We start from the raw sequence: 72,089 nt of genomic DNA on the forward strand, positions 1-72,089 counted from the left end.
TCAGAAATGTTCCCTAAGATCATACAAGATCAATGGTTGGGAAAGCTAGCCCGAAAATGCATCATTGCATTTGGGATATTTTCAAAATTTCTTCATGGCTAAGAAACCAAACTCACTTCACTAAGCAAGCTTGCTATGTTCAATTGCTCTGAACCATTTGCCTATAAATAGAGGGGTCTTTCTCATTCAAAAAACACACCAAAGCAACAGAATTCTTGCTTTCTCTCTTCTTTCTTCATACTTAAGGTTTTCAAAGGTTCTTTGGCAAGAAGACTCGGATTCTTCAAACCAGAGCTCTTCCTTTGGAATTAAGTATTCAAACACCTTAGGGGAGTCATTTAGAGGTGATCCAAACCTCTGAAACACTTCTGTACGTGGGGAATCATCATCTTCACCTCTCACTTGGAGCTGTTGCAGTTGGGGTCGAGCAAGAGGTTCTGGGCACTTTCAGTCCAAGTTAAGCACCTCAACACCTTCCAGGAGGATCACTGAAGCTATCTGGATTGTTGCAACAACTCTGCAACACACTTTGATCAGAGCCAAATCTTCATTTTTCAGGTAAGTTTCAAAAGCTTCAAACTCTATGATTCACGCATGATAAATTTAAAATGAAGTTACCAGTTGGTTTCTGCACCTTCATAGATCATTAGCCCTCAATCAATTGCATCAAATCATGCATACATAGTATTTCATGTTTAATTTTAGTTTTAGGGTTCTTAGTGTTCATGCTTGCGAATTTTATGTTACACTTAGAATAAATGAAATTAAAGGACACCATCATGATCCTCGTCCAAAAACGAGCAAAATCCATCTTTACATCTTTGAATTTAGTTGAGAATTGAGGGAGATAGGATTTCCAGAAATTGAAATCGTGAGGTTGAAGATGAAGTTGCTTTGCGCGGGTTTTTTTGAATTCTCAGAAGCAAGTTTAAAATATAATCAATTGGAAGCGTGTTTTGAACGACTAAAACGTTCAGCTCACTTGGTTACAAGCGCCTCTCACTTTCTCATGCCTTAGGTCTGGGGTTCGATCCCCCCCTCAGACCTTTTGTTTTTATTTTTCATTTTAACGCGCGTGTTTTATATATAACCAATTGGAATCCCTCTTTAGTCACACTGAGCGTGTAGCTCAGTTGGCTTTGTTTTGTGTGGTGACCATGGGAGCGTGGGTTCAAGCCTTGGTAGTGACAAAACAATATTTTTTATCACTTTTTCCATTTGATTTCTTTACAACTTTAAACAATTATTTAACTTATCAAATTAATTCATTTTAATTTCATTTTTTACACACTTGTCATTTAATATATCTATTTTGTGAATAATCAAAAAAATCATAAAAATATTATTTATTTCATATATTCTTATTAGGTTTAAAATATTATGTTTTAAGTGTTTTCTTAAATACTTTGAAAAATATATATTGTCATTTTGTTTTAACCTAATTACTTTGTGAATAATTTTATGATAAAACCCTAATTATTTAGGTCTTAATTAGGTATAGATTTCATCTTTGCCTTAATTAAGTTGACTTTTGTCAATGTTCAAAACTGTTTTCAGTCTCCAATTAAACGGATGATTAAGGTTTTCAAACAACAAAACCTTATATCATTTCAATCATTTTCAACTGTTTCTCATAAACAGTAAATCATTTTTAAGTGGGCCTCTAATAGAGTGTAAGTCCCAACACCTTTTTCTTTTCATAGTTTGTTTTCAAAAACTGTATTTACAAAATCTTCTTTCTGTTTTCAAAATATTCTTCTGGTATTTGAAGGGTATTATTCCCGGTGAAACTCTTCAGATACCTATGTGACCTTTGTCCATCTTCACTTCTTCTGTTTTCAAAACCTTTAACTGTTTATAATAAATATTCAACTGTTATCAAAACAACAAAAATTACTGGTAAGGCTTTGTACATACTTCTTCAAAGGCCTCCACTCCATCCAGGTTAGGCTTTACAAGCTTTCAATTTACAGCCTTTATTTAAATTATTGTCAAATATAGAACTGTTTATATATATATTAGAACTACGTTTGAGTGTAAACCCTAGGACAGTTAAACTATATATATATTATAGGAATATGGCCTAGGATTGAGAATGTCTTCCCGGTGAAGGCTCTTTCCTAATTAGAGATCTGTAGTTCAAACCCCCAAGATGAATTATTCCCGGTGAAACATCTTGGCAAAAACCTTAGAATCCAAAAAATAGGACACATCCACCCAAAGAGGAATTATTCCCGGTGAAACCTCTTACCCATTTGCTTAAAGCCAAAATAAGTTCAAAACTACATAGCTTTCTCTTGTGCTATAACAAGGACCCTCGATTAGCCTCCTCTTGGGCTTTGTACAAGGACCCACAGGCTTCTTAAAAGCATTTCCAGCTTCCTCTTGAGCTTGTATACAAGGACCCATCAGGTTTCTTATAAACATAGGAACAGGTCTTTAGTCACCTTTTAACCCACCCTGGTGAGTTTCTTCCAATTTAAACCAGACTTTAAACAAGCTAAGTTTGTCTCAATTTTACATTGAGTACACCTTTTGGAATGAGAGGCATGGACAGTCTCTGTCACCCTTATCTTCATCAATTTTCCTTATCAGAGTCTAGGATCCATGTTTGCTTATCCTCAGCAAGAGTCAGCCTTCATCTTGGGCTTTAAACAAGAAGTCTCCACTAGATAATCTTTCTGCCAATCATTTTAACAAAACCCCTGGAAAGGGTTAGCCTCCAAAATCACTTCTTCAAAAAACCAAAGATTCATTTCTCTTAGGAGATAATTTCCCCAAAAGAGTCAAAACCCCTGGAAAGGGTTAGCCTCCAAAATCACTTCTTCAAAAACCAAAGATTCATTTCTCTTAGGAGATAATTTCCCCAAAAGAGTCAAAACCCCTGGAAAGGGTTAGCCTCCAAAGTCAATTAATAAAAACCTGTTTAAAAGAATAAAATCCCTGGAAAGGGTTAGCTTCCAAAAATCATTCTTTTCAAAAGATAAATTCTCCAGCAGTCAAAACCCCTGGAAAGGGTTAGCTTCCTAAAAACCTCATTCTTAAAAAAGGATAAACTCACCAGCTGAGACAAAATCCCTGGAAAGGGTTAGCTTCCAAAAAAAAATCAGTATTATAATAAATAAATCCTTCAATAGAGTCAAAATCCAACAAAAATAGTTAGCCTCAACCTTGGGCTTCATACAAGGCACCAAAACAATAAAACTCCCCTGTTAATAGTCAGCCTCAACCTTGGGCATTGTACAAGGCAGATAATAGAGTCTCCCCAGTGAGTCCTTCATCATTCAGATAGCCACAACCTTGGGCTTTGTACAAGGCAGATAAACCATACTTCATGTGTCAAAGATTCCTAACATCTAGGATCTTTTCCCTATTAGAGTCATTCATACTCAGTCAGCCACAACCTTGGGCTTTGTACAAGGCAGAAAATAATATTTTTTCTAGCTAGAGTCAGCCTCAATTCTGGGCTTTTGTACAAAATACAAAGATTCCTTGTAATTAACCCCCAGTGGATAGACATAGCTTATCTATATATAGAGATCTTTCCTCTATCTCACCACATTCAAACAAACAAACATTACATTTCATTTTAATCAAGTCTCCCATTTAGGATTTTGAAAGGCATGAGCTGGCAGTAAAACCCAGACATGTGGTAACTTTCCCTATTTTGGATGAGCATCTTTCTTTCATTTAAGAGGCATTTGACTGGTATACTTGCACATACACAAGTAAGGTCCCCCTCTTGAATGAAACGAATTCAGTTATTCTGTCACTCTTTTAATGTTTGTGGTGGAATAGTAGAAATACCTCTCTGTAAAGATAACTTCATGTCTCTTTACTGTAAACAGAGATTTAATTCAAGCTTCAACCTTGAGCTTCAAGCAAGGCACCCAAAAATAATTAATAATTAATTAGTTACCCGAACTACATTAAGCTCTGACTTCCATTAGGGATATGTAGGCATGAGGTTCACAAGGAATCTCAGCGAGCTAATAAAATACCAAAAATAGTCAGTCAGTCTGTCTGTCTTTCTTTTATTCAATTCAATTCCTTCTCCTAATACAAAGGAGAAACTTTCCCAATAATCATTAGCAGCACAAACACATTTAGACACAGAGAAGGTTCCTGTAGAGTACTACAGATATGTAGGGTGCTTAAACTCTTCCCTATGTATAACTGACCCCCCGGACTCCAGAATTTCTAGTCTAGGTGAATCCCCACACTTAGCAAACTCCTAGGGTTTAGTTGAGATCTTTTTTCCCCTTTCCTACTCGTAGGACAAATAAGAAAGTTCGTGTGATATCGTAGGAAGAACTGAAACAAAATTCATCCCACCACGGGCGCATTCTCCTTCTAAATTTCGCGTGAAGGGTCTAGCGTGCCGTCCTCCCAAGTGAAACGGGGAGGTAAAAAAAACGACACCACAGTCATGTTCAAACACCTTATCGATTCCTCAATTGTCTCGAGCTTCTCTTGAAGGATGAATGCCCGCATCAAGTTAACTGAACCTAGGTTGGAGAACATCACGAAGGGGGTGGGCACCAATAAAAGTTTGAGTCTAAAAATCTTTTTTTCTAAAAACCGTGAACCTGGCCACGTTACAACCCTCAAATGTCCTAATTGAAGCAGGGTTAATTCGAAAGCATACTGTAAACGAGAATATGGTAAACTGACTCCTAGGAGTTTTGCTAAAACACTTGAGTTTATATCACACCACCTTTCACAAAAGAACTCGATGTTTTGACATCCTTTCAAAAAGTCTCTTTTAAACTTCAAGATAAACATGAACTTTGCATTAGAATTATATTTCTCATAATAAACATTCTTTACATATGAACAAGTACTTGACACCAGGAAAGCTTCCATCCTGAACTGCAGATGAAAATTTTAATCCTCTCAAGGGACAAGTTTTCTTCAGAACTCCGTTGAGTTCGAGCGAGAATATCTCAAATACCGATCACCCTCAAGGGTACAAAAATGTTGAATACCCTTTTAAGTAAGAATTCATATATCTGGGGTAATCAAGTCAAGACTTAAAGACTCTCTCAGAAGTGTTGATCAATCAGGGGCATCGTTCCTAAACTCATGATACTGGGGCAGGTTGCTTGTGATAGCATAAAACTCTGAAAGTCCTCCCGATAGACAAAGTCGATTCAAAAGCGCATCAAAAGCATAAATGTTTCCTATGCCTGACTCAGTCAGCTAAAAAGCTTGTATATACAAGGGGCATATTATCACTCCTTCTACCAGAGCCAATCTGGTCACAAATCATAGAACCTCTCAAAGACGTTGAACCACCAGAAAGGCTAGGCCATTACTGGGGGCATGTTGCATTAGTCATAAATTTCAGGAAGAGATGTTTAGCTACCAGTATCATATGGTGTCAGTATCAGTCTCTCATGCGAAGTTCTAGTTCCCGTAATCTCAAGTATCAAGCATACCGGGTTACTGAAACCAGGGGCAGGTAGGCTCCCACAAGCGAAGGACCATATATGGTGAAAAAGTGTTTTCCAACAGCAAGTACTCAAAGATATGGGGCAATGGAAAATTTGAAATTCCCTGGAATCTTCCCCACAGAGTTGTTTTCACAAAACATCCCCACCGAGTAACCCTCGAGGAGTTATCTTCCCAACAAAAGCTTGGTTCCCCAAAGAAGTTTACATCTCCGACGCTTCCGGTTCTCTGACACAATTCTCTTCTCCAACAGAGTTTATTCAGACTCGCTATGTCCATTAAAGTGGACACTCACAGCTAAGCTAGATCAGATAGTACATCCGAAGATTTTTCTTCTCTCTTATCCCCGGGACACATCAGGATCAAATCACTAAAGTTACTCTCATCCCCAAGCAAAGATCAAAAAATTCCCAACTGGATATCCTCGAATGAAAGGCAGGAATTCTCATTCCTCTTGTCATCATCTCTAGATACACACTGGGATTTATTTTCTCAACCAGCAGTTGCTATACAAAGCTACTGATATGCTTCGACTTTATAGTCCATCCCTGCATCATTCATAATACATGCATAGCTTACAGTACTCTCGTTTATTTCGAGAATCTCAATACATGCATCATGACATTGCATAAAACTAATTTTGCCTTTTCAGGTCATTTAACCATCAAAAGAACATTATCATCCAGATACAATGCAAAATCGTATCAACGATTCAATCTTAACGCTCATTCAAGACACAAATACAATTTTGATGCTTCACTCCGGGTCTTTCTTCAAAGATAATTCAGAAACAATCAAAGAACTTCTCATCCTTTTTAGGAACCTTTCTACGTAGTCTTCTCTAAGACATTTCTTATCCTTTCTAGGAGCCTTTCTAGGTAGTCTTTTCTAAGACATTTCTTATCCTTTCTAGGAACCTTTCTAGGTAGTCTTTTCTAAGACATTTCTTATCCTTTCTAGGAGCCTTTCTAGGTAGTCTTTTCTAAGACATTTCTCATCCTTTCTAGGAGCCTTTCTAGGTAGTCTTTTCTAAGACATTTCATATCCTTTATAAGAGCCTTTCTAGGTAGTCTTTTCTAAGACATTTCTTATCCTGTCTAAGAGCCTTTCTAGACCTTTCTTATCCTTTTTAGGTAGTCTTCTTTAAGACATCTCTTATCCTTTCCAGGAGCCTTTCTAGGTAGTCTTGTTTAAGACATATCATATCCTTTCTAGGAGCCTTTCTAGGTAGTCTTGTTTAAGACGTATCATATCCTTTCTAGGAGCCTTTCTAGGTAGTCTTGTTTAAGACGTTTCATATCCTTTCTAGGAGCCTTTCTAGTTAGTCTTGTTTAAGACACTTCATATCCTTTCTAGGAGCCTTTCCAGGTCAGTCTTGTTTAAGACATATCATACCTTTCGAGGTTAGTCTTTTTTAAGACGTATTATAGTCTTTCTAGGTAGTCTTCTCTAAGATATATCTCCATATTTTTAGGTAATCTTCTTTAACATATTTATCCAATCTTTTCTAAGACATCTCTTGCCCTTTCAAGGAGTTTCTCAGTTAATCTTCTACAAGACACTTCTTCCCGAGCTTTGTTTAAAGCCTAATATCCTTTACATCAGTCAATGGTCTACCCTATTCAGGAACCTCTCCAGGTATTCTTTTGTAAGACATTACTTCATTTTGATGAATCTCTCCTACAAATACAGTCTAGTGTACGACTCATGTTTGAATACTCAATAAGGTATTATCCATCAGATACAATCAAGACATATGAATCATCCTGAAGAGCATCTGTTTCGCACAGTCATTCTGAAAAAAGTGTCTACTTTAGATGGCATCTTTAAGCCCATCTCAAACAACTTCCTGTCAACATCCTGATGGCATCTGTAAGCCCATCTCCGTTAAAAGTCCCTGCATCAGCAAGGGCAAATTTCTTGGTATTCTAGTGTTCAATCCTCTTCCACCTTCAGATTCCGACTGGCACACGAGCCAATCTACATCCGCAGGTTTAAGAAGATTGAACAGGGGCAGCTGTCATACCCCAAAATTTGCCCACACTTAAAAAAAAAAATATTCGAAGCTATTTCAAAATTGGGTTTTATAAAAATTTAGGGTTCCTTTACAGTGATATCCTGAATTTTATAAATATTCGATTTAAAGTCTATCTTAAAATATAATGGTTTACTCTTAAATTATTTATATTTTAAATAGCAAAATGCTGGCCGATGCTTCATATACTTTCAATTGGCTTATTATTTCAAATAAATAATATAGCACAGTTGGTAAGAATGAAAAGATTGCAAATAGAAGGTCACGGGTTCGATTCCCGCTTGGTGCATTTCCATGTTTTTTAACTATTTTTTTTATCTTTTTTGCACCTGGACGTATCTAGACACAAGTACGTCCGGATTCTTAATCTTGGGGACGAAGAAGGTCCATGGGCCTTTTGGGTTGGATATTTTCCTTTTTAGGATTGTTTTGACCTAAATTCCATTCTATAAATAGAGCACCTTTCAGACTCATTCTTCACTAACAATTTTCTAATCAACGATTTTCTAACATATTGTCATAATTTCTAACCCTCTCTCTCATTCATAATTCTACAAGTTTTTTCTCACTCTTTCAAAAAACTTTTTCTTGTAAAAAATTATTTGGCCGATGATTTTTATATGAGGCCCCCTATTTTTCTATTGTTATTTTAATCGTTAAACCAAACGATGATTCACTAATGGTTTTTTTTAATTAACAATTTCATACGTATCTTTTATTTTATATACTAACAATCCCATATGTATACGTATATATACTACAGTTAAGTATTCTAATGTATTTTTTCAAAAGACATTCATACTGTTTTTTATTCATGTATATAAGGTCCTTATAAATAAAATTCTAATAATCAGAACTTGCTTTTATTCTAACACATAAATTTGTTTGTTGTTATAGTTATCTGCAGGTACAACCACTCTAACACTAACATCCATGGATCATCATTCACAAATATTCATAATTTACGATACTGACTTTCAAAGTCGCAAATCATCATTTAATTTTACACCAATTTGACATCAAACAATAACAAAATCTTCAACACATATTTACTGTGTTCAAAATATAACCACTTTAACACTCTTCCTCTCTTTAACAGCATAAGTCAATACAATGGTACCCATGAATTTTCAGATTCTAACATGTGAATTCCTATATGTTTGGTTACCAATTTTATACAGGTCACGGTGAAGGAAGAAATTCGAAATAGGAGAAGAAGGCTAAAAAACTATTTCGACGAATCTCCGTTGAAACACACATTTGTTCCGCTGCCGATCTACTCCATGCGACCACCACAAGCTAGCAACAACAACCAACATCATTCGTCAGCCATGAACTACAACAGCATCACATCTGATTCCTCAATGATCTTTAGCGAATCAACACCGTCAACCACCGTGACCACGTTCATCCATCGGTCGGATTCCCAAACGCGACGTTGTAGCCGCAACACCGGACCTCCGTCAACATCATCATCGCGAGTATCCACTTCCGACTCAACAAACCACCGCGTGCGCAACCTCTCTCCGCCGCAACGCCGCTCTGAGTCGCCCCCAATCCCTTCACTGGGTACCATGGAACTACCAATTTGAGCTTTTGGGTTATCATGAACGCCTACTAGCTTTACTTGATTTATATATTCGTCATTTTATTCTCGCAATTTTACAAATTATGTAATTGCCCATGGATTGTAATAGTTTAAACTAGGATTTTACTTTTCCGCATCCCCCATTTTTGGATATGTAATCCCCCATCCCGAAGCCATGTAATAGCGTAGGACTTTACATTCCGCACTTTATTTTCTGTACTTATTTAGCTGTTAGTAAATAGGTTTGTATGGAAAGATAACAACTGAACGTTAGCTCACTAACTGCAATATTAAATATCTGAAATTGACACACTTCTCTTCACACACTTACTCCTAGGGTACGCCCCTCTTGGTTGCCTTCGATTATATGGTCAAGTCCTTCGAATGTAGGGATGTCTTAGCAAGGTTGCCTCCGATTAATGTCATCATAGTCCCTTCGAGTTGCCTGCGATAAAACGATGACCATCCCTTCGAATGCTAAGACGTCTTTACATGTTGCCTTCTATGACCATCCGATGACCCTTCGATTGTCCCGAACACGTCCAATAGATAGGACTACCTACCCACAAATGGAATGGTTAGTCTTATCCCTTAAATGAAAGTCGAAAGTATAGGAAAGACCAAACATAGGGTAAGTAGCCTTCAGTTTGCTTGCTCAACATAAAAATGCTTTTCACACCTCGTTTTTCAACATTGTCTCTTCAGACATATTCAAATCAAACTATTTCTCAAAACACACACACAATATGCTTTTTCAAGCTTTTCAAACAAAACAAGTGAGCTAATCAAACTAAGAGCCCGTAGATAACTACGGATGAAAAGGGTGCTAACACCTTCCCTTTTCATAACTTACCCCCCGAACTCTTTTTCTCCAAAGGTCTTTCCTGTACTTTTATACCTTTCCTAATAATTGGACAAAATAAAAGTCGGTGGCGACTCTTGCTCACCGCAACATTGTTTGCGAAATAAAATAAAAAGTCAGTTCTCCCACCGTGTTACACCGGTCCCCGATAACGTAATCGCTCTTAGACGATTAAGTGATTCAGGGAAGTCACGTTTCAAAAGCTAAAATTTTCTTAAGTTGAAAAAGGTGGTCTATTCACCCCCTTCTAGACCACTCCTATCGTCTAACAATATGAACTTTTTTTAGGATACCGATAACAATACAAGTATTAGTACTTAGATACCCAAAGATACGGATACTAGTATAAAATTGGTGCTCACAAAGGTATATACTTAGGTACAGAGATATTTTTAAACCAACGCATATGGAGATATGGAGACGTGTACTATAATAATTTGTTTATTTTTATCATAATTTTAAAGGAAAGAGATAAATTAAGTTATGACAAGTGTTCTGGACTGGCCCAAATCACCTTAATTGGGCCAACCCAGTTATATTTATGTAACAGCCCAATAAGTAGTGGCCTACTCCTGAGGACACTTCAAGGGAATTTTAAATCCTACTTGCCGCTAGGCCGAGCATGGCTGAGAAGCCGGGATTCCCTTTCTATTGCGCATCAGAGCACGCTACCATACCAAACTCGCCAAAGGCTAGTTCTTCTGTCCGGAAGAATTACGACCTAATCTAACAAACCCCTATATTTCGGGCCCTGGAATCACGCCCAGGCCCACCAATATAGCATGATCCAGTATACATCAAGGAAAACACTATAAATAGCCCTCTACCTCTAGAGGGCAAGGTAACAAAAACTCTACCCAAACTTTCATACTTTATGTTGTACCTTTGTTCTCCTTCTTACTTTGGCATCGAGAGCCTTGCAGGTACTACCCCCTTTTTTCTCTCAACCATCACCGAAGATCAAGCTACCTATTGTCGGCCACTTGTTCAACACCAACTGAACAGTGGCGCCGTCTGTGGGAAACATCTGCTTCCCCGTTTCTCTTTCTTGCACTTTCTTGTTCCCTTTCTTGCGTTACCAAGAACTCAAAAACTAAAGCTATCAACTTCCATTCTTCATGGCTGGAAACAATGAGAACTTTTCTGCTCTAGAAGCTTCACAAATGGGCAAAAACGATGTTGAACTCATCGTACCTCCCCCAACGATGATATTTCTCAGCCTCGTGATGGCCTCACGACTTCTCCTTCTTTGGAGGATGCCCGTAACAATACCCCATTCCATTACGGAGATACCAGTGGCAAGAGCCATCAAGAACCTCTTTTTTAGAATAATTTTCTGGTCACAGAGTCACCCCAGATCGATCCCACCATGGCTGCCTTCTTCGCAACCTTGAATAAGACCAACGCCTTAATCCGTTAGCAGAACGATGTGATTGGGGAATTGGAGAAGAAACACCGCGCCAAGACTCCTCCTCGCAGGCAACCACGTCCTGAGCAAGACACTTTGGCATCCAAGAAACGTCAGCATTCTCCTCCTCGGAGAGACCATCCTTCCTCTCTTGCCAAGAAGAGCAAAGAGGACCACTGCTCTCGTCGACGCACACCGTCTTCCCGGCCAAAGGGACGGTCACAATCACCTTCCCAGAGGCCTGCAGATCACCGTCGACACCGTAGGAGAAGTTACAGCCCTTCACCATCCCCCATCCGGAGCGACAAAGAGCAAGAATGCTGGGCCCCTTGTCCCGGGCGATATTGGAGACTCCCCTGCCCGCCGGGTTAGAGAAGCCTCCCCCGCTAGACATTTATTACGGAACATCATATCCAGACGAGCACATCGAGAACATCGATTCCCTCCTCGATTACAGATGATCGTGTATATATAGGTTCCTATTACATGATGATGATTATCTAGCAACATATCATTGCTACCAGAGTGATAAAACTGCCATGTGATATGACAAAATATTTATGCGATAACAATTATGTGTATAATTATCCTTTTTTCTAATGTATAAATTGAACACAAGGCATAGACCGTGTAACTCATGATGAGTTTAACATTTGTCCCTTAAAAGTTTAAGTTGTTATGTAGGATGGAAAATTTTCATGCAGGTTACTCATGTCTTTCCCTGTAAGCACTACAGGATAATTACTCCACAAATCATGTTTAAAGACCTGAGTAACCTGCATGAAAATTTTCCATCCTACATAACAACTTAAACTTTTAAGGGACAATAGTTAAACTCAACATGAGTGACACGGTCTATGTCTTGTGTTCAATTTATACATTAGCAAAAAGGATAATTATACACATAATTGTTATCGCATAAATGTTTTGTCATATCACATGGCAGTTTTATCACTCTGGTAGCAATGATAGGTTGCTAGATAATCATCATCATGTAATAGGAACCTATAAATACACAAATACTTCACTCACCCAAGACAGTCATTTGTTCACCAAGTCTCCAAACCCGGGTTTCCAAGTCAAAAGATTCAGGCAATGGATCAACCAAAGATGGGGATGATTTTTGAAACAATCATATGGTTCAAGATACTTCATTCATCTCCACCTGACCTTTGATCTCAAGGTATCAAGTTTCAGATCCATCAAAGTCACCAGATTAGGATTTTGGGCCTATCAGGGACTGAAATCAGGGCTTTCATTTGGGAAGACTCACAAAGCTTCAAAGTATGATCCAAAGAGCTCTAACATCCTCATATGATTTCTACATAAATATCCCGTGGAAGATGTACTTCAATTCAGTCTCAACAACTTTCAAATTCATCTGATTCACAAGTAAGGTTTTTGACCTAATTCATCTGGAAGATTGACTTTTGACCAGGACAAGATCCCATGACACAAATCATATCTCAAGATCCTCTAATACTTTAATATGATTCATTCATATAATTCATTCAAGGAGGAGAGCTTGATTCATTTGAAATCTCCAAGAACTCAGTCCATCAGGAAAAGTCAACTATACAGGGTCACCTTTGACTTTTTGGATTTTTGGTCAACCAAGGACTTTTAAAGATAAAAATCATCAATATTTGATTATTGAAGTCATTTAACCAAGAAAAATCAAGAAAATCAATCAAGGATCAAAAAGTCAAAGTTTGACTTTTTCATACTTAGAAATTTTTCTAAGTGTTTTCAAGAATTTTCTTCAAACTTCAAAGGGAAATATCTCACATTTTCAAGTACAAACTGAAGAAAACTTCCAACATGAAAGTTGTAGATTTTGGTCCAATAAACAACTTTGTCACATCTAAAGATTTTGCAAAAGATCAACCATTTGAGAGATATAGGGCTTCAAAGTTCCTGAAAATTCCTTAAGTGTTGAAAAACCCTAATTTTCTCCAAACTTTATGGGCATTTTTCACTAAGTTCCTCAATGATTCCGAGGAAACACAAAACAAGTGGATTAAAGTACATCTTCCAATCTTTCCAAAAAGTACTGAATCACTTCCTAATTCAATTTTTTCAAAGAGTTATGCATGATCAAAGTAAGGCATTTTAAGGAGAATTCAAGGCATGACCAACTTTGGATTTGGTCAATTTTGTGCAAGTGCATTCACTAATTGGTGCCTCAAAACTTTAGAATTACCAGAAGGGATGAGATAGAATCAAATGCATCCTTGTACCAAGATTGGAGAAAATTCAAAAATTCAATGCCATGTGATTAAGTAATCATTACAAAATGGAATTTTGGTTAATCATCAAGGAATCTTCCTCTAAGCCAATTAGAGGCTTCTCTGCATCAGAAGTGATCCCTAAACATCAGATTAAATCAAGGGCTAGGGCTTTGGATCAAGTGGAATCAAATTTCCATCATTGCATTTTGGATATTCTTGAAATTTCTTCATGCCTAAGCTACTCCAAGAGTGACCTCACTAAGCTTACTTCACTCCCTCACTACTCAGATCATTTTCCTATAAATAGAGAGCTCATTTCAGTTCAAAATCACACCAAAGCAATTGAATACTTGCTTTCCACAAATTCTCTATCATTCACTCATTTTTCAAAGGTTCATGGTGTAAGGAAGGAATTTCTTTGCATCAGGGCTTAGTCATTGAAATTGAGTGTTCTAACATCTTAAGGAGGGCAAGTAGAAGTGATCCAGGTCCCTTTTAGAGTTGTGTAGCAGCTAAAACACCATAGCTACTTTCAACTTGGAGCTTGTCCACTTAGATTCGAGCAGAGAAATTAAGAGGGAGCCAAAGTGATTTAAGCATATCAACATGTTCCTTGGGAGGTAAGGAAGCTATCCAGATGCCTGCAACTCATCTGTAAGTGCAGAATCATCATCCCCCATTTTCACTTGGAGCTCAAACAAGAAGGATCGAGGAGGTACCAGGAAGATTTTGCAATCATCAAATCATTGATGGGAGTCCTTTATCATAGCCTTCGATCTTCAGTTTCAGAGTTAAGTTTTTCAAACTCTATCTCTATGATTCTTGCATCTATTTTGTTATAACTCGATACCAGTCTGTTCAGTGTCATTAGAGGATCAAAAGCCCTCTATCATTATTCATTTATTCATCAGCATCATCATTTAATTTCATTTTCAAATTTTAGGGTTCTTCACGTATTTTCATAAATTCAGTAGCTATAGTTAGTTTTAATCCATGTTAGTTACATATATGAAATCGTGAGAGAATTTAGAATAATTTGCATGTTTACATCTTTGCAAATGGTTGAGAAACGAGGGAGATGGAATTTCAAACTGTGAGTGATGAGAGTTTGAAGATGAAGATGGCCATGGTGCCGTTTTTGAACTTAGGGGCATGTTTATTATATTTTGAATGGAAGGCGTATATTATCTGAATACATCGTCTGCCCTAGTGGCCAAAGCGCGCGTCCAAAGTCACTTTTGCCCAAGGTCTAGTGTTCGATCCCCCCTCAGACCTTTTGTTTGTGTTATTTTTTTTCAAAACCATTTTCAAATCCTTGGTTTCAAATATTACCAATTGCTTCCTTTCCTTTAGCATATTGAGCGTGCAGCTCAGTTGGTTTTGATTTGTGTTGGCCCCCATGTGGCATGGGTTCAACTCTTGCTAAGACAAAAAACAAACCTTTATGCCATTTTTCTTTTCAATTTTTTCACAACTTCACCTCATTTATTCACCTATCAAAATTAATCATTTTCACTTGATTTTTCACACACTTTTTTATGTATTACTAGTAACAAACCCGTGCTGCCGCACGGGTAATATTTTTATGATATGTAAATTTCCAAAAAACAAACAAACAAATGGAACAATCATTTGATCAAATCAAAATCCAAATTCTGATAGGATAACATTAGTTTTTATAAAGTCATAACACATGAAGGAGTGTTAATGTCACACAAGTATTTTGCATGTCTTGTTGAAAGAAAAATAGGGCTGCAACATGAATATCTAAAATGAAGTGAATGTTTGGACCTGAAATAGAAAGAAAATGAAAAAAAAAGTTAACATGTGCATGTAAAGAACAACAAAGATTTATTAAATGTTGTTAATGGCATGATAAGATAATATTAATAAAATTTGGACCTTTTCAAATGTTATGGAACACTTCTTTGAATACAACATTGGCTGCAGCATGAATCTCAAAAATGAAGTGAATGTTTGGACCTGAAATAGATAGAAAACGAAAAAAAAAGTTAACATGTGCATGTAAAGAACAATATAGAATTATTAAATGTTTTTAATTGCATGATAAGATAATATTTATAAAATTTGGACCTTTTCAAATGTTATGGAACACTTTTTTGAATACAACATTGGTGGTAGAGATCATAGGTTGTTTATCTTTGTCATGAATAAGAATCCTTAATCCCTTATTCGATTTGACTCTTGAGATAACCACATATAATTGCCCATGACTATAAACTTCTTTAGGCAAATACAAACAAACATTGTCAAGTGATTGTCCTTGAGATTTGTTAATAGTCATGGCAAAGGAAACAATAAGTGGAAATTGGCGTCTTAGCAATTTAAACGGCCATGGGGATTGTGAGGGGGATAAAGACATTATAGGAATATAAATTAAGTTACCAATATTTTTTCCAGAAATGATCTTAGCTTCAATGACATGATTAGCAAGCCTGGTTACAGTAAGCCTTGTACCATTGCACAATCCTTCAGACTGACCTAGATTGTGCATTAACATAATAGTGGCACCAACTTTCAACCTGATTGAATTTTTAGGCAATCTTGAAGTTTTAAGAGCATTTAGGAACTCGGGTGTCAAATTCTCATATGCATCACAGCTAGTTACATCAGATTTATCAATAGAATCACTACTAAAGTATTCCTTCTCTTCTCCTACAATAATTTCCAAATACCTATATTTAGTTACAATGATTGGGCACCATAATTTTGCAACACATATCAAAAGGTGTTAACAATTAACTTAAACAAAATGAAATAAGTGTGATTTAAATACCTGGAAGAAGATTTGTGATATATTGGTTGATATCATCAACAACTTCGATTGTTGAAGCTAAGATCGCATGACTTTGAAGATAATTGGAATCAAGATATTTAAGAATGAGATCAGGGTATGTATCTTCAACAATTGCCTTGACGGGATCAGAAAAGTTAGAAATTAAGAACTCATATGGAATGCAAATATCAACATAACCATCATTTGGCTCACACATGGTCCCATCTCCAATTTTTAAAATCCACTCAGAAAAGCTCCTTATGTCATCAGCTGTAGAAGAAGCATTATCACCAGTTTGCAAGCGCATGTTCTTTGTAAGCCTCAAGACTTTACAATGATCCCAAATATAAGAAGCATTTATTTTTGCATGGATAATGTCAGATCTAGTACCTCTTGGTATAACTGGGAGAATTTGTCTGAAGTCACTACCAAACACAACAACCTTACCTCCAAATACTGTTTTAGATGCATGTGAGGTTCCACTCATAATATCTCTTAAGGATTTTTCGAGAGATTCAAAGCAAGATTTATTAGCCATAGGAGCCTCATCCCATATGATTAAATCTGTCATCTTTAGAAGCTCAGCAAGATCATCTTGTTTTTCAATGTTGCAAATAGAAGTTTCTAAAGTAGGAACAGTAATCTTAAATCTAGAGTGACCTGTTCTTCCACCTGGTAACAACAAATTTGCAATCCCACTTGAAGCAAGAAATTTTTTTTCTTAGACCTAAGTGCTGCTGATAAAGTTTTCCACATAAAGGTCTTACCAGTCCCACCGTAGCCATACAAAAAAATCACACTGCCTTGTTGCTTTTCTACAACATCCATGATTTCCTCAAAAATGCCTCTTTGCTCGTCTATGTATAAGAGGTGTTTCCAAACAGATTTGTTAATAAAAATGAAAAGTTGAACTATTCTAAATTGTTTTAACAATAGAGTCATATTACTTGTAAGAGAAGCGGACAAATTTTCAAAAATTTGTTGTTGAGCAACAACATCATATTGACGTTCATCATAAAGTAATCTATTTCCTGTAAAGAAAACGACATCCTCTTTTGGATATGGCATTGGTTTGAAGTCCTTCAAACTACGATTATTATTTTCTAATAGTGTTTAAATAGCCATCAGTGTACGTTCCTTTAGCTCGGCATCGCTCATTGTCAAACCTATGATAAAAAAGGGAAGTAATAAAACTTTATGACCCTTATAAATATCTTTGGAAATAGTAACATAAAATCTATAAGTTCATATTGCACTTACAGAACCTTATTGATTAGAACTATTAAAACCGTACCGGTGTTGAAAGATCAACAGTGTTATGTATATAAAAACTCTAAACATGGATAGCCAGCAAGAGGTAGTAAGTTTTCATAAATTTTAGAGGGCTGAAACGTTGCACAATCCAAGCAACAAAAATTCCAAAACAGTTTGTCATTTTTGCACCTTAGCAAATATCTTTGGAAATAGTAAAACATTTTATAACATCATAAATTTTTAACAGAACCTTGTATGACATAAGGTCTAAATAATGCACTGAGTTGAAAAAACAACATAGTTAGGAATTTTAAATTACTAAACATGGGTGCCAGCAAGATGTATTAACTTGTCATAGAATTAAGAGGATATAAATGTTGCTGAATCCAACTTAGCAGGATCCAAAATAGAACTGGACTGTATGCAACTATTTACTTATCTATTGAATCTTATAAAGTGATTGTATATGAGTTTATGAATTGAATCCAACTAATTATGGTCAGGAAGTTATTGTAACATTCACACGGCTGAGAAAGATGACAGCAAGGAAAATAATGAAAAAAGACCACAAATATAGTAAGATAAAATACCTTGATCTCTTGCCAATAACCGTTGATCATAAAGAATGCCATCTGATAAATACATCCAAGTCTTTCTCCAAACATGTTCGGGTCTATTCATGGATGCCAAAAGTAACATTGTCACAAATAGCTTGCGTAAAAAAGGACCGGACCCCCAAAGATGCGCCTCTTTGATTGCCTCGACAAATTCACGATCATCTTATAAAAATCCCATCGCAAAGCACGCATCTCTAAAAGTTTTGTGCTTTTTACCATCAACTGTCTTGATGTCTTGATAGCATAAAGGACCTTTATTGAATGTGAGCATCATCCTTAAATAAAATAACTCTCCAGTAGATTGAGGAACCTAAACCAGTCGACCAATGGTATACCCTTGCTTCCTTGGTTTCCAACTTTGACTTCGTTTATAATAAACAAATTTAGAAACAAAGTCACCATAAGTTAGTAATTTTGTTTCGTCATAAGTTTTGTTAGCCTCAAACCAAGACGTAAACATGGACTCTGTTACACTTGGTTTGAGCAACACATCACCAACCTTCTTGTAGTCTTTGTAGTACACGGAGTTTTCACCTTCCATGTGAAAAAACAATCTTTCTACGGCTGGTTTTCTGCCATGTATAGAATAAGAAAATATCCGCCAACATGCTTCACTTGAGGAGATGTATCGACAATCCAAATATTGTTTGATCTCGTCAACGTTGTTTTTGTCTTGGCCTTGTATGATTGCAGAAATTCTATCGAAACCTTTATTTATATATTTGAAAAGGTATTTGATTGGAGTATTTTGGTTGCATCATTCCATGTTGATGTGGGCTTCGTACTTTAACTTGATGTGGGCTTCGTACTTTAACAACAAACATGGATTGTGAGGAACAACATGACCACTATGAAGGATGATGTCGTTCTTTTGAATGGTGTGTCCGTTGTTTCGTCTCCTATAAACCGGGTAGCCTTCTTGGTCCACTAAAGCTGTACTTTGGAATTTCTTAGGGTAAAACTTGGTGCACTTCCCATCTTTCATGCAAGGTGAGTTGAGATTTGCCAAACCACAAGAACCATGAACCATGTGAGATTTGACCAAATTGTACAACCGAGGTTGTGTTTCGGGATCGGGCACTTCAGCACTAATGATCTTGTCAATGTCTTCCGGTCTTGGATATTTGTTTGAAGGATGCAAGAAGATCAATATATGGGCATGAGGAAATCCTCTCTTTTGAAATTCAATGGTGTACATATCTACCAATGAAAGAGGATTCAAAAATTAAAATTGTTGTTAGAAATAGTATAATCAATTCAAAGTATAGTGTAAAGGAGAACGAATCGTTTACTCCTTCGTCATCAAAAATTAAAAATGTTGTTAGCAATAGTATAATCAATTCAAAGTATAGGGGGATAATTAACTTACAAGCAAGCACTTTGCCAAGAACACCTTTTTTGGTTAAATCTGAAAGCAATTGATCAAACTTGATTTTGAAAATTCTAGAAATAATATTCGGTCGATCTTGAGGCTTCAAATGAAGAGGTCCAAGTACCCTTTGAATCTCAGGCCAATTCGGGTTACAGGTAAAAGTAATAAACAAATCTGGAAATCCAACTTTATTGCATATAGCCATTCCATCATAGTACCATTGATCCATAAACCTACGACCACCGACAAAGGACGAAGGCAAAACCACTCGTTTACCTATGCTTAAACCTGGAGCCTGACTTTGGTCACCCTCTTCATGTAAAGAGTTGTACTTGGACAGTCGAAGCTTTGGTTGATTTTTCCGTAGCCATTCTAGTTTCTCGGACTCTAACATAGTGTAACCATCGACCAGAAATTGCTGGAACAGCCTTCTAGAAGATAACAAAGTCTTAGCTTCTTTTGATCTGGTTTGAATGCGAAAGGCCAGCCATTCGCGAATCGTGAGCCTATTTCTTATGCTGTTTTCATTGACAGGGAAGTCCCTATGGGCTACATCAGGTCTATAGCCGTCCTCACCATACAGAAAAATCAACGGATACTGGTAAGCCATGTAAGCCGCATGGAGCTCCTTGATTCTTTGAAGTCCTCCTCCTCTAGTTTGCATTATTATATCCCTCATTTCTGCCATGTAAATATCTCCAACAACCAAGGCTGCAACTTCACTGATAGTTGGCTGATTATACACTCTTCCATCGGTAGATCGATTAGAAATTAGTCGCAGTTTTAGGTTTTGAGGTTCCCCACTATTCAACCAGTGTCTTGCCATTTGAAAGATCTTAGCACGAGGATTGAATTCACACAACATGTTGGACAATTGATTGACAACCAAAGGATCAATGTTCTCTTTGTTCCTTCACATGAGAAAAAAAAACATTCTTAAAAACCAAACAAATTATTAATAATACTGCTCAGTACAATATACTATGTATTTTACAACCATGTATAGTGAAATGTTAATGGTGATTACCTTAGTCCATGCATTCTATTTTCCACCTCATTTTCGGTGTCATAAATATATAACTGAGCAAACTTTGGTTTTTAACCTTGAGGAGGCAACATACTTCCAATGCCATGACACGTTAGACCTTGTATCCTTAGTGTTGGAGGGCCATGTCCATTGTTAAAACGATTGTCCAACCTTGCTCCCGGTGATGTGAATGCAAACATCATATTGTATAGTCGGATTTGTTGTTGAAACTTTTGGCTAACAATATTGTCGTGATCAAACAAAAGATTTGCAAGTGGTTCCGGAGGCTGTCTTAGCAGTGGGAGTTCAACTTTTCCGTTCCCACAACACATCATAAACTTTGGGTTAGCATAGTGGGTACTTTTGTGCATCCTCTCTTGATACCACATCATTGCTTTATAATAACGATATTCAATAAGAGGTGAACCGATATCGTAATATTCTACAATACCAATCAATGTAAAAATTATTGATAAGAAAATTAGAATGATTTAATATCTTTAAGTTTGTATAAGTTTTAATGGGAAAACCATGTACCTGACTGATTTCCGGCTGCATTGGCATGGATTGTAAAAGGTGCTTCATGCTCGTCTGTCTCTGAACAGATTTCATCTTCGGAATGATATGCTGTTATGAAAATACACATGAATTTTTTAAAATTTAAAATGAGGTATCTAACTGTTAGGTAAATTGAAAGGAGGTATCACACAGTCCGCCAAAATAGGTAAATTGAATATAGCATTGAGCGATAGAACAAAGTATTAGACATACTTGCAAAAGGGTCGTAGTAGCTATCATTGTCGAAGTCGCTATTAAAATCCATATTGATCGTAGGTGAAAAAATAGGACATGGTGGCTCCGTGATACGATGGTTATTGTGCGTGGACTGTGTTACTGGAGGTACCTCGCGACAAATAGGATGGTTTCTAAGGCTGGGTATTTGCAGAGGCGGGACCAATGGTGTATTGACATTCCTGGTGGAAAAAAATGATTAAATATTGAATATTAAACCACAATAATTGCATTATAATAAGAAGCCTCATGTTTGGTACCTTGATCCAAGTGTTTCATTAGTAACGGAATGCGCCAGACCAATGTTTTGGAAAGCGAACTGGCTATTCAAATTCGACGGCGGACATGGTTCAACCAATTGTTTTCTAGGCCTGTCCCTAGATTGTTTGGGGATGGGAGTAATTTTGTATATTCAAATCCAAGTGAATAACATCCAAATTAGTTCCTTTCACATATAGTGCAAAATTTGCAAACAATTTGAGAGGGATAAACTATGACTAATGATGTTTGGTTAACTATTAATAATTGGTTAACCATGAAGTGTTGTAATACTCTATAGCAGTTGTAACCACAAAGGTATTGCATTTGAATTATACCGTGGTTTTCCTCTAGAAGACGACGCGTTGTTTAAATCGCACGGTTGCTGAACTGGCTGAGTTGGAAGTACAAAATTGACATTAGTTAGTAATGTGTTTATGTGTGTCCAGACTTGGATTGCTGTCATGGGCAAAAAAGTTTGTATTAAACTTTGATAAACTTAAAAAAATACACTGTTGATAAACATTACATCCATATAATTATATTTCAATTATAGTGAGCACCCATGGACATTTTTTATCATCAAGGCATGTATGTACCTGGTATGTTCATTTCCCTCGAGAGTCCTATTCGGCGTAGCAGTGTCTGTAGTTGCGAGTATAGGAAACTTAGTGGTCAAGTTCCTAGCAATATTTGGAACTCCATAGTGATTTTTAGGCCTACCCCAACCTGGTCTGGAACATGGTGGGCATCTGTTGACATTGTTAATCATGATTTGCATTATAATTAGAAATGCTGCAAAATTTATTTCCATGACAGATACAGTGTAAACCATGAGTTAAATAATTATGGTACATGAAAACATTTGTGGTACATGAACAGGTTTGCCTGAATCAAGCTTACAGTGTGCAACCTCATTAATGGGAGAGAGTGTAATATGTTGCTATGGTATTTGCCATATTTGCTTAAAATTAGTGTTGATAATGAACATAATGATTATAAGACTTGAAATTAATCTATTGTTAGGCATAATTAAAATCTATATACGTCGTATCGTTGACAAAGTAAATTGATGTGAAAATGAAAAGGGAATTAACTAACGTGTGTGTAATATGGTGAACTGACTTTAAAGAAATGGTTCGGATAGCAAAAGTCGCCACCGACTTTTATTTTATCCAATATATAGAAAGGCTAAAAGAACAGAAAAAGACCTTTTAAAAAGATTTTGAGTTCGGGGGGTAAGTTATACAAAGGGAAGGTTTAAGGCACCCTTTGCATCCATGGTTTTCCATGGGCTCTTAATTGCTTGGCTCACTTGTTTTCAAAAATGTTTGTAATGTGAATAAGAAAAGATTTTGAGGAAGAACTTTAGCTTGTAAATAAGCGTAGTCTTTTTGAATTTGATTTTAAGGATAAGTGAGAAAAAATATTTTGAATTTGAATTGAGCAAGCAATTAAAAGTTACCTACCTTAAGTTTGAAAAATCGTTCTTTTAGCTTTTCAGTTTGAAAGGGCTATCCACACCATAAAGAGGGTAGGAAGTCCTTTCATTGGATGTTGAAGGGTCATCGAGTTATCGTTCGCCATAAGACTAACCCTTGCCATAAAGAGGGCATGTAGTCTAAGGGAAGGATATAATAGTCATTTTTAGGCAACAGGCGAGGATACCTTAGCAATGGGGACAAATCATCATTTTATCGAGGCAACTTCGAGGGACAAATTTGATGATGAATGAACTGAGGGCAACATTTGCTTTAGGTATCCTCGGAATCGAGGGACTTGACTATTTTTTAGTATAATTAGAGGCAACAGGCAACAGGCAACAAAGGCAACAGAGAGATTACCCTAAAGGTGTGTGTGTGGCACAATCACGTGGTTCAATTCAATTATATTTATCTTATAATTTAGGCAAACTAAATTCATTAGCAGGCTTGTCATTCCCTAGATTACTAACCACGCAGTTAATATAAACAAAATTAAATGCATAAATTAAAAGTTCCTACGCTATTACAATAAACACCTGTAAGGCAGGAAAATAAAGGCAGGAATTTAAAGGCAGAAAAATAAAGCCCTAAACTATTACATGGCTTTGGGGCAGATACAAAAAATTTGGCAAACGTTAAAAATATAATAAAGGCAATAACTTAAATAAATAAGTAAATAAATAAATGAGTAGAATAAAAAGGCATGCGACAATCAAGGGAATATGAGATGATAAGATCGCGATGAAATTAAACAGTTAATAAAATTAGAGGTAAAAGTATAAGCCTAAAAATGCTAGCAAAAAAAAAATGGACGAGAACACCAACCCTAATCCTAATTCATGGGCAACAACCTTGTGGCTAAAAACCTAAGCCTACAGTTAATAAACAACACCTACCTTAAGGTTTCTAGAGTTATATATGGTTTGTGAAGTCGAGGTTAAAACAAACCTAAAACTAAATTAATTATTGGTTAGAAACCTAATTAATTAATAGAACCTTAATTAACTAATTATCCTAATTAATTTAATTAACTAATTAACCTAATTGAAATTATTAACTATTTAACCCTAATTAACAAATTATTTATTAACTAATTTCAATTAGAAAATAAAACTAAACCAACTAAATCACTAACCTTATTTTTCTAAGTTATTAAGTTAAATATGTTAATTCATTAACCTAAATATAATTATTACCCTAGATTGATTAATGTTACTTATTTAATTAAAAGGAAAAGAGAAAAGGTGTTAGTGAGTTGAAAAACAAAGGAAAATAAAAAATATGAAAAAACCTGGGCCGGCTAGACTCGAGCTCAGGACCTTGTGATTGGGAAGGAAGCGCGTCACCAATTGTGTTGGATAATTTAGTTGTCATTCATTCACGTTCGTTGGATCTATAATCTTGATGGTTACACTTTTGAATTCTAAAAAAAAACATGCGCGTGGGTCCCCAGAAGATATTGACTGACCAATCATACGCAGAGAGAGAGAGCTTTGACACATTGACTGGCCAATCACATATAGGGAGAGAGTCTGGACTTTTGACTCACGAATGAGAACCTCCCACGTACCTTCGTCTTCATCGTCTCCCTCTGAATTATTAGCTACGACCTGGCTTCAAGATTGCTACAATATTTGTTGCGATTCCTCGTAGCAGTTTTCTGGAAAAATAACAAACCTGCAAAATGCGATCAAACGAAAAAAATTGAATCAGGCTACCTTAAAATCACTCCCCGGTCGAAAATCTGTAATTCGTTTTGCCTGAATCTGCCTGTAGCTAAGAAACCGAAGCAAGAGAGCTTGGTGCCCTAGCCATGGTGAATCTCAACCTATGCGTCATGACTTTGTTTCAATGATCCAAACCTGCTCTAAATCACATGAGGAACTCGAATGTGCAGTTAGATTTTATTGAAACATGTTAAAACACAATAAACGGAATTCAAACATATAAAAGAACATGAGCATGGTGTAACCACGATATGTGTTATAGAGCTTTAACAATGGTTCCTTCTCATTCTATGCCACCTAGAGAAACGATTGGAATGGTTGTTTGGTGTTGAAAGATGCTGCCAAAGAGAAAACGAAACTTGAATCTTGTGTGAGTTTTTTTGGTCTTTGAAAACCCTAGCCCTTGCTCTCAATTTTGTCCCCTTCTTTATGAGTGCATTGAGTTATTTATAATAGTGAGAATTAGGGTATAAGTTTGCTTAGAAATCAAGTCCATGAGATTTGATGAAAATATGACAAAATATTTCTATTTTGGTCCAATTTTATCTTCTCTTTCCAATCTCCTCTTTGCATGAGATTTGAACCAAATATTTGTATTTCAATCATTAAATTTCAAAATCAAATAAATAATAATGATAAAAATAAAATATTGGTCTTATGGGTCCCCCAAGGTGATTTTTAGATTGATCAAGAAATTGAAAAAATTCTCACCACCATTTATCATTTAATTTATGATTATATTTAATTTTATTTGAATTTAAGTGATTTAATTCAAATAAAAATAAAATAAAATCAAGAAATAAAGGATAGTTGGTTAATGGGCCTCTTGTAAGCTTATGATCACGTGGATAGTTCAAATTTATGGGCCCAATACTCAAAAATATGAATTTCATCCATTAAGGCTTCATGCCTTTTTTCTCAATTTTTCCAACTTTTGTCAATCATAACTCCTTCAATATTTATCATATGGAGATGATGTAGGACTTTTTGGAAATCCCAATATGTCCTCTAAAGTCCACTTTGGAACATATTTTTAATTTGGAGGTTTTATCTTGATGATATGGCTTTTGAGAAAAAACTGCTTTTTGCAAGCTCCTAGAAGGACCTGTAATGTTTTGACTTATATTTCTTATGCGGAAGCATTTCTTGACCTCGAGTCCAACATCAAATTTGTAGATAATGAAATTTCCTTGAGAATAGACTTTGGTTGGGGAATTTCTGATAAAGTATGAAAGAGATATGATCAGTCAAATTTAGGTTGACTTTTAGGTTAAAACCCTAAATTAGAAACTTGGAGTTTTATGGATTTCTGATCTTTCCTTGATGAATCATGATCAATACTTTATCAAATGATGAATGATACTTCAAAATAAGGATGTTGACCAAAAATCGGGAGTTTTGACTGTGATTTGACCATAGTTTGATTTTTAGGTCAACTAGTCGATTATTGATCATTTGAGCTATTGACTGAGCAATCTTGTGAATCAGGGATTGAAACTTGGTGTAAGGATGCTTTGAATAATATGAGATGCTATGAAGTCCACTTGGGGCATTAGAAATTGATTTTACTTGGAGAGAAGCAAAATCCTAGTTGGAGGGCTGTTGTTCAAGAGAGTATATATTCAGTCAAGTATTGAGTCTTTGATATTCAAATGAGCTTGAGTATGAAAATGTGGTGGGCAAATTTTGGGGTATGACAGTGTGTATATTAGAATAACTTCCAATTTCAACGACTTCCTTTTCATGAATTGGAGAACGTTCTTTTAGAGATCCCAATGACGAAGGAGTAAACGATTCGTTCTCCTTTACCGTAGAAATTTATGCAAATTGTGAGATTAGATTTGTTCCCAAACCACCTATTTGGCAGGACCTTAAATTTGTTTTAAAAGCGTGTCTTGATATGCTAGGTTCTGAACCGGCATCACGTGCACTTATGAGCATAGGATGTTCACTGAATGGACTTCCGGTATAACTGTTTTGGAATGATGGAGTCAATTCTTTCAAAGGTTTCCTTGGCGTCATTGACATTGGAGTATTAATCATTCTATCACCATGTAGTACTTGTGGAGGACTATATTTTTGATGTTTGGAATGCATTTCTTTCAAGAGCAACGATCTTCTTGCTCTTGCCTTTTTGGCTGAACCAACTTTGTCAACAGGGTCCATAATTGGTTGGACTAAGATATCTACAACAATAAACCAAATGTTGTTGTCATTCAGTTAATGGTGTTTGTGTTAAAATACCATTCATAGGAATTCTGTTAAAATATCATTAAACTTATTGAGTAAAAAACATTCAACAGTGGGCAACTATATTTGAGGGTATAATTATACCATGTTGTCATTGGTACTATACTATTTTCTGCTGCTATTGACAACACCTATTTCTAAGCATTTAATGAAGCAATGGGAGATAATACACATTGGAATGTTATATACACCAGTTCAAAACATAAACAGAGACATAGTAACATGCAATATTAATTGAGTTGTTGTTCAATCATAAATGAGTTCAACCAACTGAATGAATTGTATGGTTGTACTGCAAGCACCTTATTATAAAATGAACACTATGAGATGTTTGTAAACCATGTTTCAATAGCAAACTTCCCAATATTATGTCCAGAATTTAAGACCAATCCCTATGCTCATATTCAATCTAAGGTGTGTAACCCAAGTATTATCATTTGTTTTCCAAAATCTGGGTAATTATACTTTGGTTTCTACTTATGCTATGCAACACTAATATTCCTCAAATAATGTCCTATTTTTCCTTTACAATATTAGGTTCTTCACATATTGAGAATGGAAGAATAGTTGGACATAAAAGTCATATCTTTAGAGGTGCCTCCATAAACAGAAATAGGTAGTTTTACATTGTTCTTGTCTTTCTTTTTGTTTGATTTCAAATGATGTGTTTAGAGAAGTTAAGCCATGAATAGAACAGTTTACCTGTGGCAGCAATTGTAAACTAATAACAGTAAGGGAGATTTGTCCTCACTTGCAAGACAAGCATCCCATATTCTTCATCGTTTCAGCCTCTTGTCAAGTTCAAGTTTTTTTTTGTCTTATTATTACCATTGTTACCTGCAGATAAAATATTTATTTAGAGCAATTATACCATAATCCAAATTGATTTAGGTCCCTAAGCTAAATAACTATTTAAATGATATTGGTCCTAAAAAAACAGAAAACTCATGACTTCATTGCTAGGTCCAAACGCATATTTTACATGAATCCAAACATTGTTATTATAAGTATATAGTAGTACACTTGTTTATTAGGTCAGTAAAAGTTAAATAACCATGGTTCAAAAAGCATACATATGAGGCATAGACTTAAACCATTGTAAAATAAAAATGAAATTCCATTTAATTTGGACATGAAAAAAGCAAGAATGTATGCTTTATGTATTGACTTATTTGTGTTAGGGCTCCAAGCATTTAAGGTAGAAGTGACAACATACCGTATGTTTTCAAAAAGATGATGGCAATTGTACTTTCAGTCTACTGCATATCCGCAGGGAGGGATTGACTTAAACAAAGAATGCAGGTTCCAATGAAAGATATATTTAAGGGATATTTGTCCTCACTTGCAAGACAAGCTTAACCACACCTTAATAGGTTCAGCTTATTGGTATAGGTATTTTATTTTTTTTCCTTATTCTTGTTCTTGTTTTAAATAGTATAGTAGATTTGTTTAGAACAAATATACTTTAACAGCACTTTTTTCCCTAAACCATAAAGTAAACCAATCCTGAAGTTGCTTAACAATGAATCCAAAATCTAAAATCACATATATAAGTATACTTTTCCAAACTCTAAAATCACAATGAATACTATTAATCCAAGAATATAAAGAATGGGGATGCATTATTAAAATTACATTGTAATTCACAGGTTAATTATATGGATCTGATATTGAGGGCATTATATTAAATAGCCTTGCCAAATATTTGATTTAGGACAGTTAAAGTGAAATTGGCATGGTTCAAAAAGCATATATTTGAGGCATATAATTGAAGAATTGTAAAGTACGAATGAAATTAGTTTAAATTGGAAATGGAAAAAACAAAAGAGAATGCATAAGTTATTCTCTTACCGTGTAATGGAGCTAATAACATTTAATGATGAATTAACACCTTTCTCTAGGCTTTCCAAAAAATGATAGATTTTGTACTTTCAACTGTTGATTTGTCGCAGGAAATGATGTAGTAGTGTATCACAAATTGCTGTTTTCAATGAAATATATCAGGATCAAATTGCTCTTGACAACCTGGTTTGTACAATAGATAAAGCAAAAAATTGTATTGCTGGAAATAGGTACTTGCAGCAAAGTTGTGTTTTCTGTGTGAACAAAGTAGCTTTCTTTGCACAACAGACAATAGCACTAAGAAAATAACAATAAAACAGATTGACAAACATGCCATGAGTATGTTAGAAAAATAAACCTAGGAAGAAAAAGAGAAAGTATCTACATTGCTGCAAAATAGCCACACAGTTAGAATAATAAAACAGATTGGTATAACAGAACCACACTTCCTAGAACAACACCTCATATAATAGAACATAGTTAAATCATGGTAGAATTAAACAATATAATTCTTGGCTTTTAACAGTTTGGTATTTAAAGACACATTGTAACAACAATTTCATGATATATTGTAGAATAATATTTTAATACAGTTGATTGCACTAAATTATAACTACATCTTTGTTGATTGCACTAAAGTTATGCTACCTGTTGTTACAATTTGCAGTCAACAGTAGGATATGCACATTTAAGCATCATTAAGCTTATCTTAATATTAATCTAAGCATGCTATAATCAATGCCATATTTCAGATAAATTACAGTCAATATTAGGGACCAATTTGCAGTCAACAGTAGGATATGCACATTTAAGCATCATTAAGCTTATCTTAATATTACTCTAAGCATGCTATAATCAATGCCATATTTCAGAAAAATTGCAGTCAATATTAGGGACCAATTTGCAGTCAATAGTAGGATATGCACATATAAGCATCATTAAGCTTATCTTAATATTACTCTAAGCATGCTATAATCAATGCCATATTTCATAAATATTGTAGTCAATATTAGGGACCAATTTGCAGTGAACAGTAGGATATGCACATATAAGCATCATTAAGCTTCATTACAAAACATCATAAATGATGAGTTTAGGTGTCAAAGTACTTGAGACATGGCAACTTCAAAGTCATAAGACAATGGCCAACAAAAGAAGGACTTAATAGTTGGATTATATCCTTACAAATAGTTAAATGCTAGGTTAAGCATAAAAAAAAGAGACAATCTGCTGCAATCGACCCACCAAAGTTATTCCTTCTTAATATGCTTTATCTTCTTTCCAGTCTTGGCCTTAGTGGTTGATTGTTTGGGAGTGAGCTCCTCAGACTGGATGGCATCGTTAACTGAGGTCGACGTAGTAATCCTCTTGGCAGGGGTACTGCTGCAGCTGGCAGAAGGACTCCCCGTATGGTTAGCAGCAGAAGGTGGTTGAGCACCGATTGATTGTTCAGAACTTTGTGTGAGCTACGTATGCCATATATAAAAGAGTTATCATTTAGAAAAAGAAATGTATTCAACACAAGAAAATTTTATTTGTTACACTAAAACAAAGCAAAATGGCATGAACTAACTTGGTTTGGAGTAAAAGTTGGAGAGGTGGTGTCCATTTCCACAACTTCAGCATTTGTTGTATTCTGAAATAATAGAACCAGATTAGGTAATTGTTTGTGTTCCATTATAAAAAGGTTAAAAAAATATGCATAAAAAAGTTTTCGATTACCTCATTTGGGGTGAGGTGGTTGTGAAACTTATTGTAAAGGCTGTCTTCGTTAAGTATCTTCACGACAGAGAATCGTTGGTAATGTGATTGATACTTGATACGAAAGACCAATTTTCTATTGAACAAAACATCAAGGTGAGTAGGCCAAATCTTAGGATTATCCTCTGCAACCTACATCAATTTATTCAAAATATTTAGAAGTTAGGTTGCTTTTCTTATTGATCAAATGTACGAAATATAAGCCTTAATGTCAAACTCACAATTTTCATAACTTCTCTTAGTTCCTTCAGTCTAGCAGAAATTGTTACCTTGCTTTGAATTGATCAACTTGTGGATGCTCCAAGTTTAAGTAAAGCCTAGAGCCGCTCCATGCGTTGGAAAGACATGGTAAACCTGAAACTGAAATGTAATGTGTTGAGCTCATTTAGTTAGAAAATAAAACAGCATTAAAAGAACACGAATCCGATTTATTAATCAAACCTGTATTTGGCTTGCACCATGCATGTGTCAATACTATTATAGTAGGACCAGAAAAGTTGTTAGGGGTAGTGTAGTTGACAAATTGCTTGCCATAATCATCCCATAACACCAGCTCAATGACATTCCCATCGACATCACGTAAAGTGACATTCACACAAGATTTTCTTCCACCACCTCCCATCTTGGTCTTTAAAACATCCACTAATACCCCAATCACATCTGCAAAGTATGATATACTTAGTTGCAAACTTGAAATAGATAAATGATGTAATAGTTACAAAAGTAATGAACTCAAAAAGAACAGCCCTGAAAACCATACATTCGAGTGAAAACTGTATAAATTTGAATATTTCAATACTTGTTGCAAATGTATGATATGAGAAAGGAAAACAAACAGAAGAAAATGAACACAAACTTAATAGTGTTTAACTTAGTATATCTTACCATACAACATGTCATGTTTGAAGTCACCTTTGAGAAACTTCTCAATAGGGTGAAAACTGTAACTATGAGCTGGTATTTCCAGTATAGCCACTTTGGTCATGGTAGTGCCTCCATTAAAGATGATTTTGAGTGGGTTAAAACACACCTTGAGCGGACCATCGTTCTCAATTGGCTCTCCGTTATATAGATTATACGTTTCATGCTCCTTGACAACTTCAACCCAATCTTGGAAGTGTCTGTTCTGAGTGATCACATGAATCTTATCACCCTGTGAAATGCATAAACAACAACCAAAAAGTAGGCTTGTACATTAAGTTTATATGCACATAAAGAACTTTAAAAATGCTCAAATGAAAACAAATAACCAATGTACATAAAGAATAAACCAAATGTCTGTTAAGTTTATAAAAATGTTTAAAAGTTAGAAAAAACTAAACCATTCCATCTTGAATCACGACTTCCAGGTGTTGTTGCCCATTTTTTTCAATAACAACCCACAAATCAACTACTCTAATGAGCCTTTTCTAGACTTGGTTCCCCTTTACCAGATCCTTGATTAGAATGGGCTGCCTTGACATCCTTCCTGTGGTAAAAATGAAAACTTGAGGAAGCTTTTATTCTAAAAGTAAATAGGTAGGCTTGTAAACATGTAAGCATGCCATAAAAATGAAAAGTTGAGGAAGCATAAATAACAGTAAAGAAAGAGCAATAGCAAGAGCAAACACACAAAAGTTCCATCTATTGTAAACCATGTTAGATCCAAACAAAGGTATTAGAAGTAAGAGTAATAGAAAACACACAGAAAGGTTAGAACCAATGATATGGCACACGAAAGATGTTGAAAGATGCGATAAGATGTTGAAAGATTCAAACCAATGATATTGCATGAAGAAACTGAAAGATTCAAACCTGAGATATGGCTTACGAAAACGTTAGAAGAATGAAATGGGTGTGACGAATGGTACAGGACTCTCGGTGGAAGGTGTTATCCTTGGTTTTCAAAGAGGAAAGCACAAGTGTTGGTGATGTTTGCAGAAAGAGGTATGGTGCTTGTGTTGCTTGCAAAGAGAGTATATTTGTTGGAGGGAAACGAAAGTTTCTGAAAAGTGTTTTGGCAAAGTACAGAAATTGAATAAATTGACCAATTGAAGGTGAACAAAGGCATGGATGAATATTGAATTTGTTAATTACATGAAAGACCTTTTGATAGTGTAAAAAATATTTGTTGTAAGGGCAAAGTAGTAAATTTGGGCTAAATTTTAGTATTGGGTAGATAGTTGATGCCTATTTTAGGAATATTCAAAAAAATCACAAAAAATATTATTTATTTAATATATTTTTATTAGGTTTAAAATGGTACATTTTAAAGTATTTTTAATACTTCAAAATATGTTTTCCTTTTGATTTTTCAAAACCTAATCTCTTGTAAATATTTTTTTTTCAATAAACCCTAATCACTTAGGTCCTAATTAAGTGTAGATATTGTATCTTACCTTAATTTATTTGTTTTATCAAAAAAAACTGTTTTCTTCAACTCTCGATTAAACAGACAAATTAGGATTCTCAGTCAACAAGAGACCTAACCCTTCATTTTAAACATATAGTTCATTCTCAAATCAATATTTTTTGGGCCTCTCCTTGAGTATAAGACCCAACCCCCTTTTTATTTCAATCAATTTCAGTTTAAAAAACAATTTCAAACATCATCATCCTTTCAACTGTTTTTCATAAACAATAAATAAACTTCACTTCAAACTTTCAACTGTTTTCAAATAAACTTCTCATCTGTTTTCAAATATTTCAATGGGCCTCTATTACAGTATAAGACTCAACACCTTTTTGTTCATACACCTTTCTGGGCCTCTATTGCAGTATAAGACCCAACACCTTTTGTACATACAATAAATATTTTAAATGGGCTTTCTTCCTGAATTATATGACCCAGCACCTTTTCTTTTCATTTCAATAAGATATTTTACTGTTTTCAATAAGACATTCAACTATCTTTCAATAAATCATTCAATTGTTCAATGAGGCTTAGTACATACATCTTGAGCCTCCTCTTCACCCAGGTAAGTGTTTATAAGCTTTCATTTACTGCTTTCAATAAACCTGTTCAATATAACCTGTAAATATATATTGTTTAATCTTCGTCTGAGAAAAACCTTATGACAGATAAACCTATATATGTATTATAGGACTATGACCTATGATTGAGAATGACTTCCCAGTGAAGGCTCTTTCCTAATAGAATGACATAGTTTTCCCTCAAGCTGAATTATTCCTGGTGAAACATCTTGAAAAAAGCCTTCGAACAAAAATAGGGCACATCCACCCAAGAGGAATTATTTCCGGTGAAACCTCTTACCCACTTTCCTAGATCCAAATTAGTCAAGCCAATATAGATTTCTCTTGTGCTATAACAAGGACCCTCGATGACCCTCGATTTAACCTCCTATTGGCCTTACAATGCAAGGACCCACAGACTTCTTATAAGCATTCCCTTCAGCTTCCTATTGAGCTTGTATACAAGGACCCTTCAGGCTTCTTAAAAGCATAGGACAGGACTTTAGTCACCTTACTCATGTGAGAATCCAAATCCTTAAAATACACAATCACAATCATTCAAGTGTTCACTCAATCTCTGTATTGAGACTCTCCCTTGCAGAGCAAAAGACATGGAAAGTCTTAACTCTCAATTCCTTAATTATCCCTAGTTCATTCACCCCCTAGGAATGAGAGACATGGACAGTCTTTGTCACCTATTTTCTCCAGTATAGTCAAGAGAATTCAAACTCCTGAGTCTGTTTCCCAGCTATGTCAATCCATGGATGTCAATCCCTAGCAAGAGTCAGCCACAACCTTGGGCTTTGTACAAGGCAGATAATAGAGTCTTCCATAGTTTCCAAACTTTGCTTCCCATCAAGTTAGCCACAACCTTGGGCTTTGTACAAGGCAGATAAAACCTTCTTCCCTAAGTCAAAAGATTCAAAATCTTTGGATCTTTTCCCCAGTAGATAGCCACAACCTTGGGCTTTGTACCAGGCAGATAAATACCCTTCAAACATGTTGGGAGTTGTAGAAAAAGTTTGGGTGATACATTGTAATTAATGAAAAAAAATGCCTTAGTCTCTACTGCGTAACTAAAAGAGTTACGATATCGACTTGAATAGTCCCCGGCAACGGCGCCAAAAACTTGATCGCGACTTTACGTGTCTATTAGTCGGGATAACTGCAAGTGCACAGTCGCGTCGTGTAGTTTTAAAAGATATCGAATCCACAGGGACTATAAATCGATCTACCGTTATCTAAAGTTACTGTGTAAAGCCAAGGCTAATGATATTTGAGTTGTTTATAAAGGGAAACTAAAATCTTAACTCTAGATAAAATATAAATGCGCGGATATCAGTATGTAGTTCGTCAAACTTAGGTGATCCAAAGATCCATTGGCCAGATTCTTATTAAATCAAAAACCTTTACTAACTATGTCATTTAAAAGACCTCCTCTCAAACTCTCTCTATTGATTAAGACTACGATCCTAACTCATAATGTACGGTCTCGCCATCCCACCAGATTTAGAAACGCTTTTTGTAAACATCATAATTGATAAAATGCTCATTTCATGAAGACGTTTTCTACTTAAATCTCCTAGTCTCAAACTCTCGCTATGTTGACTCGGATCATGCTAGTATTCCCTAACGTACGCTCTCGCTGTCCCGCGTTGGGTTTAAAAACACTTTTTGAAAATAAATAAATTCTAATTAGTTTTAATACGCTTTCTCCGTCCTTAAAACTAATGTTCTATGTATACTATCCAATTAAAGATCTCAAACACTCGCTCTGTTGATTTTAACCTTTATTAGTTCTAAAATTTCAAACTCTCGCTCTGTTGATTTTAGAACTTTAGCAAATTAAATTAGACACAAAACCAAAAACGAGTGATTTTTAATAAAACATATTTAAGCCAATTTATTTCGGATCCCTATGGTTAGATTACTTTACATACCGATATCTAAATGAATTAGCCAGACATATTAATTGGATTAAGCATGCAATAATAGATTCGGTTTATAAATTCAGGCATATTAATTTGAACACAATTTATAATCATACAAGAAATGAATGTGGTAAATAAAAACTTGAATAATATAAATCTGGAATAAATCTTTAGATCTTCAAGTACTAGAACCTCCACCACAAGTCGGTTGGATTGTTCTTCGATAAATTCTTCGATCAAATAATAATAAAAACAAGGAAATAAAATACTATGATCTAATGTAAGGTTAGATCCAGTAAAAATTACACAATAGTTTCCGGTGTAGAAACTATTGTGAGAAAATAAATATCTGCCTAAAACTATGAAAAGAGAAAAAGAATAATAAATGGAAATAAGCTTCAATGCAGAAAAAGTAATGCTGGAATTGAAAATAGGAAAACTAGACGAAAGAAACTGTGGCTGGGACAAAGCATGGTCCAACAACTCTTCACTTTGTATAAGCCACTTTTTATAATGAAAAATATGGTAACTTCTTCTTCACGTCTTCCTCTTTCTTCCCCAAGAATTTAGTAATAACTTTGACTTGGAAAGTATTGGAGACGTGCGTCTTGGGTGAGAAAGAAGTGGAGAAAATAATGGAGAGGTGGAGACGGGCATCCCAAGTGCTTGACGTGGCTCTCTTTCACCCTTGGGCCTAGGAGACGGACGTCTCCTCCTTGTAGTGGGCCTCTTGTTTTGTGGCTTGGATGCTGGGGACGTGCGTCCCTTGTTTTGTGGAAAGTGAGACGGCCGTCTCCCACTTGTGGGCCTCTTGTGATGATAGCCTCTTGAGGCGTGGGCTGGGCCTTGCATGTTCCACTTTGCTTTCCTCTATTTGCACCTCACTTTACTACAGTACCTCCAACTTGATTCTTTTTCCTTTTTAATACGATTTCTTCTCGATTTCTTCTTCTTTTGCAAAATGCTTCTTGCATAAGCATAATACCTGAAACAAAGGAAAATACCAGCATAATACCGTAATAATATATAATTATAATAAAATAACGAAACAATTTATGTTATAATCGAGCCTAATATAAGATATAATTATGTGTTATCAGCACAGTGGTTAAAGATGAAGTCACCAAACTTCTAAATGCAGGAATTATATATCCAATCTCTGATATTCAATGGGTAAGTCCGATCCATTGCGTACCCAAGAAAGGAGGCATAACAGTTACCATAAAGAAGTCAGGCGAATCTATCGCTGATAGAGTGGTGACTGGTGCGAGGATGTTCATTGATTATCGTACATTGAACAAGGCCACGCGGAAAGACCATTTCCCTCTCCCCTTTATTGATCAAATGCTCGAACGTTTAGCAAAGCACTCTTAATACTGCTACCTGGATGGTTACTCAGGATTCTTCCAAATCCCAATTCACCTTGATGACCAAGAGAAAACAACCTTCACGTGCCCTTATGGAACATTCGCTTATAGACAAATGTATTTCGGATTATGTAACGCCCCTGCAACATTTCAGAGATGCATGATGTCAATTTTCGCTGACTACATTGACAACATCATGGAAGTCTTTATGGACGACTTCTCTGTATGTGGGGAGGATTTCGAGGGATCCCTTTCAAATCTAAAAAAATATTAGATAGATGTGTACAAGTTAACCTCGTCCTAAACTGGGAGAAGTGTCATTTTATGGTTAAACAAGGAATTGTACTTGGACTTGTCTTCTCCAAAAGAGGGATTGAAGTCGATAAAGCAAAGATCGAAGTTATAGAGAACCTCCAACCCCCAAAAACAGTAAGAGAAATACGGAGTTTCTTAGAACACGTAGGTTTCTACAGACGATTTATAAAGGACTTTTCTAAGATCTCTAAACCTCTGACCAACCTCTTAATGAAAGACATCGAGTTTAATTTCAATGATGAATGTTTAAAAGCCTTTGAAGTATTAAAGACAACCCTTATATCTGCACCCATAATGCAACCACCCGATTGGAGGTTACCATTTAAAATTATGTGTGATGCAAGTGACTATGCCGTAGGAGAAGTCTTAGGCATAAGGAAAGATAAGAAACTCCACGCAATATACTACGCAAGTAGGACCTTGGACCCTGCGCAGATGAATTACGCCACAACTGAAAAAGAACTCTTGGACGTGGTCTTCGCGTTAGATAAATTTCGTTCCTATTTAATAGGAGCAAAGATAATAGTCTACACCGATCATGTAGCCATTAGGTATCTACTAGCTAAACAATATGCAAAACCTAGACTATTAAGGTTGATCCTACTGTTGCAAGAGTTTGATTTTGAAATCAAGGATAAAAAGGGAGCCGAGAACGTAGTAGCTGACCATTTATCTAAGATGGAAGGTCTTAAACCTGAAGAAACACCAATTAACAATGATTTCCCTTATGAAATCTTAATAGCACAATTAGAATCCGTAAGCGATACATTGGAACAACCTAAAGCGCAAACCGGAGCCGTTAAAATGTTAAGCACCGAAACCACACTTCCATGTTATGCTGACTTTGTCAATTACTTAGCAGCGGAAGTGCTTCCTCCTAACATGACTTATCAACAAAAGAAGAAGTTCTTCCACGATCTTAAACAATACTATTGGGCTGAACCTTTACTATTTAAGAGAGGCGCTGATGGAATTTTCCACCGATGTGTTCCGGAAGAAGAAATAGAAAGCATAATACATCATTGCCATGATGCCCCTTACGGTGGGCATGCAAGCACATCAAAGACGTGCGCTAAAATTTTACAAGCTGGTCTCTTTTGGCCCAACTTACGGAAGGATGTTCACATCGCTGTTAAAAATTGCGACCGCTGTCAACGCACTTGAAACATATCTAGGCGAGATGAGATGCCTCAAAAGGGTATTTTAGAAGTAGAAATCTTTGATGTGTGGGGAATCGATTTTATGGGACCTTTTCCATCTTCTTTTGGAAATAACTACATACTTGTTGATGTCGATTACATGTCTAAATGGATAGAAGCTATCGCCTCACCAACAAATGATGCATAAGTAGTAACTAAGTTGTTCAAAAACATAATCTTCCCGAGATTTGGTGTACCAAGATTGGTTATCAGCGATGGAGGATCCCACTTCATATCCAAAATCTTCGAAAAACTTTTAGTAAAGGATGGAGTCCGACACCGTGTATCAACACCTAACCACCCACACACGAGTGGACAAGTTGAAGTCTCGAATAGACAAATTAAGAAAATACTTGAAAGGATTGTTGCCACATCTAGGAAGGATTGGTCGTCTAAGCTGCACGAAGCATTGTGGGCATATAGAACCGCCTACAAGACACCTATAGGAACCACACCTTTCAAATTAGTGTACGGTAAATCATGTCATTTACCGGTAGAACTCGAGCACAAAGCTTACTGGGCCATAAAGACCTTAAACTTAAGTTACACTGTCGCGGGCGAAAGGAGACTATTAGATATCAACGAATTGGAAGAGATTAGATTAGACGCCTACGAGAATGCTAAGATCTACAAAGAAAGAACAAAGAAGTGGCACGATAAGCACATCTCTAGGAAGGAATTCAACGTAGGAGATGTGGTGCTATTGTTCAATTCTAGACTTAAGCTCTTTCCAGGAAAACTTGGTTTAAGATGGTCTGGTCCATTCGAAGTTACTAAGGTATTTCCAAGTGGCGCTGTCGAAATTAAAGGAAAATCAAGCGATATTTTCATCGTAAATGGGCAGCGACTAAAACATTATCACATTGTTGAAAACAAAGACTATACTGATAGTCTTAAACTCGCAAAGTTGATCGTCGAGTCGAAAAACTAACCGTTGATTCATCGAGCTTGCAACGTTAAACAAAGCGCTTTCGTGGGAGACAACCCACCTTTTAACTTTAACTTTCTTTTAAATTGTTTTAACTTTAATGTTTTATTAAAAATCATTTTCTTTTTATTCTACATTTATTTTTCAAAATACTAACTCCATTTTTTTTAAATGATACTAACTTAAAATTCATTCTGATTTTAAAAACTTCCAGGGTACTAACCTCTTTTCTGAGTTTAGAGATGGACTTTACTGATGATATGGTAGTAAATTTTGGGAGTGAGGATCAGCAGAGACGTTATGAGATTCTGGCACAGTGTGAGATGCGGTTCACCACTTTTTCGCATGATGCGACTCTGACTGTTCTAGGTATCAGGGAAAGTGTGCACTTTATGCTTCATCAGATTGGTTGGGGAGATATCCTTACCAGCCGTACACCCACTTTCTGTAACCTGAATTTAGAGTTTCTGAGTTCCCTTTGATATGAGCCTAGGCTTGGATTAGGATTCAACAGAGGAAGAGTTTCATTCAGGCTGTTTGGATTCACTTACCGTTTCAACACCTGTCAGCTGGCCGAGTTACTAGGATTTCCTAAAAGCATGGATGCTTTAATGGAAGTCGATGATGAGTACTTCCCTGATAACATAGTTGACTAATTTTGGAGTACTATATCTGGTAAAGATCAGAATGATCTACGAGTCTCTTCGGAAATCCATAATCTCGCCATTAGGTATTTCCACATGATACTAGCTTTTAATCTTTTTGGAAAGCCTTTATGCGATACCTCAGTGACTAAGGATGAGCTGTGCATCATGATATGTGTTTTCCAATCCAGACCAGTTGTAGGAGTATCTTTCATGCTTTCTAGGATGGCCATTATAGCACAAGATACCCTTGTCCCTATCCTTGTAGGTGGTCTAGTCACTAAGATCGCCCGTGCCCTGTCCTTAAGAGCACCGCTTGCTAGATTGATTCCTTATGGAGGATTCAATTCCATGGACGTCGAGTTTTGCTTCAACAAAATCATGATCAGTAATTATGATTCTCCTCCCTATCAACTTTTAGTGAACTATGAGCCTGTTCATCATTTTTCCTTACCTTGCATTAGGTTCACAAGTGTGCACAAGAAAGAAAATTGGTTATATGACTTGGAAGGACAAGGTGAAACTGATCCCGAGAGGGAAGAATGTGATCCGATGACACCGCCTGGATACCACGATATTGATGTTATACCTGATGAAGATGTGCCTATGGTTGATGATAACACGAATTTATATCATATATTTAGCTTAAATTCCATAAATATTATTAGCATTTTCATTTGATTATATTGTTTTATTATGGTATTATGCGGGTATTTGCGATGTTTTAGGTATTATGTTCGTGTTGAAAATTATTTGTCAAAAGAAGAAGAAATAGAGAAAAAATCAATTTAAAAGACAAGTAAAAGATGAAGGTGAAGCATTAGTAAAGGATGGAGGTGCAAAGAACAGCTGGCCCAACCCAAAAGGGTGAGCACGTGGCCCACTCAAGGAAGAGAAGACGCCCGTCTTGGGCCTGAAGTGTGGAGGAAGACCAAGTAAAGGAGTGGAGACGTCCGTCTCCCACTCCCCTTGCCACGTAACATGACCCGCTCAAGAGGGGACGCTCGTCTCCTAGATTGTAGGCACTTGAGACGCACGTCTCAAGCCACTTTTCCACAACGTCTCTTTTCTAGTTACGTGAACGCGGGCTTTAAGGAGAAAAAGGAGGAACGTGAAAGACAAAAAGGTGGAGAGTACTTTGCAAACCTATTCCTATAAATACCAAAGGCAAAGTACTTGAAACGGGTCAGAATTTCTGCAACGAATCTCTGCCAATTTTATTTTCTAAATAAATTATTTTCTTCGCAATTTAATTCTCCGTTATTCTTTTCTCACAACAATTTCTACACCGGAAATTGTTGTGAACTTTCAATAAATATAATCTAACGTTAGATTTAGTTTTTTTTATTCCTTGCTTTACTATTTTACGCCGAATAATTTTCTGAAGAACGATCCAACCGATCTGTGGTGGAAGTTCAAGTACTCGAAGATTCCAAGTTTAATTAATTCGGATTTTATTATTCAGGTTTCTATTTACTGTTTTAATTATTATTGCATGATATATTGTATGCCTGCTAATATGCCTATTATTATGAACTGAACCAATTTATGCATGTTTAACCGTATCAATATGTCTGGCTAATTTAATTAAGATATCGGTATGTAGAGTAAGTTAATTGTAGGAATTCGAAATAAGTTGGCTTAAATATGTTTTATTATATATCAATTTTTGTGTCTAATCTAATTTGCTAAAGTTCTAAAATTAACAGAGCGAGAGTTTGAGACTTTAGGACTGATAAAGGTTAAAATCAATAGAGCGAGAGTTTGAGATCTTTAACTGGATAGTAGACATAGAACATTAGTTTTAAGGATGGCGAAAGCGTATTAAAACTAATTAGAATTTATTTATTTTCAAAAAGTGTTTTTAAACCCGACGCAGGACAACGAGAGCGTACGTTAGGGAATACTAGCATGATCTGAGTCAACAGAGCGAGAGTTTGAGACTAGGAGATTTAAGTAGGTAACGTCTTCATGAAGCGAGCATTTTATTAAACATGATGTTTTCAAAAATCTTTTCTAAATCTAATGGGATGGCGAGAGCGTACATTACGAGTTAGGATAGTAGTCTAAATCAACAGATCGAGAGTTTGAGAGGAGGGCTTTTAAACGACATAGTTAATAAAGATTTTTAATTAAATAAGAACCATAGCCAATGGACCTTTGGATCACCTAAGTTAGACGAAATACATACTGATATTCGTTTATTATTATATCCTTAGAATTAATATTTTAATTTTCCCGTTAGAAACAACCTAAGTATTAGTAGCCTTAGCTTTACATAGTAACCTTAGATAACGGTAGATCGATTCATAGTCCCTGTGGATTCGATATCTTTTAAAACTACACGACACGACTGTGCACTTGCAGTTATCAGATTTATAGACACGTAAAGTCGCGATCAAGTTTTTGGCGCCGTTGCCGGGGACTATTTAAGTCGATATCGTAACTCACTGTTACACCGTAGAGACTAGGGCAATTCTGTTCCTTTTCTTTGAGAGATTGTATGCCAAATACTCGTTTACATGGAGGGGAATTAATACAACGAATTAACAAAATCGAACGTTTTATTAATATCGAATTCATCATCTTCCCGAAGTAGAACCAATTTCAGTTTCTCAGGAATTGATCCTTACTGATCAACCAACCCCGAAGTTAGAGATGACTGCTCTTCGTCCTCTTAGAGACTATGTCGCTCCTTCACGAGTTGAACCGCACTCAAGTATCGCACCACCTGCGGTAGAGGCAAGCCATTTCGAACTAAAACCTTCACTGGTACAAGCTGTCCAACAGAACCAATTCTCTGGAAGCCCGGCAGATAATCCTAATCTCCATTTATCCGTGTTCATGCAATACCCCGATATTGTCAAAGCTAACAATGTCTGTCTCGAAGCTATTCGATTACATCTTTTTCCGTTCTCCTTGAGAGATAGAGCTAGAGCATGGCTTCAATCCTTACCCTCTAACTCCATAACAACCTGGGATGAATTGAAGAGAGTTTTCTTAGCGAGATATTTCCCGCCTAGCAAAACTGCTATGCTAAGAGGTCAAATCAACGAATTTACCCAAAAGACAATGAATCACTCTTCGAAGCTTGGGAGCGATATAAAGACATGCTAAGACCATGTCCTCATCATGGACTTGAACCATGGCTGGTCATCCATACATTCTATGGTGGTCTACTATATAACACTAAAATGACCATAGATGCTGCTACTGGCGGAGCTCTGATGGACAAACCTCATGATGAAGCATATAACCTCATAGAAAACATGGCACATAACCATTACCAATGGGAAGGAGAACGAACCACTGTAGAGAAATTCCAAACCAAAGGAGGAATGTACGAAGTAAGTGGTATAGACCACGTTAACGCCAAAGTAGACGCCTTAACTCAAAAGATTGAGAACTTAACCATCACTCCTGCAGTCACCGCGGCTGCTGTAGCTCCTAACTGCGAGATATATGGATTAGCTGGACATGTCGTTGCTGAATGTCAACTTCTAACAGGTATTCCACCTGATCAAGTGAATTACGCTCAAGGAAACCCTTGCTCAAACACGTACAACGCTGGATGGAAGAATCATCCAAACTTTTCGTATAAGAACAACAATGCGTTGTATGCACCAAATGCCCATAGGAAGTCGAATCTAGAAATCATGATGGAAAACTTTATAGCTTCCCAACAACAAACTAACAAGGACTTCCTGAATCAAAACATTCACAATAGTGAGCAACTAAAACAACTAGCAAACAAAGTAGATGCTTTAGCTACACATAACAAAATGCTAGAAACGCAAATTTCCCAAGTAGCTCAACAACAAGCACCTACTGCTGCCCCTGCTGGCACGTTTCCTGCTCAACCACAACCCAATCCTAAAGGACATGCTAATGAGATTACACTGCAAAGTGGAGCAAACTACGATGGACCTATCGATCGTAGAACTCAAAACGCACCCATGTCACAATAAGAGCCAAAGGAAACTAAAAAGACATCAAATGGTGACCAACCCGTTAAGATAAATGAAAACAACACCGAAGTGGAGTCTGAAAAAGAGAAACCATATGTACCACCACCACCATATAAGCCACCAATTCCTTACCCTCAGAGGTTAGCTAAATCTAAAACTGAAGCGCAATTTAAAAAGTTTGTAGAACTTCTGAAACAGTTAAACATAACCATACCTTTCACAGAAGCTATAACTCAAATGCCTTCGTATGCTAAATTTCTCAAAGAAATTCTTTCAAATAAAAAGAAACTCGAGGATAACGAAACCGTAACGCTTACCGCAGAATGTAGTGCCATCATTCAAAATAACATGCCTCCCAAACTAAAAGATCCTGGTAGTTTCTCCATACCTTGTGTAATAGGAAAAACTATTATAGATAAAGCCTTATGCGATTTAGGAGCTAGTGTTAGTTTGATGCCTCTTTCAACCTATAAGAAACTAAGCTTAGGTGAGCTTAAATCAACAAGGATGTCTCTTCAACTAGCTGACCAATCAGTTAAGTATTCTGTAGGAATGTTAGAAAATATCCTTGTGCGAGTAGGTCAATTCTACATCCCAGCTGATTTTATCATCATGAATATTCAAGAAGATTCCAATATCCCAATTATACTAGGAAGACCATTCTTAGCAACCGCTGGTGCAATCATAGATGTAAAACGTGGGAAACTAACCTTCGAAGTAGGAGAAGAAAAAATTGAATTTATTCTATCTCACTTCTTAAAAGCACCCGCAATAGATGACACCTCCTGTTTCATGGATATCACTAACGAATGCGTCAAAGAAGCAAAAACTGAACCACTCGAAAACCCTGAAATTCTAGAAATCCCTATAACCGAAACACCCGACGATAACACACAAGAAGAAAGCCAAAACTTAAGCTTAAATGAATGTTTAGCATTAACACCTGATCGTACACCTTCTCCTAATAAACTAACTGACGAACTCAAAACGCTTCCTAAAAATCTAAGGTATGAATTCCTAGACACCAAACTCAAACGACCTGTAATAGTCAATACTGACCTAGGACCGATCGAAACCGAAAAATTATTAAAAAATTTAGAAGCTGGAATAATATACCCCATATCTGATAGTAAATGGGTTAGCCCAGTTCATGTAGTACCTAAAAAAGGAGGAGTCACGGTGATAAAAAATGAGAAAGGTGAAACTATAACCAAACGAGTTGAATCTGGTTGGCGAATGTGCATAGACTACCAAAAATTAAATAAAGCCACTCGAAAAGACCATTTTCCCCTTCCATTCATTGATCAAATGTTAGAACGCTTAGCTAGACATTCTCACTTCTGTTACTTAGACGGTTATTCCGGTTTCTTCCAAATCCCAATCCATCCTAATGACCAAGAGAAAAGAACTTTCACCTGCCCATTTGGAACCTTTGCCTACCGACGAATGCCATTCAGATTATGTAGCACACCTGCGACATTTCAAAGATGTATGATGGCAATATTCACCGATTTCCTTGATAATATTATGGAAGTCTTTATTGACGACTTCTCCGTATATGGAAAAAGTTTTGAGGGATGTCTTGCGAATTTAGAAAAAGTTCTAGAACGTTGCGTGGAAGTTAACCTAGTTTTAAATTGGGAAAAATGTCACTTTATGGTACAAGAAGGGATTGTGTTAGGACATATCGTGTCAAACAGAGGAATCGAAGTAGATAGAGCTAAAATAGAAGTTATTGAAAATCTTCAACCTCCAATGACTGTAAGAGAAATACGAAGTTTCTTAGGACACGCTGGTTTTTACCGATGCTTTATCAAGGATTTCTCAAAGATAACTAAACCTTTAACTGATTTATTAATGAAAGACGCCGATTTTATCTTTGATGACAAGTGCTTAGAAGCCTTTAAAACCCTTAAGGAAGCATTAATCTCTGCACCCATTATGCAACCCCCCGATTGGACTGAACCATTCGAAATAATGTGTGACGCAAGTGATCACGCCGTAGGCGCTGTTCTAGGTCAACGAAAGGATAACAAACTTCACGTCATTTACTATGCTAGTAGAACTATGGACGAAGCCCAAATGAATTATGCTACAACTGAAAAGAGCTTTTGGCGGTAGTATTTGCTTTAGATAAATTCCGTTCCTATCTAGTAGGAGCCAAAATAATCATATACACCGACCACGGTGCAATTAGGTACTTACTGACTAAAAAGGACGCTAAATCAAGACTCTTAAGATGGATCTTACTATTGCAAGAATTCGATTTAGAAATTAAAGACAAAAAGGGAACACAAAATGTCGTAGCCGACCACTTTTCTCATTTAGAAAACCTAGAACCTGAAACCGTACCAATTAACGACGATTTTCCTTACAATAAGCTTATCGCTCAAATAGAAGAAAACGTTTCTGACGAACCTGTCGAAACTACTATAGCCATGACCATTACAACTTGGTATGCGGATTTCATAAATTATTTAGCCTCTGGTGTACTCCCTCCTGGTTTAAGCTACCAATAGAAGAAGAAGTTCTTCCATGACCTAAAACAATACTATTGGGACGATCCTCTTCTTTTCAAGAGAGGCCCCGATGGAATCTTTCGACGTTGCGTACCCGAGGAAGAAATTGGAAGTATAATAGCACATTGCCATTCAGCCCCCTATGGAGGTAATGCAAGCACGTCTAAAACTTGTGCAAAGATTCTCCAATCTGGACTCTATTGGCCTAACCTTTGGAAAGACGTTCACTTTGCCATTACGAACTGTGATAGATGTCAACAAGATGGAAACATATCAAGACGAGACGAAATGCCCCAAAAAGGCATTTTAGAAGTACAAATATTTGACGTATGGGGAATAGACTTTATGGGTCCCTTTCCATCATCGTTTGGCAATAAATACATCCTCGTTGTTGTCGATTATGTTTCAAAATGGATAGAAGCTATCGCCTCTCCTACAAATGATACACGAGTAGTAACCAAGCTATTTAAAAATGTCATCTTTCCTAGGATTGGCGTACCAAAACTAGTGATTAAAGATGGAGGCTCTCATTTCATTTCAAAAATCCTCGAAAAACTTCGGAAAACTCCTAGGTTTGGCGTACCAAGACTAGTGATTAACGTCGTACCATCGACAAAAATGCAGACAAGCGGAGGTATCTAACCTAGAGATAAAACAAATATTGGAAAAGACTGTTGCTATATCTAGAAAAGATTGGTCCTCCAAGTTAAATGAAGCTTTATGGGCTTATAGGACAGCTTTCAAGACTCCAATAGGAACCACTCCCTTCAAACGTGTTTATGGAAAATCTTGTCACCTCCCGGTAGAACTAGAACATAAGGCTTATTGGGACATTAAGACATTGAATTTAAATTATACTACCGCTGGCGAAAAACGCATTCTAGACATAAACGAATTGGAAGAACTTAGACAAGACGCTTACAAAAACGCTAGAATTTATAAAGAAAGAACGAAAAAATGGCACGACAAGCGTATATCTAGGAAAAGTTTTAACATAGGCGATAAAGTTATATTATTTAATTCTAAGATGAAATTATTTCTTGGAAAACTATGTTCTAGATGGTCTGGTCCCTTCGAAATTACTAACATTTTTCCGAGCGGAGCGATAGAAATTAGAGGAAAAATGGTCGAACCTTTTGTCGTAAATGGGCAACGTCTTAAACATTACCATCGTCTCGAGAACGATTAAAATATACAAATTTTCAAATTTGACGGGCCACCCGCTCAATCTAAAAAATGAATTTCGTTTAAATTGTCAAGCTTACGACATTAAACAAAGCGCTTCGTGGGAGACAACCCAAATTTTTATTACTATTTAATCTTCTTATTTTTCTTTAATCATTTAATTTAAATTTCAACTTTTTTGTTTTTTATTTTATTTTATTTTATTCTATTTTAAATTTGGGTTAATACCTATTTTCACCCCTGCGATATGGGGTTAGTTTGAAAAATCTCCCTGTCAAAAAAAAAGTTGCAAGAATTCCCCTAACAATTGAAGATTCTCTCGTTTTAAACCTTGTAAAATTTTTATTTTTAAAATCAACCTTGCCACTTGAAGGTCTCTATCATTTTGAACCCTGTAAATTATTTTTTTTAGTAAAATCAACCTTATCTGTCATATTCCAGAGGGTTTAAAATGACATATTTACAAGATTATAAGGTTTAAAATGACTGAATCTTCAAATGGCAAGGTTGGTTTTAAAAACAAATTTTTTACAAGGTTTAAAACGAGAGAATCTTCAAATGTTAGGGGAATTCTCGCAATTTTTTTTTGCAGGAGGATTTTTCAAACCAACCCCATATGGCAGGGGTGAAAATAGGTATTAACCCTTTAAATTTTTATTTTCCTTCATCCTTTGATTATAGTTATTATTATAATTATTGTTATAAAATTTTCATCTTTTTATCATTATAATTATTATTATAATTTTGTTATATCTTTTTATTTTTATTTCTTTTTAACTTTCTTCTTTTTAAACACCCGCCTATTTCTGACTTAATCTTCATATTTTTCAACTTAACTCACAGGCTAACTTAGTTACTAACTTATCACGATGCAAGAAGTTGACAATATGGAAGTGGTGTTCAGAGGTAGAGGGCAAGTAGGAAGATATGCAAAGCTGGCTGAGAGAAGAATGGATTTATCTCTCTACCCTCATTGCCCAACTATGAAGAAATTAGGAATTGAAGAAAGCGTCATGTACTTGCTGAACCAAATTGGTTGGACTGGTCCTCACTTGCTACAAAGATTTTGCACTTACCGAAAGCTCACTTTGGAATTCTCGAGTTCACTAACTTATCTGCCAAATTGTGGACAAGGAATAAAAAGAGGAGTAATCCTTTTTAGGTTGTTTGGAATAGAATATCTGCATTGTATCCGAGATTTTGCTGCTATGTTGGGACTTCCCAATGGAATGGATGCATTTACTATGGTTCAAGAGGAAATATTTACATACCGTGAGCTGGAGCATTTTTGGGGAAGAATTACTGGAAACGATAATCCTGAAGACCATGAGTTTCATTCTGAAAACATCCATAATCCTGCCTTCAGATACCTCCACAAGATTTTAGCTCATTACATTTTCGGTAAGCCTGAGAACGTCACTAAAGTATCTAGAAAAGAACTGTTCATCATGTTTTGTGCTTCTTAGAATCGTCCGGTCAATGCTGTTACTTTTATGCTAGCAAACTTCGAGCGTATCACGCAAGACGGAGTTTCACCCATTGTGATCAGAGGATTCATCACCATGATCGCGAATGTTATAGGTTTTGTATAACGGCTTCTTGGATTGACACTGCTTGGTACTTATAACTCCATGGACATTCATTTTTGTTTCAATAAAGATATCATAGGAAACCTTGGTCCTGATCAGTTTGAGCTCCTTATTGATAACCAAGTCTTGGATCAGTTCACCTTACCTAATCCAAGTACGAGTGTGCACAACCCTGATAATTGGCTTTATTATGGTCAGATTCTCGACCGAGAATCATCTCCTGAAACTCCATAAGCTTATGAACATTTTAATGATACCACGCCTGAAGCAGAGTCGGAATCTGAGCCTGAAACTCCTCCTGGATATTATGACATGGATCCTCCTGAATACGAACCTATGCCCGATCATGAACCTGTTACTGAGTACGAACCTATGCCTGAGGATGAACCCGTTCCTGAATATGAGCCTGAAACACCTCCTGGTTCACAAGAAGATCAATCCGAGGATATGACCGAAGTTGAGCCTGAGCCATAACATCCTAATCCTTTAGCACAACCAGTTGCATCTGCTGAATCTGTAGCCCCGAGAAATGCTCCTCCAAGGATCGAGCATGCTTATCACCCGATTACCCATGGCCAAGCTATCGATGCGCTGCACCATGAAGTACAACATATGCGAGACTAAATTCACTCTCTACAAATGCACTTCTTTGAATTCATGGACACTGCGAATGCGCAATTCGACGAGGTGTTCAAGCACATTTATTCGATATCTCCTATTATGCAAAACAAGAAAAGTGGCTAGAGATGTTGATTATTAGAAGACTAGTTTTAATTTTTAGTTTTTTTTATTTATTAGTCATTTCTATTTTAGTCTAGTATTTATTTTCTGCAACTTTATTTTTTCCTGCTATAACAATCAACAATCAGTACTTTCAATCTTAATGCAATTTATTATTCAGAACATGATTCTGCTCTATTATATTTTATGCTTTCATATTAACTGTTATATCTAGTTAACTGCATAATTTAGACTGCATTCTGTCACCTACTGTTTGCAAATTTATACTGTTAATTGTGTCATACTGGACTTTATTGCTTACCTACACTGCCTGTCACACATTCCCAGAAGGAAAAGTGGACAAAACGAGCACCCTATATAGGAGACGCCCGTCTCCTCCTTCTTGTGTGTCCCTGTCCCTGCTGTGTACTACAGGAGACGCCCGTCTCCAGCCTAGCATGCACAGCAGACTGCCACCTGAGATGCTCGTCTCCCAAGAGGTGCAGTCTGCATTGACTCAACCACGCACATTTCACCATTTATTCCATTTTTGAATTTTGAATTTCAAAATTCATCATTCAAATTCTCCCCTCTCTCCATTTATTTCCTTCATTTAAACCTCATAAACTCTAAACATTCACCCCATCTCCACACCATTTCCCAATTTTCTACTCTTTCAAACTTCACCCCTACCATAAATCACACTTATTTCTACCATCATTCCACCACCTACAAACCACAATATAAATTCATACCCCCATCATTCTCTTCTTCACACCCTCACAACATTCTATTTCTAATTTCTTCACACATTTCTTTTCTTTCTTCCAAACACACGCCATGCCTCCATGATCTATCATCCGAAATGTGCGCCCTGAGAGACCACCTCCCGACCTATCAAGAATCATTTTCACAGAAGACGACGATGATGCTCAACGTACTAAATATTTAGCTTTCTATGCACGTTCAATTGTCCTTACAAGATATGTGGACACTGAATGTCTAGAAACCTTGGGTTTAGCAGATGGTGTGAACCGCCTCCTCACAAAATCCCACCTACTCCACCTCTGTACTGAATCTGCTCCTACTTTCGAGCCGCTCGTCTTAGAGTTTTTAAGCTCCTTCAACTACAACACTCCTTCTGATCTACCACTCTTAACTGGTGCTATAGATATATTAAATATATAAGCTTGCTGACTAGATATATGATGTAACAGTTTCTGTTAGTAGTTAGAGTGTAGATGCTTAGCTGGCACATAGTGTATGGATCTATATATATAGGGTAATTTTTACACGTGCTTCATTATCTTGTTCACATAAAGAAAACCTTATCTTTAATAAGAGCTTTTCTTCTTGCTTATCAATGGAAGGTGCAATCACCTTCAAAATGGTATCAATCGCATACTAATCTAGTGTGCTTCCGCTCCGTCCTTGTGTTCCTTTCTCACCTTCGTCTTCCTCACGCTACTGATTGAACATGGAGTCCTCTGAGCCAGCAACTTCCGTGGGAAAAGAATTAACTCAAACGCAAGATTTCACGTAAACCATGGGTGCGTCCAAAGCCAAAAATTCCTTTGGTCCCTAGCTCTCGAACAAACTTCATGAAAACAACTATCTACTATGGAATCAACAAGTGGAAGGAGTGATTCTCACTCAGAAGATGCATAAAATGGTTGTAAATCCGCAGATTCCTCAAAAGTTTCAATCGGATGAAGATCGTCTCACAAGTACGATCTCTACTAAATATGAATATTGGCTCGTCCAAGACCAAGCTTTCTTCATCTGGCTACTATCCACAATTTCTGAATCGGTGTTACCTAGGGTTTTGGCTTGCAAGCATGCGTTTGAAGTTTGGGATAAAATCCATCAATACTTCAATGCTCAAATGAAGGCCAGGGTTCGTCAGTTGCGCGTTGAGCTCAAGTCCACCAAGAAAGGTAACAAGACTATCACTGAATTTGTGCTGAGGATCAAAGGCATTGCTAATTCTATGTTAGATGTGGGTGATCTCATCACTGAACAAGATCAAATTGATTCAATCTTGAATGGACTCCCTGAGGAGTATAGTCCATTCGTTATGCAAATGTATGGTTGCCCCATTGCACCAACTTTGTGTGAAGTCGAAGCTCTTCTGTATGTGCAAGAGGCACAATTGGAAAAATTTCGCCAAGAATTGGCTACCTCAAGTGTTGCTGAGAAGGTGGCTCACACAAGTCAAGAAGTTGGGAGCTCTAGTGGAGCTTACTCAGGTAACAGGGGCCGAAACAATCGTTTCACGCGTGGTCGGGGTCGTGGCAGAGCCACCAATACCACCGGCAATCGTCCTACATGTCAATTGTGTGGCAAATATGGGCACTCAGTTATGTCTTGCTGTCATAGGTTTGATGAAAATTTTGAACCACCTACTGCTACCAATAATCAGACGAATCAACAAAGTTCTTCAGGTCAAGAGGCCACCAAAGGTGCTTCTCAAAACTCTCAAACTCTAGCTATGATGGCCACCACCAACAAATTCCCTGCATTCACTTAAAAGTATTCTCTGCCATTGGAGCTAGAATCCCAGGCCTGGTTCGCTGACTCAGGTGCCTCACATCACTTAACTCCTTATGAATTCTATTTGCATAATAAAAAGCCCTATCTAGGATCCAATAGAGTGTTTGTAGGAAATGGTCAAACTCTAGAAATTCAATCTGTTGGTTCTTCTCAGTTTTATTCAAAGAACATTCCTAATCACAATCTTGTCCTTACTAATATCTTACACGTGCCCCTTATCACTAGAAATCTCTTATTTGTTTCAAAATTCTCGTGTGATAATAATGTTAGCTTTGAGTTCTTGCCTGATAAGTGTTATATAAAATCTCAGGCTTCTAAACACATTCTAGTCGAAGGAATACTTGATGCAAGTGGACTCTATTGTTTTCCTCAACTCTTGCATCACTTGAAGCAATCAGATTCACAATGTCAGAATAAAGCCTTGAGTACTCCTTTTGGTGTTCAAAGCTATGTTGCCTCTCCTATTAATTCTACTGTTCTTTGTAATTCTAGTAGTAAACAAACTTGTGATACTAGTGTGTTCTGGCATAATATATTAGGGCATGCTAATTTCAATTTTGTTGCTCAAGTTCTCAAAATGTGTAATATATCTTCTTCTAATAAGAATAGTTCCTTTTGTTGTACTGCTTGTAACCTTGGTAAGGCGCATAGAATTCATGCTCCCTTGACCAACACTGTCTATTCCAATCCCTTTGATATTATATACACTGATTTATGGGGACCATCTCCCTTACCATCTAGTTCAGGTTACAGATATTATATTGCATTTCTTGATGGTCATACTAAATTTACATGGCTATATTTACTTAAGCAAAAATCGGAAGCTTTAAATGCATTCAAACTGTTTCATATGTTTGTTAAAACACAGTTTACCACAAAAGCTGTTCAATCTGATTTTGGTGGAGAGTTTAGAACATTTACCAAATTTCTAGCAGACTTGGGCATATCACATAGACTCACTTGCCCTCATACCTCTCACCAGAATGGCATAGTTGAGAAGAAACAAATGCACATAGTTGAAATGGGGCTCACCCTCTTAGCACACTCATCTCTCCCATTGACCTATTAGGATCACAGCTTCTCCACTGCCACACACTTAATCATTAGACTGCCTACTCCTAATTTGCCTAGGCACAGTTCACCCTTTTATGCTCTGTATGGTAAATAACCAGACTACAAAACTTTGAAGGTCTTTGGTTGTTCATGCTTCCCATTACTAAGGCCATACAACAAACATAAACTCCAGTTCAGAAGTCAAGAGTGTTTTTACTTAGGGGTGTCCACTCAACATAAAGGGTTTAAATGTCTCAGTAAAGATGACAAGATATATGTGTCTAAAGATGTCACATTTAATGAACATAATTTTCCCTTTCCTACACTGTTCCCTACTGAAGTGACAAGTGACAACAATTCTTCCCAGAGGTCAATACCTTGTCCTAACATTACTTCTTCAGTACCTATGGTCACTAGTCCTCCTATTATACCAATGTCTGCACCCTCAGCAGGTGTCTCTTCCAATGGTCAACACTCAGCAGAAAATACTCCATCTATAACTCATGTGTCAGAGTCTATTCAAATTAGTCCACAGACCTCTCAGTCTCATAACAGTTTCCCTAATGAAGCCCCTTTAAACTCGGAGGCACTCCATTTATCCACTGATCCTTCACCTGTTCATAGTACCTCCTTCCTTGACTCAAGGGAAACTGTTCCCTCTTATCCTCAGGATAATGTCAACCTTCTGTCTCCAAACACAGCTTACAGCCCTGAGGGCACTTCTGTTCATTAAAACAATGAACAACCAAGCAGTTTACATTTGGAGCCTAATGCCATAGATTTTGTCACCCTACCTCACTCTTCAAATGAAATTACTATATCTTCTCCTATCCTTGGCTCTGCATCTTCAAATTCACCTTCCATCAACACTTCTCACAATTCCACTCCTTTACTGGTCAATAATCACCATATGCTCACTAGAGCTAAAACTGGGAAATCCAAACCTAAAGCCTTTGTTGCCATGACCACTAATGAACCTGCTAGTGTTAAGCAGGACTTAACCACACCTGAACGGGAACAAGCTATGAAACATGAATTTGATGCACTTCAGGCCAATAACACCTGGACTTTAACTCAACTTCCTCCTGATAGGAAAGTTGTGGGGTGCAAGTGGGTTTTCAAGCTAAAACAAAATGCAGATGGTACTGTAAACAAACACAAGGCCATGCTTGTTGCCAAAGGTTTTCACCAAGAGCAGGGATTTGACTTCACATAAACTTTCTCCCCTGTAGTCAAACCAACAACCATAAGGGTGATTCTTACTCTTACTTTGACTTATCAATGGGACATTCAACAAATTGATGTTAATAATGCTTTTCTGAATGGTGTGCTTCAAGAGGAAGTATATATGGAACAACCTCCAGGTTTTGTTACTGCTGACAAATCTCTAGTGTGCAAACTACATAAAGCTATATATGAGCTCAAGCAAGCCCCTAGGGCCTGGTATGAGAAACTTACTCAAGCACTCTTGGAATTTGGGTTTATTGCCTCAAGGTGTGACACCTCTCTCTTTCTATACTCCAAACAAGGTATTTCCCTGTATGCACTTGTTTATGTTGATGATATCTTGCTGAATTGTTCTAATGTTACTCTTGTGCATGAGCTGATCAATAACCTTCATCATAAGTTTGCCCTGAAAAAGCCTAGCAGGCCAAGCTATTTTCTAGGAATTGATGTCAAGTTTTAAGACAATGGTACACTCTCCTTAACACAGACTAAATACATCAAGGATCTCTTATTCAAAGCCAAGATGGTTAATTCCAATGGAGTTCCTACACCAATGATGAGCACCTGTAAACTTAGCAGACACGGTACGAATCTCTTTTCAGATCCTCACTTATATCAATCCATAGTAGGAGCTCTTCACTATGTCACACTCACCAGACCAGATATCTCCTTTAGTGTTAATAAAGCTTTCCAATTCATGGCTAGCCCATTGGATACCCATTGGTCTGCAGTAGGAAGAATCCTCAAGTACTTGAGTGGAACTGCCTCATATGGTCTTATTCTAGCACCATCTGTTTCTGGCTCAAAATTCTCCATCTGTGCCTACAGTGACTCCGGTTGGGCCAGTGACCCGGATGATAGGAGATCCACTTTCGGATCATGTCTTTTCTTTGGTCCCAATTTAGTAGCATGGACTTCTAAAAAGTAGTCTCCGGTAGCTCGTTCTAGCACAGAGGCAGAGTATCGTGCGTTAGCTCATACGACTTCAGAATTGTTATGGCTGGAATCTCTTCTTGCTGAACTCAATATACCCTTTCATACTCCTGTTTTATTATGTGATAATCTCAGTGGAGTTCTGCTGTCTCATAATTCGTTCCTTAATGCACGCACCAAGCACATAGAGCTGGACATACACCTTGTTCGTGAACGTGTTGTTGCCAAACAAATGCTAATTCAACATGTCCTAGCTACTGCTCAAATTGCTGATACACTAACCAAGCCACTTGGCTCTGCTGCCTTCGAGCTATTGAGAGACAAACTCAAGGTTCTGAGTTCCCAATCCCCTTAAGTTTGAGGGGGGTGTTAGAGATATATTAAATATATAAGCTTGCTGACTAGATATATGATGTAACGGTTTCTGTTAGTAGTTAGAGTGCAGATGCTTAGCTGGCACATAGTGTATGGATCTGTATATATAGGGTAATCTGTACACGTGCTTCATTATCTTGTTCACATAAAGAAAACCTTATCTTTAACAAGAGCTTTTCTTCTTGCTTATCAATGGAAGGTGCGGTCACCTTAAACAACTGCTAACATCCAATTTCGGATGTTTAATCACGAATATTATTTAGATCAAGAAGAGGTTGCTACTTATTTACAATTTTCTCAAGATCAACATGCTCATCACAATATTTTTGAACAACTCAATGGAAGATCTTGGGAACAACTTGGTTTCACCTGTGGTTTAATCTAACTGGCGAACATGCTACTGGTTGGAGGAATCTTCTAGCTTCTCATATTCAAAATCCCGCTATACGTTATTTTCAACGTATTTTGGGGCACACTATTTTTGCAAGAACCAACAACCACAATGTGAATCAGAATGAGTTATTCTTTATGCTCTGTGCGCTTAATAATCTACGAATTAATGTTGCACCTTTTATGCTCCAACACATCCAAGTATGCGTCAACTATCCCTCTACAAACCCCTTCTGTTTTGGCGGTATAGTTACCACATTGGCATATGCCTTATGCCTCGCTAATGATATTCTTTAACTTGCACAATACATGATGCCTGCTTAGTTCCTGGATCTCACTTACTGCCGTGACTCACACATGGTGTCACCACGACCTGATGGTCGTCACACCCTGGTCGTCAATAAAACTTTGGTTCCCAGTGTCATTCTACCGTGCCCCAAGCAGATTAACATCCTTTATATTCAGCGTTGGCGTTTTATTTTTGAAGAACCTCAAGGAAACCAAGCTGAACCACATAATGAACCGACGGATGAAATGGAACACGAGTTCGACCAAGAGGATAATGCTTTTAATGCTCTACAACCCGAAGCTCATCAACCTCCTCCAATAATCCTCCGCCAATTACTCTCGACGCCATGTATGCTGCAATACTACGCCAAGACCAACTTATTCAAGCTATGCAGACAAATCAAGACGAAACATTAAGGCTAGTTCGAGAAATGCAACAGGAACAACACGGCCACGCTATTAAGACAGAAGGCCACTACACTGAAATAGCTACCCAATTGAATGATCTCAACCTTCGTGTCAATGGCATGCCTGATAATCGGCGTAGACGTGTACGCACCCGAGGTGGAAGCAGTTCTCGCAATCGCAACAACGAGGAGTAATTTTTATGCATTGAGGACACTGCTAGATCTAAGTGTGGGGGAGTCGTATTACTCACATTACCTTTAATATTTTTATTTCTTTTATTTTCTTTGTCGCAATGTTTTTCCCATTTAATAAAAGCATATTTATGTGCCTTTAAGTCTTATATGCATATTTTCGTGTCTATTAGAATTCTTCCATTTTCTTGAGCCATAACAAAAAAACGATAAATGCACACCTCCACATGTTCGAAAGTGCGAAGCTACTTGCTTATAAAATATATAGGAAACCAGAGTTAAATTCGAGATAATATTATTACCATCTATACACTCTAAAGCCCCCAAGTATGTGTCAGCTATTTGAGTAACCATTATACCGAAACCATACACCTTAGTTTTGAAGTAACCCTTATTAGTTTATTTAGCAGTCGGCACCGTCTTAGACACCAACTACGCAGAGAGTCGATGAATATAAGTGTATGATCCACATAAAAAAATTGTATGCTTAACTACCAATGGAAATGTACCAACTAAGTAAGGTGATCCTCACACGATCATTTAACCTAACGGTTACAAATCTTAAATATTCAATAAATTCATTGTTGGTTGGTTCAGAAGATATCTGGTACTGAACTTGGTAGGAAGGACCACGGTTTGATTCCCCACAATCCACAAATGAGCGCTAAAGGAGTATACCACATAATTGTGCCAGAACTCCAAAACTTAAGGATCATAGTCACTAACCGGCTACTCTGCTATGTGCGTGTAAAGATAATGGGCTTAATGTGATTGCGCGCAAATGAAACGGGTAAAACAAGACGGCAAGAATAAGGTTGAGCTGTAATAGCATGATTCGGATTGGTATGCATACTGGGAGTTGTTTAGTGTCGCTACTATAATCTTATTGTTGAGATTTATCTCATAAGTTTCCAACAAAAATTACTCTGTGGCTAAGTACAACCCAAACGATGTGGCGAACCTGCATTTAATTTTCATTATCCACCTATTTTAATCTGATTATTTTCTTGAGGACAAGCAAAGGTTCAAGCATGGGGGAGTTTGATAACACGGATTTATATCATATATTTAGCTTAAATTCCATAAATATTATTAGCATTTTCATTTAATTATATTGTTTTATTATGGTATTATGCGGGTATTATGTTTCAGGTATTATGTTCGTGTTGAAAACTATTTGTCAAAAGAAGAAAAAATATAGAAAAAATCAATTTAAAATACAAGTAAAAGATGAAGGTGAAGCATTAGTAAAGGATGGAGGTGCAAAGAACAGCTGGCCTAGCCCAAAAGGGTGAGCACGTGGCCCACTCAAGGAAGAGAAGACACCCGTCTTGGGCATGAAGTGTGGAGAAAGACCAAGTAAAGGAGTGGAAACGTCCGTCTCCCACTCCCCTTGCCACGTAACATGACCCACTCAAGAGTGGACGCACGTCTCCTAGATTGTAGGCACTTGAGACGCACGTCTCAAGCCACTTTTCCACAACGTCTCTTTTCTAGTCACGTGAACGTGCACTTTAAGGAGAAAAAGGAAGAACGTGAAAGACAAAAAAGTGGAGAGTACTTTGCAAACCTATTCCTATAAATACCAGAGGCAAAGTACTTGAAACGTGTCCAAATTTCTGCAATGAAACTCTGCCAATTTTATTTTCTGAATACATTATTTTCTTCACAATTTAATTTTCCGTTATTCTTTTCTCACAACAATTTCTACACCGGAAATTGTTGTGAACTTTCAATAAATCTAACCTTATGTTAGATTTATTTATTTTTTATTCCTTGCTTTACTATTTTACGCCGAATAATTTTCTGAAGAACGATCCAACCGATCTGTGGTGGAAGTTCAAGTACTCAAAGATTCGAAGTTTAATTAATTCAGATTTTATTATTCAGGTTTCTATTTACTGTTTTAATTATTATTGCATGTTATATTGTATGCCTGCTAATATGCCTATTATTATGAACCGAACCAATTTATGCATGTTTAACCGTATCAATATGTCTGGCTAATTCAATTAAGATATCGGTATGTAGAGTAAGTTAACTGTAGGGATCCGAAATAAGTTGGCTTAAATATGTTTTATTAAATATCACTTGTTTCTGGTTTTGAGTCTAATATAATTTGCTAAAGTTCTAAAACAACAGAGCGAGAGTTTGAGACTTTAGGACTGATAAAGGTTAAAATCAATAGAGCGAGAGTTTGAGATCTTTAACTGGATAGTAGACATAGAACATTAGTTTTAAGGATGGATAAAGCGTATTAAAACTAATTAGAATTTATTTATTTTCAAAAAGTGTTTTTAAACCCGACGCGGGACAACGAGAGCGTACGTTAGGGAATACTAGCATGATCCGAGTCAAGAGAGCGAGAGTTTGAGACTAGGAGATTTAAGTAGGTAACGTCTTCATGAAGCGAGAATTTTATTAAATATGATGTTTTCAAAAAGCTTTTCTAAATCTAATGGGATGGCGAGAGCATACATTACGAGTTAGGATGGTAGTCTAAATCAACAGAGCGAGAGTTTGAGAGAAGGGCTTTTAAACGACATAGTTAATACAGATTTTTAATTAAATAAGAACCACAGCCAATGGACCTTCGGATCACCTAAGTTAGACGAAATACATACTAATATCCGTTTATTATTATATCCTTAGAGTTAATATTTTAATTTTCCCGTTAGAAACAACCCAAGTATTAGTATCCTTAGCTTTACATAGTAACCTTAGAAAACGGTAGATCGATTCATAGTCCCTGTGGATCCGATATCTTTTAAAACTACACGACATGACTATGCACTTGCAGTTATCAGATTTATAGACACGTAAAATCGCGATCACTTGACCATACTGCTGCTAATGAGACCCTTCGGAACGATGTTGCTGTACCGTACTGACTTAGGGAGACTCCGAGGAGATTTCCACGGATTTATGGATTTGGTCACGGCAAATCTAGATAGTTTATATCAGCATTTTCAGTCTGTTCCTGCTCCGAAAAGTGGCTAACTGAAGACCTTTAGTTTAGATTTCTAACTCTTACATTTTGACAATGAGGACATCGTCTAGTTTAAGTGTAAGGGAAGGAAATATTTAGTTAGGATTTCCCGTTTTTAGTAGTTTTATTTCTCAGTATTTCAGTTTTAGTATTTTAATTAGTTAGTATTTTAATTTTCAGACTAATTTTGATTTGAAGTTTTTAGTTTTAATGAAATTAAATTCAGCAGTTTTCCTTATTCTGGTGTTTATTCTCCTTTGCTATATTTTCCTTTGCTATATTTCTATTGTGTATGTGCATTGTTAGAGATAATTGCTGCTAATATCTGCTGCTAACTACTGCTATTATTAGAGATAAATCCTGTTGCACTGCTATATCTGCTTAAACATAATGTTTTTTCTTGTCTGATACCTATACACTTCTACTGCTATAAATTTACACTGGTATAGGCTAGAATTTATTTTGGCTATTGAGTTTATATACACTCAGCTTTATACTTTGACTACTAGTCAAAGCTATTTATGCCAATTGGTGTTTGTCCAATAGAATTACATGCAGCATTGGTCAAAAAAAGCCTGAATGGAATCTCTGCACTGAACCAACATAACCAACACGCTGAACAACACAGAGGTGTTATGCTTTTTCTGCTTCACGCATGCATGCCTGCCTGCCGTCCGTCAGGAAGGGGCCAACGCCGACCGTCACAGCCAATAAAGTGACGTTCGTTACTTGCTTTAAATGCAGAAACACATTAGCTTGTGTTCTCACTTCAATTTTTCCAGTCTGTTCAAACTTCCTCCACCGAGTTACTCATTTACTCCATTCTCTTCATCTCCTTTCAACCCTTATTAATTTCCATTTACCACCCATTCAATTCATTTCCAACCTTCACATTCCTATAAGTTTCACTGCAACAAAACCAAACATCAACCCTTCTGCTACTTCTTTTACAAATTTTTCATACCCTCTGCAGAGTAATTGCTATGGCTAATCTAAACCAACAAAACGAAGGAGAAGCCAAATTCCCAGGTGTTATTTTCCGGAATGGAGAAGCGGGTGAAATTCAACACACGCGTTACCGAAGTTTCTCTCAGAGAGGGGTGGTGTCAACAAGATTCGCCCATGTCGAAAGTTTGCAAAGTTTGGGGCTGTTCAACAACGGTGCACGTATATTTCTCAATAAAACGAGTTTATCAGTCGTAAGCACACTGAACTTCCCACATACGAGGCATTAACCTTGGAAATTCTAAGTTTGTATATTTACAACACACCTACCAACGCTTCCCACAATCTCATCGGAACCGCTACCTTCCGACTATTTAACCGAGAGTACACCATGAATCAAGACAACTTAAGTGCGATTTTTCAATTCACGCGTGATGAGGGAATCAATTATAGAATTCCGCCTGAGCTTGACTGGCAAAGAACGTCGAATGCTGTAAGGCAAAGAGTGTCTGATAACGAAAAATGTCGCTCCCGACATATGTTTTTCTTCTCAAATTCATAATCCGATCATGCGTTACTTCCACCGCATCTTAGCCAATACGATCTTCAGAAGGACCAACAACAACAAAGTCAATGCCAAGGAGTTATACTTCTTTTATTGTGCTTTTTCCAACCATTAGATCAATGCCAATACTTTCCTCATGTCTCACATTCAATCTCTCATGTCAAGAGAAGGAAACACACCATTTTGTGTAGGATGGATTGTTACCGGTATAGCTCGAGCCCTCGATCTAAACGATAGGCTACAAAATCTGTCGTCTTTACCAGCTGTTTTTATGGATATCAACAACTAGAGAGCTGGTCGCCTCATCAAGGCAAGACAGGACGGAAGATTCAACCTCATGTTACGAAACTAGGAGGTTCGCAGTGCTATATTGCCAAACAATGAGATCACCAAGATAGACCGCAGAAATAACTGGCTCTATGATCTTGACGCACCTGCTCTTGGTGAGAACATACAAGATAATCATAACAATGCAGATAATGTTGATGAAATCGAACAGTAAATGGATCAACAAGAGCCTCATCCTGATCTAGACCCCCAACCTAATCTGAGAATGTTGATGGATCATCTGGACATCAACCCCAAGGAAGGAATCACCCAGTCACATTGGATGACGTGTATAGAGATATGATGCGCAACCACGAGGAAGAAACTCGGTGTCATCAGAGGATTGAAGCGGGGTAGAATGAAATGATGCACAGAGATTAACACGATTATGCATATTGGAATGATCAAAGTATTGCAGCCCTCACGGAGGAAATGCATTGTTTGACATACCGTGTTGAAGGCTTACATGATTATGTGTATCATGCTGGGATAGTTCCGCTTCGAGACGTCAAGGAAGGACGAAGGGGAGGTAGAGCACGTACCCGAGGCCGAGCCCGTGGAAGAGGAAACGAGGAGTGAGTCTTTACCATTTCTACCACACAAAGTCGCATTGAGGACAACACAAAGTTTAAGTGTGGGGGAGGAAGCTTTCTGCTTTTCTTTTTATTTTCGGTAGATTTAAATTTCCAGTATTTCTAGTTATTACCCTAAAAAAATATTTTACTTTTCTGTCATTTCTATCCATGTACTTTAAGTTCATATATGCGAGTATCTTTTCGTTTGTCGAATTCTCCGTCCACTTGAACCATAAATTCTTTATATATGCATAGCATGACACGCTCGAAAAGTACAAGGATACACAATTCAGAGATATGTTAGAAACTGAAGCACTATTAAACAAAATTGCTACAGGCTTGACACTCTAGAACCCCGAATTATCCAAGATACAATTTGAGTACCTATTATCCCTAATCTTTAAACCTCTAGCTTTAAATTAGCTTCGAGTAGTTTATTAAACACAAACTACATAGAGAGCCGATGAATATAAGTGAATGATCCTGGAAAAAAAATTTCAGTAAAAATTAAAAGATTACACCGACTAAGCTAGGTGACCCTCACCCGGTCATTTAACCCAAAGCATGTGTATCTCACGGATTACAATAAAGAAGCCTATTGTCGGTTGGTTCAAAAGTATCTGGTATTGAACTTGGTAGGACGAATTACGGTTCGATCCCCCGCAGCTTACAATTGGTAAAAGAAGTGGGTACCACAAAAATGTGCCAGAGCCCCGTGTTAATAAGGATCAGAATCACTAACCGGCTACTCTACTATGTGCGTGTGAAGATAAAGGGCTTAATGTGATTTCGCTCGACTGAAAATAGGTCAAATTTAGCGAAAGGCACTAGATGAGCTATAATGGCATGATTCGAATTGGTTTGCATAAGTTGGAGTTATCTAGTGTCACCATTGTATCTCTGGTGTTCCTGTTAAGCTTCTGTATCTCTAACAAAGTTTCACTGCAACCGCGTACGGATCGAGATGATTTTCATGCACATGTATTTGACCCGTGATTAAATTTTTTTCTCTGATTGTTTGCTTGAGGGAAAGCAAAGTTCAAGTGTAGGGGAGTTTGATAACACAAAAACGTATCATAAATTTAGCTTAATTTACATGTATTATTTCCTTATTTTATTTCATGCCACGCCGGTCAGCACCTCCCCCCTCTTGCCGGTCGGCACACTTCATTAGTTAGTGTGTGACGTGAGTCACACACTCACATTCAGAAGAAGAGCATCGTCAACCCTATATTTTCTCCGCCTATTTTTCCTCCATAAAGCCAGCACTGTAACGAAACAAATTCAAGATCCAAGCCAACCTAAAGCTACTCTATAAATACCCAGCAAGAAGATTAGAAAGGGTGACGAAGATTTTACCCTACTGCCGTCAATTTACTTTCTCTGCATTTTATTTCCAACTCAGTTCACTATTTCCCAACCGATCTTCAGCAAAAGATTTCCACACCGGAGATACTATTGCAATTCAATTTTCTTTTTCAGCATCAGAGTTTAGTTTTAGTTTTAGGAATAGAGTTTGTTTCTGCAATTTATTTCCAGTTCCGGATCAAGATTTGATACTACCAGATTGATACTTTCAGTTCCGCAATTTAATTCAGGTTATATTTTCAGCATTAATTATTGTTTATTGTTTATGTTAAATTGTAATTTTATGTCCGGAATATTATTTACTTGCTATATCTGTTCTGATCCGTTAATTAAAATTATGTCCGGCTAAATATTTATTACCGGTATGTAAAGTCATATAATTGAGGGGATCTAGTAATGCTTTCTACGTAATTTATTAATGAAAATTTATTTATCTGGTTATAATTTCTAATACTTAATTAAACCATTTTGTAACGAGAGTTAAAAATGATAGAAGTTAGGATCAATAAAAACGAGAGTTTGAGATTTTAACTGGACAGTAGGAATTAAGCATTAACCTTAAATACAGCGAGAGCGCTTTAAGGTTAATTAGTCTTCATTTGTTTTCAAAAATTATTTTAAACTTTAATTGACACAGTGAGAGCACTCACTTAGGTTTAATAATAAGATCGTAATCAATAAACACGAGAGTGTGAGAGAAAGGTTTTTAAACTAATGATTTCTACGGAAAGATATTTTAAGTTACGATTCGCGTTGATAGTTTACTAGACCCCCGACGTTCGACTATTACATACCGGTATTTCCCTATTTCCCCCGTCTGATCCTAATTAATCAGATATTAGCCTTAGATTTACGTAGTAACAATTAAGTACCGTAGGTCGATTCTTAGTCCTTTGGGTTTGATAATCTTTAAAGCTACGCGATAGACTGTGCACTTGCAGTCATAGTCATAGACATACCCATTTTGTCACGATCAAGTCACCCTGCCCTTGCTGGGGGAACATGCCCACCCGTGCGTTTTTACTAGTATAGTGGCGCCCAACATGTTTAATATACGCCAGGATTCATCGAAGTTGCGTTGGGACTATCTCGTCAGCTTAAACAAAACTACCATCAGGGTCGTCCCACCAAGCCAAGAAATATTTATAGAGGTGTTTCAAAATGGACTAAAGGCGGGAAACTTCAATGCGTCCCTTGCATAGAAGCCAGTGTAGTCGTTGGTAGATATGATTACCATAGATGAGTGCTACATAAAGGGCGAGGAAAGAAACACCGTAAAGAAGGTACGCGAAGTAAAAAAGCTTGTTCACAATGCCTAGAGATTACGCCACAAGAGGAACATCAATCATACCTCGCCTATAAAGGACAATAAAGCGTTCAAAAAGGTAGGTTAGGCGCCATAGAACTTCACACCCTTGAACACTCGCCGTGAGAAAATCTGGCGTGGGGTACTCCACTTGTACAACATCCATATGTTGCCTTCACCCAAGACGAATGTGTTGGGTTATGAACCAGGATATAGTGCAAATTTTGCAAGGTAAAAGGACATCACACCGAGGAAATCGAAAAGCTAATATATGAGGGGCACCTCAATAAATATGTGAAGGGAGACTCCTCTTGTTCGTCAAACAAATCTAACACGTATGGAGAGATAACACGGGGAGTCCCTGGCCCAACAAAGCCAAAGAATTGCACCCGGGCGAGGACATCAAAATCACGAGTCACACACTCGGCACTGTTAGAACAAGATTTGTTCTGATCAATATTCTTAGTTTTGATGATAACAATGTATATGAATTTTGTATGGGATAATGTGGTACTCTAATACTATGCAATTTCCATTTCAGGAATTATATAAAGAGTATGCACAAATTCAGCGCAAGAAGCACTGACTCAGAAGGTTCAGCATGCAACATCAGAACATGATCTGGCAAGACATCAGAAGATGGTCAAGCAGAATCAGAACATGGTCTATGGAAGCATCAGAAGAACTTGAGATCAGAAGCAGAAGCACTGAAGTTCTCATGGTATCACGCTAAGAAGCACTTCAAGGTCAGAAGACAAGAAGATGCTCTGCACCAAGCTGTTTGACTATGATGATATTCAAATGTTGTTTACACAAACATCAGATCAGAAGCAAGTAAAAGATGGCAGGCTACGCTGACTGACAAAAGGAACGTTAGAAGCTATTAAAGGCAACGTCAGTAGACTCAGCGAAAGCAAGGCTCGAGATAGTTGACAAAAGAGTGAAACATTAAATGCAATGCTGTACGGATTACGCAAAGCATTAAATGCTCCCAACGGTCATCTTCTCAGACGCCTATATATTGAAGTTCTGATGAGAAGCTAAACACAACACTTGCGCAAATATACAGAAACGCTGTCAAATTCAAAAAGCTCCCAAACTTCATCTTCAACCTCACTACATTGCTGTTGTAATATCTTAGTGAGATTAAGTTTAAACTTAAGAGAAAATCACAGTTGTGATAATAGCTTTCTAAGAAGCATTGTAACTCTTAAAAGAATTTGTTTACATTAAGTTGTAAGAACTAGAGTGATCAGGTTGTTGATCAGTATACTCTAGAAAGTCTTAGAGGGTATCTAAGCAGTTTGTTCCTAGAATGATCAGGTTGTGATCAATATACTCTAGAAGACTTAGAAGTTGTCTAAGTGGAAAACCATTGTAATCTTGTGTGATTAGTGGATTAAATCCTCAGGTGAGGTAAATCACTCTAAGGGGGTGGACTGGAGTAGTTTAGTTAACAGCGAACCGGGATAAAAATCATTGTGCAAATAGTTTTTATCTTACAAGTTTTAAAGCTACACTTATTCACACCCCCCCCCCTTTCTAAGTGTTTTTCTATCCTTCAATTGTCATCAGAGCGTCGGTTCTAAGGTGCAAGCACTTAACCGTATTTAGAAAAGATTCAGGAAGATAAAAACGCTTCAGTACAAGATGGCTGGTGAAGATCCAACAAATACATCTACATCTGGCTCAGCTGAGCAACACAATGGAAATGGTAACAATGGTTATACTTGACCACCAGTATTTGATGGTGAAAACTTTGAATACTGGAAAGATAAACTTGAAAGTTACTTCCTTGGTCTAGATGGTGACTTATGGGATCTTCTGATGGATGTTTACAAACATCCAGTGAAAGCTACTGGCGTAAGGCTTACAAGACAAGAAATGAATGATGATCAAAAGAAGCTATTCAAAAATCATCATAAATGTATGACTGTTTTGCTGAATGCTATCTCTCATGCTGAGTATGAGAAGATATCTAATAGGGAAACTGCCTATGATATATATGAGTCATTGAAAATGACCCATGAAGGAAATGCTCAAGTCAAGGAGACCAAAGCTCTTGCCCTAATCCATAAATATGAAGCCTTAAAGATGGAGGACGATGAAAATATTGAGAAGATGTTCTCAAGATTTCAAACGCTAACTGCTGGATTAAGAGTTCTGGACAAAGCCTACACCAAGGCTGATCATGTAAAGAAGATCATCAGAAGCTTGCCCAGAAGATGGGGTCCAATGGTGACTGCATTCAAGATAGCAAAGAATCTGAATGAAGTCTCTTTGGAAGAGCTAATCAGTGCCTTGAGAAGCCATGAGATAGAGCTGGATGCAAATGAGCCTCAGAAGAAAGGTAAATCTATTGCATTAAAATCTAATTATAAAAAATGCACTAACGCTTTTCAGGCTGAAGAAGAAGATTCTGAAGAATTAGAATCAGAAGAAGAAGATGAACTGTCCATGATCTCCAGAAGGGTTAACCAACTCTGGAAGAGCAAGCAAAGGAAGTTCAAGAACTTTAGAAGTTCAAAGAAGCCTGAAAGAGGAGAATCTTATGGTGGCAGAAGATCTGATAAGAAGAAGGTCATCTGCTATGAGTGCAATGAGCCTGGACACTTCAAGAATGAATGTCCAAAACTTCAGAAGGAGAATACCAAGAAGAAGTTTCATAAGAAGAAGGGTCTTATGGCAACATGGGATGATTCTGAATCAGAATCAGAATCAGACTTTGAAGGCGAGCAAGCAAACTTTGCACTGATGGCCATAATGGATGATGGATCAGAATCTACATCAGAATCAGATTCTGAAGAGGTATTTTCTGAACTATCTAGAGAAGAGTTAGTTTCCAGCTTAACTGAACTTCTGGAACTCAAGGCTCATCTTAGTATCAAATACAAAAAGCTAAAAAAGCTATTTGAATCTGAAACTAAGAAGCTGGAAGTGGAAAATTCTGAACTGAAGGAAAAGGTTTTAAAATTATCCAAAGACATTGGATCTCCTTCTGAATCAGAAAAATCCATTCCTAGCCTCAATCATATTCTGAAAGAATATGACTCGAGCTTCAAAAAATTTCTATCTAGAAGTATTGGCAGAAGTCACCTTGCTTCTATGATATATGGAGTTTCTGGAAACAAAAGGATTAGCGTTGGCTATGAGGGTGATATCCCACGTAAATTTGAACTTGTAGATGATTTGAAAATCACATACAAGCGATTGTATGAGCAATTCAAATATGGCCACTCACATGATATTAGGCTCACTTCACATGCACAAAGCTTTTATACTACACACACCAAGAAGCATGTGACACAACCTAAAAGATATCATGCTACCAAACCTAAAGAATATCATGTTGTCCCTCCTGTTAATTATTATGCTAAACCCAAGGTCAATCAGAACATGAGGAAAACTAATAAGAAAGGACCCAAGAAATTGTGGGTACCTAAGGAGAAGATAATTTATGTTGCAGATATCCTTGGCAGCAAAGAAGACAAAGCACAAAATGTCATGGTACCTGGACTCTGGGTGCTCGCGACACATGACGGGAAAAAGGTCTATGTTCCAAGACCTGGTGCTTAAATTTGGTGGAGAAGTCAAGTTTGGAGGAGATCAGAAGGGCAAGATTATTGGCTCTAGAACCATAAGTATTGGTAACTCTCCTTCCATAACTAATGTACTTCTTGTAGAAGGATTAACGCATAACTTATTGTCCATAAGTCAATTAAGTGACAATGGTTATGATATAATCTTCAATTAAAAGTCTTGCAAGGCTGTAAGTCAGAAGGATGGCTCAATCCTATTTACAAGTAAGAGAAAGAACAACATTTATAAGATTGATCTTTCTGATCTTGAGAAGCAGAAGGTGACTTGTCTTATGTCTGTTTCTGAAGAGCAATAAGTCTGGCACAGAAGATTAGGACATGCTAGTTTGAGAAAGATTTCTCAAATTAACAAACTTAATCTGGTCAGAGGACTCCCAAATCTGAAATACAAATCAGATGCTCTTTGTGAAGCATGTCAGAAGGGCAAGTTCTCCAAACCTGCATTCAAGTCTAAAAATGTTGTCTCTTCCTCTAGGCCGTTAGAACTTCTGCATATTGATATGTTTGGACCAGTCAAAACAGCATCTGTCAGAGGGAATAAATATGGATTAGTCATCGTAGATGATTATAGCCGCTGGACATGGGTAAAGTTCTTAAAACACAAGGATGAGTCTCATTCAGTGTTCTTTGAATTCTGCACTCAGATTCAATCTAAGAAGGAGTGAAAAATCATAAAGGTCAGAAGTGATCATGGTGGTGAATTTGAGAACAGATTCTTTGAGGAGTTCTTCAAAGAAAATGGTATTGCCCATGATTTCTCTTGCCCTAGAACTCCACAGCAAAATGGAGTTGTAGAGCGAAAGAATAGGACTCTGCAAGAAATGGCCAGAACCATGATCAATGAAACCAATATGGCTAAGCACTTCTGGGAAGAAGCAATAAACACTGCATGTTATATTCAGAATAGAATCTCTATAAGACCTATTCTAAATAAGACTCCTTATGAATTGTGGAAGAACAGAAAGCCCAACATTTCATATTTTCATCCTTTTGGATGTGTTTGTTTTATTCTGAATACTAAAGATCATCTTGGGAAGTTTGATTCTAAGGCACAAAAATGTTTCCTTCTTGGATATTCAGAACGCTCCAAAGGCTACAGAGTATACAATATTGAAACATTGGTTGTACAAGAATCAATCAATATCAGATTTGATGATAAGCTTGGTCTTGAAAAGCCAAAGCAGTTTGAGAATTTTGCAGATATAGATATTGATATATCAGAAGCTGAAGAACCAAGAAGCAAAGTTTCAGAAGCTGAAAGTCTCAGAAGCAAAGGATCAGAAGATCAAGTTGCTGCATCTTTAGAGAATCTCAGGATTTCTGAAGAGCCAACAGTCAGAAGATCTTCTAGACTCACCTCAGCTCACTCAGAAGATGTGATCCTTGGAAAGAAAGATGATCCTATCAAAACAAGAGCATTCCTCAAGAACAATGCATAATGTCAATTAGGTCTTGTTTCTTTGATCGAGCCAACTTCGGTTGATCAAGCTCTAGAAGATCCATACTGGATAATTGCCATGCAAGAAGAACTAAATCAGTTTACAAGGAATGATGTATGGGATTTGGTTCCTAGACCAAGAGGATTCAACATCATTGGTACAAAGTGGGTTTTCAGAAACAAGCTTAGTGAGAAGGGAGAAGTGGTAAGAAACAAAGCCAGACTGGTGGCTCAAGGTTATAGTCAACAAGAAGGAACTGACTATACAGAAACCTTTGCACCAGTGGCCAGGTTAGAATCTATTCGCTTATTAATTTCTTTTGCCACTCAACATAACATCACTCTATATCAGATGGATGTTAAGAGTGCCTTCTTAAATGGCTACATAGATGAGAAAGTCTATGTCCACCAACCTCCTGGTTTTGAAGACTCTAAGTCTCCAGAACATGTTTTCAAACTTAAGAAGTCATTGTATGGATTGAAGCAAGCTCCTAGAGCTTGGTATGAGAGATTAAGTTCTTTCCTTCTGAACAATGGTTTCACTAGAGGACAAGTGGATACGACCCTTTTCTGTAAAACGTCTAAGAAGGACATTTTAATTTGTCAAATTTATGTTGATGATATTATTTTTGGAACATCTAATGCTTCACTTGGAAAGGAGGTTGCTAAGTCTATGCAGGCTGAATTTGAAATGAGTATGATGGGTGAACTCAAGTATTTTCTTGGGATTCAAATCAATCAAACTTCTGATGGAACTTATGTTCATCAAACGAAGTATGTGAAATAACTTCTGAAGAAGTTTAATCTTTCTAAAAGCAAAGAAGCAAAAACTCCTATGCATCCAACGTGTGTTCTAGGTAAGGATGAGGTAAGTAAGAAGGTAGATCAGAAGTTGTATAGAGGTATGATTGGATCTCTTCTATATTTAACTGCTTCTAGACCTGACATTCTATTCAGTGTTTGTTTGTGCGCTAGATTCCAATCAGATCCTAGAGAATCTCACTTAACTACTGTTAAGAGAATTCTGAGGTATCTGAAAGGTACTACTAATGTTGGTTTAGTCTACAGAAGATCTAAAGAATACAACTTAGTAGGATTTTGTGATGCTGACTATGCTGGAGATAGAATTGAAAGGAAGAGTACTTCTGGAAGTTGTCAATTTCTTGGAAGTCACTTGATCTCCTGGTACAGCAAGAAGCAAGCTACCATTGCCCTCTCAACAACAGAAGCTGAATATGTTGCTGCTGCTGGGTGTAGCACACAAATGCTCTGGATGAGGAGTCAGCTAGAAGATTATCAAATATATGAGAGTAACATTCCTATCTTCTGTGATAATAATTCTGCCATATGTTTATCAAAGAATCCTATCTTACATTCCAAAGCTAAACATTTTGAGATTAAACATCATTTTATTAGGGACTATGTTCAGAAGGGAGTTCTCTCTTTAAACTTTGTGGATACAGACCATCAATGGGCTGATATC

At 36.9% G+C, this 72,089-nt stretch overlaps 1 protein-coding gene and 1 non-coding gene across 2 annotated transcripts; both read right to left on the bottom strand.

Moving 5' to 3' along the window:
- Positions 1 to 15,345: 15,345 nt before the first annotated feature.
- On the bottom strand, positions 15,346 to 17,443 carry LOC131618738 (uncharacterized). Its single transcript, XM_058889905.1, has 5 exons — positions 17,143 to 17,443; positions 16,376 to 17,047; positions 15,707 to 16,254; positions 15,481 to 15,561; positions 15,346 to 15,369 (listed from the first exon to the last, which is right to left on the bottom strand). Exons 1-5 carry the CDS (start codon positions 17,441 to 17,443, stop codon positions 15,346 to 15,348), a joined length of 1,626 nt encoding a protein of 541 aa, XP_058745888.1.
- Positions 17,444 to 43,128: 25,685 nt separating this feature from the next.
- LOC131621174 (small nucleolar RNA R71) lies at positions 43,129 to 43,234 on the bottom strand. Its single transcript, XR_009289501.1, has one exon. It is a non-coding gene; the product is annotated as a small nucleolar RNA R71 (small nucleolar RNA).
- Between the last annotated feature and the right edge of the window lie 28,855 nt (positions 43,235 to 72,089).

The sequence above is a fragment of the Vicia villosa genome, linkage group LG7 (genome assembly GCF_029867415.1).
Source record: "Vicia villosa cultivar HV-30 ecotype Madison, WI linkage group LG7, Vvil1.0, whole genome shotgun sequence".
In the NCBI taxonomy this organism is placed as follows: domain Eukaryota; kingdom Viridiplantae; phylum Streptophyta; class Magnoliopsida; order Fabales; family Fabaceae; genus Vicia; species Vicia villosa.

Bases quoted from the DNA above. Each gene is read 5' to 3' on its own strand.
- LOC131618738 (XM_058889905.1), bottom strand. From the start codon at position 17,443: ATGCCATATCCAAAAGAGGATGTCGTTTTCTTTACAGGAAATAGATTA. The intron at 15,562-15,706 runs GTATTCAAAAAA...TATCTATTTCAG, and splicing joins TGATCTCTACCACCAATGTT to GTCCAAACATTCACTTCATT. The intron at 15,370-15,480 runs GTCCAAATTTTA...TTTCTATTTCAG, and splicing joins GTTCCATAACATTTGAAAAG to GTCCAAACATTCACTTCATT.